General features: G+C 39.9%; 4 protein-coding genes across 4 annotated transcripts in view; 3 read left to right on the top strand and 1 right to left on the bottom strand.

Annotated features, from left to right (window-relative positions):
- Window positions 1-5,954: 5,954 nt before the first annotated feature.
- Window positions 5,955-9,177, top strand: LOC139723620 (calcipressin-1-like). The gene is made up of 4 exons (XM_071634851.1): window positions 5,955-6,285; window positions 7,143-7,316; window positions 7,743-7,908; window positions 8,802-9,177. The coding sequence occupies exons 1-4, from the start codon at window positions 6,124-6,126 to the stop codon at window positions 8,936-8,938; spliced, it is 639 nt and encodes a 212-aa protein (XP_071490952.1). The 5' UTR covers window positions 5,955-6,123; the 3' UTR covers window positions 8,939-9,177.
- A 20,971-nt stretch (window positions 9,178-30,148) lies between these two features.
- LOC139723610 (uncharacterized) lies at window positions 30,149-39,086 on the bottom strand. The gene is made up of 7 exons (XM_071634841.1): window positions 38,954-39,086; window positions 37,307-37,341; window positions 36,770-36,896; window positions 35,970-36,070; window positions 35,056-35,228; window positions 34,209-34,363; window positions 30,149-32,456 (listed from the first exon to the last, which is right to left on the bottom strand). Exons 2-7 carry the CDS (start codon window positions 37,331-37,333, stop codon window positions 31,021-31,023), a joined length of 2,019 nt encoding a protein of 672 aa, XP_071490942.1. The 5' UTR covers window positions 37,334-37,341; window positions 38,954-39,086; the 3' UTR covers window positions 30,149-31,020.
- A 1,534-nt stretch (window positions 39,087-40,620) lies between these two features.
- On the top strand, window positions 40,621-49,470 carry LOC139724174 (superoxide dismutase [Mn], mitochondrial-like). Its single transcript, XM_071635332.1, has 5 exons — window positions 40,621-40,746; window positions 43,335-43,555; window positions 45,033-45,149; window positions 48,570-48,749; window positions 49,322-49,470. Exons 1-5 carry the CDS (start codon window positions 40,718-40,720, stop codon window positions 49,468-49,470), a joined length of 696 nt encoding a protein of 231 aa, XP_071491433.1. The 5' UTR covers window positions 40,621-40,717.
- Window positions 49,471-57,968: 8,498 nt separating this feature from the next.
- LOC139723598 (uncharacterized) overlaps window positions 57,969-66,043 on the top strand; it is a 71,802-nt gene continuing 63,727 nt past the window's right edge. The window contains exon 1 of the mRNA XM_071634833.1: window positions 57,969-58,170. The gene's annotated coding sequence lies outside the window, so the exon portion shown is untranslated. The remainder of the gene's footprint in view (window positions 58,171-66,043) is intronic.

The following is a 66,043-nucleotide window of genomic DNA, read 5'->3' as shown; positions in this document are numbered from 1 at the left end:
CCTCACCATGGTTATTATAGTGGCATACAAAGGATGTCATACTTCAGAAGCTTTATTGGTTTGGAAACACAAATGTAATCGGTATATGTAGAGGCTGATAGTATATAGGCCGCAGTACAATTATGAATTTCACATATTTTTATAAAAATATGTGAAATTTGTTTTCCTTTACCTCTTGTTTAGAAACTGAGTAAGATATGATCTGAATGAGTGATTACGCAGCCGGGCATGATACAGGTTGCATAACGAGACGTTATATGGTATTTTTCATTTCATTTCATTTCATTTCATTTCATTTCATTTCATTTATTAAGTTTCCACACAAATCACACAGTGTTGTGTTTACAACATCCATCCATGACAATGTAAAGTAACACATAAATTATAGTTTATAAATGCAGTATATACAAATGGCATTTACATGACACAAAAACAACTGAAATCATTCTTAAGTACATAACATTCATGACGGATAAATAAAATTGTGTGTGGTGGGAACCTATAGAAGCAGATGCTTGTGAGAGTAATATACTTCCCCGAATAGACCTACATATAAATTAATTGTTGAATATGAGTTGCGTTGTTATGCTGACTAGCCTATATGCATTTGATAATTTGGTTATGAATTGCATAATATAATGTTAATTCTTTCGTCACTTTCTAGAATGAATACAATGTACCCTCTGTTGTGAAATATCGTGAGATTAATTGGTGTCCCAAAACATTTTATCAACTTTCAACAGATTCAAGTTAACTGCACATTGTGCACATTTCATGGCAATATATCTCTGTTTCGGGTAACGAAACCTTACCGAACATTTTCCGAAAGCTTTCTTAGTTCATGTCCGGCTTTGATGAAAAAATTTCTACATACTGTGGCAGGATATATTGGGTTTTTACATTGGTCCTGCAGTCACAAATTTCTTAAAGTAGATTAGAAACGAAAGAAAGATAGATTATATCAATGTCATCAGTAGAGTCTGTAAGTAGCTGAGATATGAATCATGGATAAACTGGATGTTGGACAAAACAAATCGCTTTGAAAAAAAAAAAACAAGTTATTCGTCTTAAATTTCCTTAAATCACACATTTATACACACAAACATATACAAACACCAGAAATCTTCGAATATTGGCTTATAATGACACTATGGAATTGTCTCAAATAAACAATGAAAAAAATGAAAATAAATGAAAATAACAGTGATAACAATAATGATTACATGTATGTGTATGATAAAGCTTCACTCTAATGTAATCTTAATTGGTGACCGAGATTACCAAGCAAGTCACGACAACATTAGTGGCATTGCTATACTCCATTCGCCATCAAAACAACAACAACAACAGCAGGAACAGACTAACAACAACAACTTAAACTGACTATGGCTACCACTGGCGTCAACAGAGATGAGAAACAAGGCACCTCCCATAATCGCATCCTATACCCCAACCTACCCTATCATATCCCCATCCTGTCCCATCTTATCCATCCTGATACCTCGCTTTGCACAAAATGTTTGATGTATTTACCCTTTTGTGTCTGTTCTTACCATTTCAGTATGTCTCACATTAGTTTATTGTATTTTTGTGACGTAGCAGGTAACACGCGCCTGCTAAGTCGACCCCTCTGGAAAACAGCTACTACAGTATGTCATATCGTCATCGCTCAGCATAATCCCATCCAACCGTATTTTATGCTGCGATACGCAATCAAAGTATTGTCACTAGTATTGATGTAAATTAATTGTTCATTGTTTTCATACGGAAATAAACTATATATACCATTCTATACCCTGCCCCATCTCACCCCACCCTGCCCCCATCCCTCAACCATCCTATACCCCATTTCACCCACATCCTACCCCATCCACCTGTCCCCTCCTGTTTCATCCATACCCTCATCTATCCCATGGGACACCCTACCCCACCTAGGGGCGTAGACAGGGGAGGGGGATGGGGTATATGCACCCCCATGCAGCTCACAAGGTGGGGAGGGGGTATTACTAATGTAGAATTATCTCGCTCCCCCTCCCCCCAGTTTCGGGGAAAATATTAATTATATACATATTATAATAGTGGTATTTTTTTATCGTTGCGATCATGATTATCACTCTTCTTCTTCTTCTTATTATTATTATTATTATTATTATTATTATTATTTTTATTGTTATTATTATTATCATTATCATTATCATTATTATTATTAATATTGTTCTTCTTATTATTATTATCATTATCATTATCATTATTATTATTATCATCATCATCATCATCATTATCAGTATTAATCTTATTATTTTAATATTGTAATTTGATTTGATTTGATTTGATTTGATATGATAGCATTTATTGGTTCTTGTATTATCATTGTATATGCACATGCTACTACATGTAAACATGCATCATCATCATTATCATAATAATATTAATATTATAATTAACGCCATCTTCGTCATTGTCACCTCGTCTTTACTTCCATATCAAATCTGATCCCTGTAAACACTTTCTTCTGCCTCTAATGGGACTTTGTCGGTAAGAGCCGTATACAACGGAATGGAGTAAATACAGTAAATGCAAAAATTTTGCTGTTTTTATTCTTAAAATTCAAATATACTCCCTCGAGAAGGAAAGGGAACTCCGTCCCACCCCCCCCCCCGCCAGTTCCAACGCCATAGTGTTATACACAGTGAAAGATGCAAACGCAGAAATTTGATCTAGTCATCATGTCTGAAATGCCTCATTAGTTGTTTCTCAAGCTTTTGATTTAAACAATTTCTTAGTATATTTCCCAAATCATTAATATGCTCCAGGGGTCTTGCGCAATTACCCCCTGGGCAATTAACCCGGACCATTCCCCTGGACCTAATCCTAATCTTAATCCTGAACCTAATGAACCCTAACCCAAACTCCTAACCCTATATATCTTTACTATAACCTTACCACTAACCAGTATTTAGCCAGGGGGTAATTGACCTCTGGGGTAATTGCCCGGATACGATGCTCCAGATCGTTTAATTTCAGTTCTACTGTGCAAATGCTCCGTCGTGTGAGAGGGGGATACCCCCTCCCCCTTCTGACCATCTTTAACTTGAATAGTTTATACACCTTTGAAAAGACGGACACGCGGAAAATAATTAGCCATTCCCACTCCCTGAATATTCAGCTGTTCTTACTTGGAATTGAACATTTTCCGTTTATTCCCCTAAAATTGTGCATCAGGTCATTGAAAATCAGTTTTAAAAAATTCAGAAGCTCCACACCCTCCCTTTTGTTCCAGCTCCATAAGCTTCCTACACAACGAAAACACATACGAGGGAAAAAATGACATAATGTATAGCCATTCGCAATGTCTTTGAATATTAATTCATGTTTGCTTCTTTTTGATTCATATTTTCCGAATATTCCCCGAAAGTGTGCACCATATCGTTGATTTTCAGTTCTAAAAATGCAAGAGCTCCATCGTGTGGGAGGGGATACCCCCTCCCACACTCTCCCCCATCTTTCCATTTCATGGACTGAGTTATGAAAGACGCGGAAAACGCGGAAATACCTCATTAGCCATTCACATTGCCTGAATGTTCAATTGTTTTTCAAACCTTTAGATTGACAATATTCCAAACCAAATCGTTGAATTTCAATTTTAAAAGTGCAAAAGCTGCACACCCTCCCGTTTGGACCACTTCACATAGACTTCTCATGAAGACACACACGCGGATTGCAGAAACAACAATTAAAGGGGAAGGCTAGTAACTGATCAGTGGAAATCAGTGGAAATGCTGGGAGATGATTGTTCCAGTCCTTATGGGATTCATTCAAGAGTTCATTGTATATCTATTGTTGTGTGAAAATGATTTGCTTCAGAACGGTCTCATATTCAAGTAATGTGCAGATTAATGCTCCGTCACTGACCAGGGACGCTAACCTGGAAGCATTAAACTGCACATTACTTGAATATGAGACCATTCTGAAGCAAATCATTTTCACACAACAATAGATATACAATGAACTCTTGAATGAATCCCATAAGAATTGGAACAATCATCTCCCAGCATTTCCACTGGTTCCCACTGATCAGTTACTAGCCTTCCCCTTTAAGCCATGTCATTGCACATTAGTTTTTCCTACTTTTCAATTACAAATTTTCAAAATACTCCCCATAAAGTGAGCACCGGAACATTGAATTTCAGTGCTAAAAATGAAAAATCTCCCCAGTGCGGGAGGGGGCGCACCCTCCCCCCGTTCGGTCTTTTCGCTCCCTAGCTTGGGTGTTCCCTTCAAAATATCGAATAGGGGGCCTACATTCTCCCACCCCCTAGAATACTGAACTCTCACTGTTCCAGTATACGCAAGCCTGTGTGCGTGTGCGTGTGTGTGTGTGTGTGTGTGTGTGTGCGTGCGTGTGCGTGTGAGTCTTTATTTTAACAAATGATGTGATCGCCTTTGGGCCGCAACCCCCCCCCCCCCCCCCCAAGTCTGAGGACCTGTCTATATACACGACCCCATGCACCCATTATGTACCACATCGGAGTCCTACCCCATCCTATCCCCCATCCTACTCCATCTTACTCCATCCTACTCCATCCTACCCTAACCAAGGAGGTACTAGGCTTGCCTAGTACATCCTTGCCCTAACCTACCCTCTATAGGGTACCCTACCCCATCCCACCTCACCATACCACTCCATCAACCCCAACCTCGACCCACATGCTACCCCAACCTCTTTAACCTTACTCCCTTTCTACCATATTCTATATACCCCCATCCCACGCCACAACCCGGGGCCACAACACGCTGGACCTCGTTTGAGTCCTATATTCACCCTCCTAGTGGAAGTTCAAGAGTGATATTGATTCCTCTGATCAATGATGGAGAAGAGTAAAAACAATGTCAAAGGAAAGGGTCGAGGAGCAAGAGGATGAATGAAGAGATAACAAGAAAAATTCTGGGAACAAAACAAGATGAATGATTCATGACGATAGATGCTGATAATCATGGTGATGATGATGATAGAGGGATCGTGTAGTTTTGGTTGAGACCTAACTTCAGGTTTCTAACATTTTTTGGTGAGATGATGGGAAAACTCTTATGAAATATGAAAAAGCTTGTAATCCCAGAGGAATTCTGAGATATCCAAAACAGAGTGATACTAATAAAATGTGGGACCCACCTTTTAGTAGGATTGCTTTGTTTTACTTTGTTTTTGGATATCTCAGCCATTCGAAACCGATTTTCATCAAATAAAGTCTGAATTCATGGTATGCTTTGTTCTATTTCATAAGTGGTTTCTTGGTACATTTGTATCTTGCAAAAAGTTAAAAGCCCAATCCTCATTTCCACCAATACTATACCATCCCTTTAATCATAATAATGATGATGATGATGATAATAATAATGACAATGATAATAATGATAATCTTCAATCATTTCTTCATTTCATTTCGTAATAATAATAATAATAATAATCTTAACAATGTCAATGATTTTGATGATAATGAAGACGAAAAAGATGATTTAATTAAACTACGAGCATAATAAATATGAGCGATGTCCAATGATGCTGATATGGGTCAGTCTATAGGCCCACTGAATATTTCATTTTTAAAAAGAAAACATTGGTTTCATAGAACAAAAGTCACGCAAACACAACACCAACGCCATAAAAAACAACAAAAATAGTCATGTCTTCAGCATCAATTCTAAAAATAGACGACTCTTGTAAACATGTTATTTTTATCTCTCGCTAGAGCAAACGTGAGTCATCGCATGAAAATATATCATTTTCAGAGAATAGTGTACAGTGGCGATCGGGCATTGTGCGTTGGTTGTGAGAGAGAGTGTGCGTGTGTGTGTGTGTGTGTGTGTAGTGTGTGTGTAATGATGTCTCAGAGTGCGTCATTTTACGTCATACATTTCGCTTACGAGCGCTAGCGATGAGTGTGAACGAACTGACGGGTTACGTAAGTCACCTACTGATCTGGCAATTTTGTGAGTATCAAGGGGTGTAGCCATTCGTCATTTATGTTCATGAACGAAAGGCATGTGTTCAAAGATCATCCAAGACTTCGTTAGGCTCTGAAGCATCGCGTGAATTTGTGAATTGTTCCATCTGAAGGCCCCACAATGAACGGTGTTGTTAACTCGAATGGCCAGCATTCGGCTGAGGGTAACGCCAGGCAGGCAGTTTCACGGCAGTCTACGGGGGAGTTCGAGTACGGCGAGCTGCCTACAGCACTCATCGCGACGAATGTACACGAGCGAGTGTTTGCACATGAAGAAGAAAGGGTAAGGGGTTAGACTCGTCTAGACTGCCTGTGTAGTGTGAGTCATTGCTTGCTTAGATCATGCATCATTTCCCTGTTCCTTGATATTTGTGGATAGCCATTTGATTATAGATCTCGACTAGCATTGATTTAAAAAATAGAAATTTACAAAGATTTGTCAAAACAGATAGATCTAGTCTATGTGGTTGTGTCTGTGCGAGTGCGATGGTTATCCAACATTCCATGTTTGTTAATGACGCTGGAAGCACTGGAATGTTTCCCAATGTGGTTGGTGATGTATAAAGAGAACTGTGAATTATAGTATCACAATTTTCACAAATCTCATCTAAATTGACAGCATACAGGGAACGTGATTATTATTAATGTCAGCAGAACTCATTCATACTTGGTAATCTTCAGTCCTCTGAGCACCAATCAATGAAAAGAGTAACCAATTGGTAACGTTAGATTCTATTCCACGCATCCTATTGGTTGATTATTTGTTTTGTTTTCTTGTCTTCTTCACATAATGCTTGATATAATCTTCCTATCTAGACAAGGCAACAATTTTTGGTGAACAAATTTACAGAAAACTAGAAAAGCACTCGGAGAGTGCAAACCTCCGCAAATGCAGCTCATTTCTACCCATGCATGCATGCTGAAATTTCGCCCAATTTCCCAATTGTGCAATGACAATAGGAGCCTTGAGCAGAGCACGGTTTTAATGTGCATATGTACACAGCTTGAGCTACCAAGTTCTTTGACCCTATCTACCAAAAGGTTTAAAAATTTGTCAAAAATTCATAAACAATCCTGGATAACTACCAAAATTTAATCATCTGCTTGTGTTTATTATCAACTTTCATCATCCTACTGTAGGTCAACTTTGAGAGGATGTGCTTAGAATTTGGTGAGAATGCCACGTTTCACTATCTACCAAGCTTCCGAAGAATCCGAGTCACTTACAACACACCAGATGAGGCTGTCCGGGCAAGGATAGCGCTACATTCCAAAGAAATGTGTGGATCCAGTGTCAATTTCTACTTTGTACAAGTGAGTACCAAGATTATTATGATAAATTATTTATATTTTTCCATTGAAAGATTGAACTACAAACAAAAACAACAACAAGAAAATCATCTTTAACAGCTCTAGTAGGGACTACTTGTGTAGTTTGTGTTATATTTGTGTTCTGTGTTATAAATATTCACAACTGAATGACACACGCCTTAAAAATTAAAATAGCAATGACGTTAGGCCAATGAATCAAAACAACAACAAGCAACAACAATTTCTTTACAATTGTGTAGACCTCGGGACCATTTTAGCTCAGGGAGACCTACTTTCAGGGCCCTGTAGCACAGCATGCATGAATTCAGACAAAAAAGTGTCCATCAACATTTGTAGAATGATTTGTTTCTGCAGCTGCTGGAGACAACTCAGATTAATTCTAAGTTTAATCCATGGTGTATGTTGCAGGCTAAATTATTCGGTGAAAGCAACCCCAGTCTGGAACCGCCTGAGCCCGTGAAGCAGTTCCTGATCTCACCACCGGCCTCACCGCCCGTCGGTTGGGAACCGGTACCAGAGTCGGAGCCCGTCATCGATTACGACCTCCTTGCTGCCCTTGCCAACCTAGCCCCAGGTGAGTTTGCAGCATGAGAAGAATCTAGAGATTGTGAATACTGTAAAAGTAGAAATTTTTGCGGTGTTGAAATGTTTGCGCATTTCGAACGACCAGAGACTAGCGCCAAAAATAATTACGCACAAATATCTTTGCTTGCCATATGTTTCAGTAGTTGATGTCTGGATTCCATGGAATTAAAAACATGTGAAACTCTTCTTTCCCCGCGAGCGCGAAAAAATTAGTCAAGTGAAAATATCAAATTTTACAGTAAGATGTACACTGGTATTCATTTTACTTCAAAATGCATGAGGACCCTTTATCAGGAGCCATCCATTAAGGGCTAGAGGTCGCAATTATTCCCTCCCCTGCCCCCTTCCCCCCCCCCCCCCCCCCCCAAAAAAAAAAAAAACAAGTTCATGCACTACTGTAAAATTGGATATTTTCGCGTGAGTAATTTGTTGCACTCAGCTTGGTAAGATGAATTTCATGTGTCTTTAATTCCGCAGAATCAAGACATTGATTACTTGAACATATGGCATGCAAATGTATTCGCCTGCTTTTAATTTTGCGCTAACTTCTGGTTGCACGAAAATTTCCACTTTTACAGTAAACTCAAGGAGTACTTAGCACTTTTCATCAAACTTGTTGTAATGCCATACGTGGTAGTGTGACAGGTTAGTAAAGCTTAGTACATGCATTTACGGTGTGGCGTGGTGGTGGTGGGGGGGGGGGGGGGGACAAATGTCTGATTGAGGTCACAGATCTATCCATGGCCCGTGTCAAATTCTGTAAGTTACAAAATGACGGTGACACTTTTATTTGACAATCTTTATAAATTCCAAAAGCAACACTGAATAAATCAATTTCATATTCTATAATGCTAATCTGTGCATAAAATTTTCTCTCCATAGGTGAGACACATGAACTACACGCTGCAGAAGGGGACAAACCAAGCATAGTTGTAGAACCATGCCGCGACCCTAACGGCCATCGGTTACGTCCAAAGATTCAGCAAACCAAGAGACCAGATATGTCCTGCTCGTCATGATCCTGACACAGGAGCTTAACGAAGTATCTCCTTTCTCTCTCTCTCTCTTTGTAAATAAGAAAGTTTCGATAATTGACGCCTTCCTCGAAACCCTACTGCTCTAATCATGTGTGGCAACAGGAGCCACTAACAAAGAAGTACTATAGGCCAGGAAAAGAAAGCAGATTGTACATGTTTGTATGATATTGTTAAGAAGCATATCTGGCAGAGTGAATTGCTTAGAATTGAAAGATTGATTGTTTCTTAGCAAATGATTAGTTTGAAGCACTTCATGCATGCTTTTCAAATAGTATTTTGATGTCCATGTATTGAGAGGGCGAAAATATGCGATGCCCAGGATGTGTAGAACATAACTCACTTTACCTGAGTTACTAATACAATGTCTGAAATGTGCTGTAGGTATTCTCTACATATTGGCTACACCCATGATTGTAAACACATTGCCTTCTCATGTAAAACTTCTGCTTGTACATAATGGATATGATACCTTCTTTGATATTCATACAGTGTATAGAGTGCACCTGTTTTTGTTAACCCTTTCTGTGCCATGGACTTTGGACACTGTTTACAACGGTATTGGGTTTTCTGTGGCAGTTACCACTCATAACGCACAAAGGTTTAAGGAGAAGACGGCAGTAAACTTGTGTTAGAATTTGGTGTCATTTACTAATCCACAAACTGGTGTTTCTTGACTAATTCAATTGCGGCATCGTAAGTTATCAGTAATTAGTGACATTAAGCATTACGTACTTTGAAACCATTTTCCCCATAACTATGGTTTTCTTGTGGATCTTACAGCTGTGGACTACTCGTTCATGTCTTAACCAATATAATGTAGGAGCTGTCACCCTGCATCGCCCACATCATATCATTAGACACCATGGCCCTCATGTTTACAGGTGCAAACAATATCCCTATGAACATTATCATCCCCACATGTATACAAATGTAGTTGTCTTACAGTATCGCTGGACAAAAAAAAAAAAAAGGATGGACTAACTGCATATTAGACAATTTTCTCACTACTCTAGAGGATAGTTATCATAGACTCTATTTTCTTTACAGGCATGGTTTTGCAAGCAGTTTCAGATAGTAGACAGGCTGTATATTTAATATGTATGTTTAACAGGGGACACTGTACTTACGAGTAGCTTGTGGCAAATGTTGTGAATTTGAAATTGATGAGGGTTGCAATACCAGTTGGCATGGAAGGTATATTTTTATATTAATTGGAAAGCTTGGCACATGTATTAGGGCGTAAGGTTACTTTTTATGACTCCACTTCAAAGAAAGACAGGTGTTTTGGTGTCATGTTGTCCGTCTGTACGTCCATCCATCTATTAGACCGGGGGCCCAGAAGATTTATTCAGCTGAAAAGGGTCACACTTTTTAATGGTCTCATCATATAAGGATGTGTCCAAGGGTCAATAAAATGAATTGCTGGCAAGTCACATCCTGTACCGTAAGCCTAGGGACCACAAAAAGGGACCCCGAAAAATGGATTTATTCAGCCGAAGGGGGTCACGGACAAAAGTTGATGGATATTGTTCCTTTGGGTGTACTTATCATGAAAACAGCAATGCCAGCTATTTTATCCTGTACGGGGCCCCAGACAGTAGCCCCAAAGGGCCCCACAAATATGGTGTTATTCAGCTGAAAAGGGTCACGGCTAATTTCTTTTGCAATGGAAGTAGTTCCCATCAGAGATATCCAAAACACCAATGCCAGCTATTTTATCCTGTACGGGGCCCTAGACAGTAGCCCCAAAGGGCCCCACCCCCCATAGGCCTACGTACAAACACACACAAACATTGATTTTATTCAGTTGAAAAGAGTCACGGCTAATTTCTTTTGCAATTGAAGTAGTTCCCATCAGAGATATTCAAAACACCAATACCAGCTACTTTATCCTGTACGGGGCCCCAGACAGTAGCCCCAAAGTGCCCCCCCCCCCCCATAGGCCATACGTACAAACACACACAAACATTGATTTCATTCGTGCAGCTGAGAAGAGTCACGGCTAATTTCATTTGCAATGGAAGGAATACCCATCAGAGATATCAAAAACACCAAAGTCAGCTATGTTATCCAGTACGGGGCCCCGGACAGTAGCCCCAAAGGAGCTCCCCCCCCCCCCCCCCCAACACACACACACACACATTAGTTTCATTCAGTTGAAAAGATACACGGCTAATTTCTTTTGCAATGGAAGTAGTACCCATCAGAGATATCCAAAATACCAAAGCCAGCTATTTTATCCTGCACGGGGCCCCAGTCAGTAGCCCCAAATTGCTCCCCCCCCCCCCCCCCCACACACACACATTGATTTTATTCAGCTGAAAAGGGTCATGGCTACTTTCTTTTGCAATTGGAAGTAGTAGGCATACTCATCAGAGATATCCAAAACACTAAAGCCAGTTATCTTATCCTGTACTGGGTCCCAGACAGTAGCCCCGAAGTGCACCCCCCCAACACACACACACACACACACACACACACACACACACACACACACACACACATTAGTTTCATTCAGCCAAAATGGGTCACGGCTAATTTCTTTTGCAATGGAAGTATACCCATCAGAGATATCCAAAGCACCAAAGCCAGTTATTTTATCCTGAACGGGGCCCCAGACAGTAGCCCCAAAGTGCCCCCCCCCCCTCTCCACATAGACACACATACACACACACACACAAACACACACACACACATTAGTTTCATTCAGCTGAAAAGGGTCACGGCTAATTTCTTTTGCAATGGAAGTAGTATCCATCAGAGATGTCCAAAATACCAAAGCCAGTTATTTTATCCCGTATGGGGCCCCGCACAGTATAGCCCCAAACATGGGTAATTTCTTTTGCACTGGAAGAAGTACCTATCAGAGATATTCAACACACCAAGGCTAGTTATCTTATCCTGCACAGAGCCCCAGACAGTAGCTCCACAGTGTCCCATCCATTATACATGTACTGTGAATCAGTTGAAAATGGTCCTACAAATTCTTTTGTAACGTTAATATCAGGGCCTACTGAACAGAGATATCACAAACATAATTACTATGACATAATTATCATATTACACTATCACATAATTATTATGACATCATTTAGCTGAAAAGAGTCATAGTTGTTTTTCTTTTAAAATCGAAGTAGGCGTTAGTTTACATATAACCAAATCATCAAAGCCAGTTAGGTTTTCACGGCCAATTTCGCACTTTTGTTGGTTCATTTGGTAGAAGGTTCGAATTCGTAAAATTGGTATTCAAATTGGCTGGTACCCTACGTTCATTCAAATTCGCCTTGACTTGCCGAAAAGGGTATTTCAGTCATTAAATTTCGCGAAAGACAGTCAAATTCCAAACGGGTTCATTCAAATTCAAATCATGCTATTTCTTTGTTTCCTGCGCCGCTTTCTTGATCAAAGCACGACCTTCCCGCTTTAACGACGCTCTCACTTATTAAGTTCTCTATATACTCTCGTATAAAATCAAGTCCTGTTCCTACGACGCTTCATTCCTGCTTCGATAACGCTGTTGGCCGCTTTAGCTACGCTGTTCCTACGCTTTCCCAGACTCAATTATGCACGTCTTCCGCTCTCGCCGCTCTAAAATCGAACGTAGCCGATACTCTGGAAAATGTTTGCCAGAACAGCAAAACTGATGATGAGGAGGAGGACGCCTTGTCGTTGTCGCGAAAATGAAGACGAAGGAGCACATTCAAGAGATGCAAACAATAAAGAGAATAAAGCAAAACACTTTGGAGCTACTGTACGGGACCCCGTGCAGGATAAAATATCTGACTTTGGTATTTTGATATCCGATGGATACTACTTCCATTGCAAAAGAAATTAGCCGTTACCCTTTCCGGCTGAATGAAACCAATCTATGTGTGTGTGTGTGTGTGTGTGTGTGTGTGTGTGTGTGTGTGTGTGTGTAGGGGCACTTTGGGGCTACTGTCTGGGGCCCCGTACAGGATAAAATAACTGGCTTTAGTGCTTTGGACATCTCTGATGAGTACTACTTCCGATTGCGAAAAGAAAGTAGCCGTGACCCTTTTCAGCTGAATAAAATCAATGTGTGTGTGTGTGTGGGGGGGGGGGGGGGGGGGAGGGGGTAAGGGGGCAATTTGGGTCTACTGTATGGGGCTACTGTCTGGGGCCACATGCAGGATAAAATAACTGGCTTTGGTATTTTGGATTTCTCTGATGGGTACTAATTCCATTGCAGAAGAAATTAGCCGTGACCCTTTTTCAGCTGAATGAAACTATTGTGTGAGTATGTGTGTTGAGGGGGGGGGGGGGGGGGGGGCACTTTGGGGCTACTGTCTGGGGCCCCGTACAGGACAAAATAACTGGCTTTTGTGTTTTGTATGTCTCTGATGGGTACTACTTCCATTGCGAATGAAATTAGCCGTTACTCTTATCAGCTGAATAAAGTCAATGTGTGTGTAAAAGAATCACTGCTATAATTTCTTTTGCAATGGAAGTAGTACTCAAGGAGGTATCAAAAACACCAAAACCAGTTATATGGCTGTACGGGGCCCCACGGAGTGTTCCTAAAGTGTCCCCACATGTAATTCCACTATCAAGATCTGCATCCCGATCTATTCAATCTGTCAGATCGGTATAGAGCGGCAAAAGTGTACGGGGACCGGGAGCATCGTAGCAGCAGCGTTTGGGTGATGGGGTTGGATCTGGCAATTTTACAGATCGGGAAGAAATTTTGAACTGGTTCAAAATTTCTTCCTCATCTCCCCATCAAGATTGACCTTGAATCGTAGCTCAAACGGGGAGAGAGCAGTGACAGTGTAAATACCGCGGGATGAGCGTAACAATTCCAGGTTTTTCTGACCGTATGTTAACAGCGGCACAAGAACGGGAAATAATATAGTCTAAACTAGACACCGACGACATGGTCCCGCTGCTGCGCCGCTTTCTTGATCAAAGCACGACCTTCCCGCTTTAACGACGCTCTCACTAAGTTCTCTACTCTCGTATAAAATCAAGGCCTGTTCCTACGACGCTTCATTCCTGCTTCGATAACGCTGTTGGCCGCTTTAGCTTCGCTGTTCCTACGCTTTCCCAGAATCAACTATGCACGTCTTCCGCTCTCGCCGCTCTAAAATCGAACGTAGCCGATACTCTGGAAAATGTTTGCCAGAACAGCAAAAACTGATGATGATGAGGTGGACGCGTTGTCGTTGTCGCGAAAATGAAGACAAAGGAGCACATATTTAAGAAGAAGAAGAGACGCAAACAATAAAGAGAATAAAGCAAAACACTTTGGAACTACTGTACGGGACCCCGTGCAGGATAAAATATCTGACTTTGGTATTTTGATATCCGATGGATACTACTTCCATTGCAAAAGAAATTAGCCGTGATCCTTTTCGGCTGAATGAAACCAATATATGGGTGTGTGTGTGTGTGTGTGTGTGTGTGTGTGTGTGTGTGTGTGTGTGTGTGTGTATGTGTGTAGGGGCACTTTGGGGCTACTGTCTGGGGCCCCGTACAGGATAAAATAACTGGCTTTAGTGCTTTGGATATCTCTGATGAGTACTACTTCCGATTGCAAAAGAAAGTAGCCGTGACCCTTTTCAGCTGAATAAAATCAATGTGTGTGTGTGTGTGTGTGGGGGGGGGGGGGGGGGGGGCGGAGGGGGAGGGGGTATAAAGGGGGCAATTTGGGGCTGCTGTCTGGGGCTACTGTCTGGGGCCCCATGCAGGATAAAATAACTGGCTTTGGTATTTTGGATTTCTCTGATGGGTACTAATTCCATTGCAGAAGAAATTAGCCGTGACCCTTTTTCAGCTGAATGAAACTATTGTGTGAGTATGTGTGTTGAGGGGGGGGGGGGGGGGGGGCACTTTGGGGCTACTGTCTGGGGCCCCGTACAGGACAAAATAACTGGCTTTGGTGTTTTGTATGTCTCTGATGGGTACTACTTCCATTGCAAATGAAATTAGCCGTTACTCTTATCAGCTGAATAAAGTCAATGTGTGTGTGTGTTTGTACGTAGGGCTTATAGGGGGTGGGGCACTTTGGGGCTACTGTCTGGGGCCCCGTGCAAGATAAAATAGCTGGCTTTGGTGTTTTGGATATCTCTGATTGGTACTCCTTCCATTGCAAAAGAAATTAGCCGTGACTATTTTTAACTGAATAAAATCAATGTTTGTGTGTGTTTGTACGTAGGCCTATGGGGGGTGGGGCCCTTTGGGGCTACTGTCTAGGGCCCCGTACAGGATAAAATAGCTGGCATTGGTGTTTTGGATATCTCTGATGGGAACTACTTCCATTGCAAAAGAAATTAGCCGTGACCCTTTTCAGCTGAATAACACCATATTTGTGGGGCCCTTTGGGGCTACTGTCTAAGGCCCCGTACAGGATAAAATAGCTGGCATTGCTGTTTTCATGATAAGTACACCCAAAGGAACAATCCACCAACTTTTGTCCGTGACCCCCTTCGGCTGAATAAATCCATTTTTCGGGGTCCCTTTTTGTGGTCCCTAGGCTTACGGTACAGGATGTGACTTGCCAGCAATTCATTTTATTGACCCTTGGCCACATCCTTACATGATGAGACCATCAAAAAGTGTGACCCTTTTCAGCTGAATAAATGCTCTGGGCCCCCGGTCTATATCCATTTGCCTGAGATTTTGTTCTAGTAATTTCCAAAACAACAAAAAATAGGCAAAACAAACAAAAAAGAAATGAAAAGAACCTATTTGGTAGATTTGTTGATTCTAGGCTTAGGTATGTTACATAGGCATGCATGCACTCATTAGACTCGAGGCAAAATTTCTCAAAGTCAAGGTTGCTGATTTGTCATTCAGCTATTTTGTCAACAAGAAATGTCCAGCGGTAATGGTACTGTGCAGAAGTATAAAACTAGAAAGACTGGCTGATATATTGTATTTGGTGATTGGATGAAGCTTGTATGTTATAATATTGAGAGACCATCATACTCTTTAACGGAATATAGTGATATCATGAGATGATGGAGTTCTTACACTGTCAACTTGGCATGGCAAATGCATTTTTTCCCCTTAATCATGCACTGGATAAATGTAACTGAGACATTTTGTACATTACCACTGCCAAGAGGTGTAGCATATAATATGAATATGTGGAAAGTTTGGAGGTAATATTTTGAATGTGACTCATGCATCATGTTAGTATGCGCGGTTTCAGTCATGGGATAGAGTTGTAGCTCTGCATAGGTGGAAAGCCATATCACGTGGTCACTGCAAAACAAAACTTATTATATTTGCATCACCTATTACAAATATGAGCACTGTCTGTTTGTAGATGAGTTCCATGTAGAGCAACATTCAGATTGTGGACAGCTGATCATTTTACTTGATTGTATTTAACTTGTTGTATGGCAACCTTTGTGAAGCAAGCCATTTGTTCTGTGAGGAAGAGTGGTACATCTGGCACGTTGGTTAGGAAATTATACATTACGTATAACTGTAGACGAGTTTACACAACAGAGGGCGCTTTCCAGTGCATTGTGAACTAGACCCCCCCCCCCCCCACACACACACACACGTACACACATACATTTTACACACACATACACACATACATTGTACACACACACATACACACTGTCACATACACACATACAATTGTAAACTCCACGGACAGATCGATGCTATACTGTACATGAGTCACACCCCACAAGTGGAAAGTCATTCTTGTGGTTTTATTCCCAAGTCAATTTGTCAGCTTTTGATGATCAATGCAAAAGGGGCTAAGTGCCATTTTTAAAAAACATTTTTAAGCAAGTCCATCATCAGACAGAGCAAAATAGAACCTTTCCAGTGATACAATGTCCCTCACTTGTTACATTTTGTAACTAGGAATATTCTTAATGTTATGATTGAAAATATCCTATTTCTTATTTGTTTTTTAGTTGGTTTTTAGCAGCTTTAATTGCAAATACCTAAAATTAACAAGAATGGAGTTAACTCATTTTGCAATCAAACTTTTCAAATATTTTTAGGTATCTACCACAGGCCAGCCATATCTTTTGTGTGCACTCTGTGGCAGTGCGTGTACAACTGAAATACTCTATTTTCTTTCTGTGCCTGCAAGACAATTATGATTTCAAAGCTGGAAAAAAAAAATGAAAAAAAGCTTCTTTGTCAAAGTCAGAAAAACAGATTTCTGGACCACGATAGTTCTTTTCTTTTTTTTTTTAGCTTTACAACCTGCACAATAAAATGTGAGCATTACTGATACAGTACTGTACTGCTATTTCAAGCTTGCATCAAAACATTAGCGTATAGGGAAAATTGATAGTACGGTGTAATTATCTTTTGCCTATTCATGTTAATCTCTACTTCATCAGAAGCATTTGATTTTCTCTGAAATCTTGCTGTTTTCAATTACAGATATGAAAATCATGCAACATCACAGTGTATACACTGCATACAACTGTATGTTTGAGTTGATTTAATTCTGTGTGGTTTGACTGCAGGTTTAAGAATGCCTCATGCAACCATGAAAAACAGGAGCTGCAGTAACAGCAGTCTGTGTTTTACTCGTATAGCGTGTTGTGTGCTAGTAGTGATGTAAGGTTCACCCGAGACAGGATAGATCTTTGTGGTAGGAAGAAGAAGAAAAAAAAAAGAAGAGCTAGAAGTAATGTCATTCATGCTTTGTAAATTATATTGTACCAACTCAGTGATTGACCAAAAGGTCAGTGACCCTTAGTGTAGTTATCACCTAGTTTACTGTTTCTTAGCCTACAACTGTAATTGGGGCCCTGTAAATGCTGGGGGGGGTTGAAGTGTTAAGGGCTATGTGCATATAGACAGGGCTCGACACTAACGGTGGCCACCAAAAACGCATGTCGGGCCTCCAAAATTTCAGAAATGAAGAATTTGGTGGCCTGATCGGGCCACCAAAAAAGGTTGGATGTTCACCTTTGGGCCACCAAAAGTAAAAGTTAGTGTGGAGCCCTGCTATAGAGCTTACAATCTAAAAGCCCCTCCCCTTTTGTCTGTCTGTATCCCCATTCCTATTGCCCACTTTCCTTCTAACCTGCATGTGTTATACAATGGGGGGTTGTGTTTCCTGGTGTTATGCCAGACACTTCAAGTTCGCGCATGAAAACTAAGCTATTTTACATAGAATATGGATGCACCCTTCTTCATACCTCAAAGACTTGATATAGACTCCTCATATACTAGACAACACACTCTGAAAACAGCGTGAGAATTAACCTGCTATATCGTTGGATTTTCCCCTTCAAAGTGACTCCATGTACGAGTGTATCAAAGAGAGTTGTGCACGCGTTGATTTTGTACGGGAAATATATGGGGAGCGAGCGTGCATGGTGTTTACATTCTCGCTGTACGGTCGACGCTATCGAACATTCGATTGAACTGGCCTAATGACATATGTGTGTATAAATAACTCGTATTCACACCTTGTGAGACTTTCACTGGGTCATTTTCATTACAGACGCACTTACACGCACTTACAATACGCGTCCGGTCCCACAACCTGTCCGGTCCCACAACGCTTGGTGATACATCAGTACAGTTACATGTAGCCTACAGTACTCCAGGGGGGCATTTCATGAAGCAATTTGTCAGATATTTCGTCTGACAGACTGTTAAAAGCTACTGAAATCCTTGCTTCTGATTGGCTGAAAGCAAATTTTGTCCGACAAGTTGTCAGACAAAATGCTTCATGAAATGCCCCCTTATCTGTTCTTGCTGTGTCGGTTCTGCACTATGTTGTGTATAATTTTGTTTCTAAATCCATAGTTTCAAGATTTGTATTTCAACAACAGACCACATAGAATAAAGAAATGCCATCTTGTGAAATTGTGCGAATTAGGATCAAAATATTGTTGAGCCTTAGAAAAGTACAGATTGTATCAGTTGTTGAAGCAATACACTGTATAGCTTCAAAGTTGCAGAAAACTTTCATCACTTGGGGAGATCGTACAATAAGAGATTTAGGCTTCTACCAACCTTTACTGACTTCCTGGCTAGCTTTCGTCCACTCCTGTGGACTTCTTCAGTATATTAAAGTTACTTAAGTTGGTAGAGGCCTAAATCTCCTATTGTGAGCTTCAAAGTTTGTCTGTCACTTTCATGTAGGTGATCATTGAGCTGCAATCTTGAGGCATTCTCATGATAAATTTTGAGGGTGTCTTGACATTTTTGTTTTGATGATTCAGGGGTCTGTGTAGGCATAGGTTGGTCGGTGGGTTGGTTGTTTTTGAAACAAAATGTGTGATTTCCTCATCACACCCTGTTCTTACCTCACCTCCCCACAAAGGGAGATCCAGGGAGTGCTTGAGCAGTCCACCAAGTCAAGTCCTTATACCCCGTTTATACTGCTAGCGGGTTTCAAGGCCTCCTCGAGGAGGTTCAAAAGCCCACTCTGAAAAAGCAGCCTCTCGTCTGTTTATACTGCTCACCAAAAGCAGACCCTAGCAGGCCCTAGCAGGCCCAACCTTCTCCTCTCCTCTGATTTATGGCGCAGGCTTTTGAGTGACAGCGTGCAAGTTGAAAGGCTTTCTGCAGCGGGGATTGGTCAAGATGGCTGGGTTGTTTATGTAAGCAGGTGATGACCTTCAGCAATTACCTCTGGGTCGGCCAAAAGCGGCTTCTCGAACCCCCTTTGCGTTTATACTGCAGTCGAACCTCCTCGAGCCTGCTATAGCGGGTTCTGAAACCTCCCCCCATAGGAGGTTTCAGAACCCGACCCGACCCGACCGGATCGCCTTTTCTGAATTCTGTCTGTTTATACTGAGCTGAAAGCCTGCTCGAAGCAGCTACAGGGGGTTTCAGAACCCCCTTTTTCCGCAGTATAAACGGGGTATTAGTTAGGTATCCTTTTGGTATCCATAATTCAGGCCAGTTGATGTTCTCAGAATGTGTTCCAAGCATCATACTCTATGCTGCTGTGCTGTGGGCCTCCAACTCCAGTGCCGGCTGTCACGATCCACAGACACTCTCAAATGAGAGCTTTACGATTAATGTGTTCCGATGTCCCGTACTTCTCTCTGGTTTACTTATTAGTATGATACGAGGTATCTTCTCGACAATGTAGAATGTATGAGTAACAGATATAACGGACTGCAGTCGTGTAAAAACAAATGGTGACCAGTCCAATGTGCTGTAATGTTCTGTATTAGAGTTCAGCTCATAGTAGCATCCTATTGTAACTTTTGTGTCAATGGAATGGCAACTCAAAGAAGAACAATACTTTACAGTGTAGTAAATGTGCCATATATGTAGAAATGGGCCAACTCGCCCTCTAAAGGGGAAACACTATACTGAACAGATAGAAACCCAACTTTACGTATACAATTAGCCATTGGTAGTCCATCCATACCTCCCCCCCCCCCCTTTTGTTTAACTCTTTCCAGGTTCCCCCCCCCCCCCTTGCTGTGAGCTGAATTTAATACTAGATAGTGTGTAATCAAAGTGAAATTAGTTTTGTGTAAGCTTCTAACAAGATTATAATTTTATGAGAGATGGCCCTGTAAAGTTAAGATTAATACTGGTTCACATTTATCTAATGTACTTAATTTATGTGTACAGACACTTTTTCACAAGTTAATTTTTTCTGTGTTTAACTTACAAGTTGAAGGGCGGGTCAGCAAAAGAAGACTTGGTACAGAATTATAGAAAGCATTTCATAACAGAATAAATTTTAATACCCTGTATCTATAGAGCGTAACATAGGTTGGCTTCATTTTTTTTTTCTTCAAAGCAACAAAGACGTCTGATGTTTTGTTGTTGGGTTTTTTTGGTAAAATGTGCACAAAGTCTTGTTTGGCAAGAATGTGTATGGCAAGTGTTGTGAATCTCAGTATATGTAGTATACAGTGTAGTACAATGTATACAGATGCTATATAATATGTACATACAAACATGTGTATGTATCTCACACTTTGGTATGATACAATGTGTACATATACTTGCTGAAATTTTGGTTAGTGGCTGTACTACAGTATGTACAAGTAGTGTTTGTGTTCAGCGCTGTTACCTGTAGTTCTATCCAGGTCGAGTGTTGCTATCATGGGCATGTTTTATTTTGTTTCATTTTATTTTCTATTTTGTACAGCTACGTTTGAATATTTATGGTGCAATAAACACACGAAACATGAAGACTGCAGATTGTTTTGTTCTCTAATTCATTTGTTATGTATAACATTGAAAAATGTGAATGTCTGTATGTTGAAGTTGATCAAGCAGTAGAGTCATAGCCAAGAGCTGCAACATTGACCCATCAAACTCGGGGAGAGCTAAAATGCATTCAGGGAGATACAAAGTACTGTAAAGCGAGGAATGTTCTCGTGCATTTTAATTTCGCAAATTTTGCGAGATCCAAGCTTCCCGAAATTAAAATGCACATGAAAGTTCTTGTCTACACTATCTGCATTGAATGCTAGAGACACTTTGCGAAAATTTCATGCCGTGAAAATCTTTAATCAAGACGTGAAGAGATATTGCAGTTGTTCAAAAGCCTCCTGGGCAATTCCAGTGTTATAGACATTACATTCAGAGAATTTTTTGTGACTTTGTGGGTATATTTCAACAACTCGGCATGATCATTCTGACTCCATTCATGGTATATTCTAGCCCAGTCATCACGAAGTGTTAACAGTCAAAATTTTGATTAGTTACTATAAATCATTGATTTGGGAGATACTACACAAAATGCTTGCCGTTACGTACATTACATTTTTTTGGACATGATTATTTACTTCCATGTGGATGTGTTGAAAAATGTATGAATCAGAGCATGAGTAAAAGGAATTTTCTTTTGAAATGAGATAATTTGTACGGCAGATTCAGCATTTACTCTACAGGTTGACAAATGTAGTGTACAGACATTACAACTTTGTCCACTTTTGAAGGTCCTGATATTCATACTTCAGCATACTTCTTATCTAAGACAAAGCCAATACAGTATAAGTGTTTTATGTTGTTGATGAATATGGAAATGAGTCAAATATTGAGTGTTTTTACAAAAAGATATCACAAATATTGCCGAAAAAAAAAATCAAAGAAAAGAATGCCTAAAAATACTTCAATTGTATCAAAACACCACTCAAATGAAAGAACTTGACAAGTTCTAGCATTTGATACTAAATTTTTCCCTGAAGCTCATATATTTTTCAAATTATTGCAGATTTATGACTTTTAAGAAAAGTAAAATTTTCATTGAATTGCCCTCCTACAGAATCAGGAAAACCTGGCAGCTCTGGTAGAGCTCTGCAAAGTGAAAGTTTGTGGAAAAATTAGAAATTTATGACCGATATAATGTCGTGAAGTGTTCAATCATAGTTTCCGGTCATACGCTCAACAAGGTAGTATTAGTCATGTACATGTTAGTTTATGTAACTTGGCCACGATATTAAACAAGGTAGTATTAGTCATGTTCATGTTTGTTTATGTAACTTGGCCACGATATTAAATGAATCTCCATTCTTCTACTACTCACGAACACACCTACACATCCACCCACACACAAATACTGCTCTTTCTCCCCACCCCACCCCTCTCTTTCCCTGAAGATGGTCATTTCTATCTAAGAGGGACCAATATTCTAATTAACAAGTTATGATACATGCAGCATCCTGGCATATATTTTGCAATCATTAACTACACTCAGAAAAAGAAATACTATTTTCATCATTGCACATTGAATTTTTCAAAGAATGTTACTGTGTTTACAGCATTCCTCCCCAATACAAAACATTACGAATGGGTGTCATTACATAATACCAAAGTCATGAGATGAGCAAGACCAATTTAGAAATCCTGCAATGGTGTTATGATTCAATCATAGTTTGTGAAATTCTACACCATTTTCAAATTTACTTTTCATAGAGTGACATCAGATAGACAAGTACCGGTAGAAGTTTCATATGTTATCCTTGAATTCTGATGTCATATGATGTCATTAATGCAGAGTTGCCTCATTGGTTAAAAAACAAAAACAAATTATTCATATATATATATATATATATATATATATATATATATATATATGTATACATATGTGTGTGTGATTAGATATACTTAGATACATGTCAATATATTTATAAGCATATAAAAATATGTGTATAAATATCTAAATATGAATATATATACACATGTATATATATATATATATATACAATGTATAACAGAAAGAAAGCTTTGAGACTTCTTGATAACATTAAAACTTTGTAAGATGCTGACTTCTGCATGGTCAACTTGTGCTAGATTTACTGTCATTGTAAAGAAAAAATACATAATATAAATTTATAAAGAGCAAAACCTATGCACACATATTTTTCCGTGCTGCAAAAGCTTCTAATATACTTGACAATAATGCAAAAATATGTTTTGATTTAAAGAAAGCTACAGTTGAGGATTTCCTGACTTCTAATACTAAGTGATTCAACAGCTGCGCACACAAATGTTAGGTCTCCCACCATTATTTTTACTTTTTCTTCTTTTTGTAAAAGAAGTGTGTCTTTAGAACTGTACATGTACCACATATCTGCTTTTAATATGATGAATGATCAAAGGATCATGTTACAGAGACCTGGTCCCTGCCTCTATGTCTTTTTTTTTTCCTTCATATTTCAGTGGGTTTTTTTCTTATTAACTTGAAGCTTTAGTTCAGTCATTCATTAAAAGATAAGCTGTGTGATTTTAAACTACATCACAGCATCAACATTTAGAATTTAGTTAAAAATGTTGAAATTGTATTTGATGATCTTAATGCTCTTTTGTCCGGTGTTGAAATGTGTTGTACTTGTTTTGAAATTCAATTTAAGTTTGCCATCCTTTCCAGCCCGTCTTACAGGTTCAGCTTTAGCTTTGGTTATTCTCAATACAGTGGAAACTCAGTACAACGAGATGTCAGTAGTCAATAAACCATACAAAACAAAAGAAAAAATACATTGGGACTGGAGAAATTAGTTTGTTATATATAAAATAATGAATGTTTATGAGTACAATGGACACAATATTTCATGAGGTGAGAGATGAAATGATCCATTCAACAAGGCGCAGCCGAGTTGAATGGATCTACATTTCATCTTTCACCGAATGAAATATTCTGTCCATTGCACGAATGAAAAACATTCATTATTTGTTTTATATAATGCCTAAAATAGATCCTTGTCATTTGATGTTCTATTAATTTAGAAACAAGAGAGAATCTGAGATCGCGGGAGTGCTCATTGAGTGCTTTACGCTAGCACGCTGTCGCATACATACACTGCAAACGCAAGCGTTTTACACGCATAAGTGCCATGGAGCAAATCGTATGGATCCAAAATTGCACGGTAAATGGAGCCACAATTGCACGGGTATTAACGTCATAGTGAAATAGGCCGAATGGTCAATGTCAAACAACCAATCAAATGACAAGGATCTCTTCAGGCATTATATAATGTACAGCCGTATTTAATAGGTATTTTGTTATATCAGATCTCTTTATATCGAGTGGTCACTGTATCACAGTGTAAGTACACAAAATCTACAATTATTACAAGGGAAAAGGGATCCCTCCAGTACCTTTATAAGACAGGCATAAAAATAATGTATTGAAAATCGTCATCAAGCTACAATGTACATTGTAGTATCAAAGAAAAACACAAAATGCCACACACGGGTTGAACAGTTGTCAGAATTTTAATGTCTCACAATATCATTTTTTATAATCAATTTTTTTCCTCTCTCTCTCTGTTGTAGGAGAGGGAGAGGGTAACGGTTGGCCTCTTGAGTGTACAGCATCACTGGAGGTCAAAGGTCAAAGGTGACAGTTCTCGGATCCACAGGTCTATGAGGAGAGCATCGTGATTTGTGAAGCAGGTGGGGAAGGTGGTGTAGCTCTCAGGGTATCTCTTGCGGAGAGAAAATGGATCCTATACATACCCCCAAACACTCAGCTTGGCCCATGACATTCAAATGTACCAGAGTGATACAAGTACAATACTTATAACCCAGAGTCTTCCAATTTCTCTTCACTTATCAACACAAATTACCATACAAACTATGCCTTACTTGTGCCAGTACAATTACAAAAGTATTTGACGCCCCCCCCCCCCAAAAAAAAAAAACAAAACAAAACAAAAACAAAAACCCAAACAAACAATAATGTTGAAAAAGAAAATCCTGCAAAAGTCCTATGCCTACGGTGAAGATGTGACGAGTGCATGGGTCTACACACACAAATCAACATCACACTATGCAAGAGTAACTCTGTAAACACACTTCTTGATTGACATTGTGCTTACCCTTTTAGTGCTGTGGTCAATTCACAGGTCAAATATAATACATGTACAAGTATTCCAATGTACTCCATGAACTTCACTGGGTGAAGACGTATGACAAAAAACATGTGGGGAGGGGAGGGATTGCATTCCTGTATAATATTCTGCTTTTGCATAACAGTCAGATAAACTTTTTTTCAATATTGACTCAACAACTACCGGTAAGTCTACTGAGCAAATGCTTTGATTTTTTTTTTCAACCCATACCAAACAGATATAAAAGTGATGTTTCAGAACTTATTTCTATTACAACAAGTACATAAGAAATGTCACATCTTGTTGCTCAAAAAGAACATACACTGTACATGTATAAGATAATATACATGTACATCCCCCCCCCCCAAAAAAAAGCTTTGTAGAGATACATGTAACCTACCAACAGTGTTCATAAACTATATTAAGACCAGTTTCTAGCACAAGTAACCAAACATACAATGTAACATCACCTCTGAATTGGTATTTTACATCACAGAATACCTTTTCGTTTCTTTTTCTTTTTTCGTGGATGGTATCCGATGCGTACCGGTACTTTGGGTGCCAGTGAGATATTACAGCAGCTGGTGGTATATCGTCCCAGGCTTGTGGCTTTCTTTGAAATGACTACAATTGTACAGTGTCCATGGCATGACAAATGATTCATGATTTCAAGAAGGGTAGATTTCAAACCAGGCTGCCTGGAAGTGCAGCTCCCCTCTTGGACCCGACATGATGGCGAAGTTTGGAATGGGGCTAGTAGTACATTGTGGCTCCGTTTCAAAATGTGGACTATTTACACTGTGTGCAATACAAGAGACCAGTATGGAATATACAGGCGGCATTATTCGTTAGTGTACAGACTATACTGTTCAAGGACAACTAAGGGACATTTTGTTGGGGGTAATACTGTGGCAAGTGTCGACATTTCAATGAGTAAGCTCAAGAAGTTGGTCAGGAATTAGCGATCCTAATTGAGTTCTGGTTTTCCTAGTGATTATCAAAAAATACTTTATCTATGAAATACAAAAGGGTTTTTTTTTCTGTCTTGCCAGCAAATGTCACTTCATAAAATATTGAATGACTAGATGAAATTTCTACCTTGTAAATGTGGAACGTTTGATTATAAAAGAGCTCATTAACATATTAATAAATATTCACATGAATGCAATTGGAATACTCCTCGTAACTACAAATATACCTTATTTAATTACAGCCTAGGTATCAAAATCACCAGATAAAGTTCAGCAAACTCTGTGGTTACAGTACACACTTGACTGATCATTGCTGATATGTGAACATTTTAAAAATCTAGAATGGATGGAGTGAATTCAGTAATATCAGTAGAATTCATCAGTGAAAGTTTGAGGAAAATTGGACAATCTGTTGTTTTGAATTTTTAAAGTTTCTGCACAGTCACTGCTGGATGAGAAGACTACAAAGTTTATGATGTCCCATGCATAGAATAATATTAAGAAAATATAAAGAGAATTTCACAAAAATTAATATTTTGAAAGAAGTACACATTCCCTTGACTTGTCATTGTAAGGGTAGTATCATGCAAAGGTAATATTACTCCCCCTGCCTTCCATGTAAAGAGGCATGTCAAGTGCTCTTTCATTATGAGAGAAAAATGAAATAAGTTAAATTTTTCTTTATATTTTCTTTATATTGTTCTACACATGTGACACCACAAGCTGTAGTAGTCTTCTCATCTTGCGATGGCATTACTGAAACTTCAAAAATTCATAACTTTCGAACAGATTGTCTGACTTTCCTCAAACTTTCACTGATGTGTTCTATGAATATTGCTGCATTCTCTCAATTCACAAGTATATGAAGGTGGGGGGGGGGGGACATGTATGTCACATGTGACTGCCACTTTGAGATTCCTAATTCCAAAGTATCCCATTATCTGGGCTGTTAAAGCAATGCTCTGAATAACACTAGGACAAGGATCAATGCAATTTCATTTGCAGGCAGTACAGAAGAAAAAAAAAACACCAACAACAAGCAAAGTGTCACACAAATTAATTAGTACAATGTACTGGTATCTTAATTTGAAAAGAACTTTGCGTAACAGGGGAACAGTCTGTACTGGGCATGAGGAAAATGTTGCTTATTCATTTGTTGTTTATGGCTGGACAAAGACATTTTGAAAGACGGTATTAAACTACAAAGAGTGTACAATGTACTCAGGAGTATAAAACATGTCTTCTTCTGGAAACACTTTCCTGCCATTCCTTATCATTCCAATTCCAATTCCAATTCCATTCCAATTCAACAGGGTTACTTCTCTAGATAATTTAGCCCTTTTCTCACTTTTAGAGAGGAATGATAGTAAAGTTAAAGTTAGTTTGATAAGAAAAAGTAAAATTATGTAAGTACGACAGTGAAAATTTGATCAAAATTGGATGAAAATTGAGGAAGTTATGAAATTGTAAAATAGTATTGCTAATTTCTGCAGAACAGTTCTCGTACAGTTGATATGAATATGCAAATGAGTGAGCTGATGATGTCAGCACCTCACAATTTTCCACTGAATGTGGACAAAAAAAAAAAGACGACAAAAATTCAATGTTCCTGTTATTAAAGTGCAAAAAATGTTATTCCTGGTTGAATAACTTTAGACTGATGATCAGTTGAATTTGAGACTGGGGCATAATCATGCTTGAATGAAAACCTGGAAATTTTATGTACAAACTACATGGCAAGTTGTAATGGGATGACATCATCACATCGATATTTGCATGATCATAGTGACTGTTCAAGAAGTGTTTTCTGAAAAAGTAGCAAAACTTCAAAATGTCATAACTTCCTTCTTTCATCCAATCTTGATCAAATTTTCACTGTTGTGCTCAGAAAATTATACAGGTACTCCTTTTCAGACAAACTTCCAACTGTACTCAAATTTCCCTGTTAACAAAGGGAAATACTTTTTCTGGTTAAACTTATCACACAACATGCCTTGTGCTGCTTCTTAGCCTGTGACCCACGCCATTAGCGTATGAAAATGACCCATCATGGACCTTTCCAATTCATTCTGGGAGAAAGTCTTTACGCAAACCTGTGGCAGTCACCGCAGTGCTTTTCTGAACCAATGGTAGTGCAAGCCAATCAGACTACATCATTCAGCACATTTCGAACATGATACAATACAAGCCACATGAATCTACATTTGTCGTGCCTGAAGTTGGGTTCTGCTCAAATGCGTCATTGAAGCCAATCTTCTCAAACTAGCAGTGCATCAGCCAACCTAGGTTCAACGCTGCGTCGCTGTGCTCGCTGGTGGTGGTGGTGGTGGTGGTGGTGGTGTGCTGTAACCAGAGTGCATCGTCGTTCCTCCATGAACCCTCTCAGGAGAGTAGCCTAAAAATGCTATTGATATTGTGTATGAACAAGCTGCGGACAGGAGTGGGGGACTTAAACTTTCTCCCATGATTCCTCCACAACAGACTTCTGACCCTTACCCTTGGCATTTTGAGACTTCAGTCTCAATGCATGCACTTGGTGAAATTGGGTGCTTTTTTTTTTCAATCCGCAAACACTTGGAAACTTATCAGCTCTCGAAAATAAAAAATCATGTTAATCCATACACTTTATTTGCAGCTACACATATCACTTGTACAACGTATGTACCTCTCTCTATTTCTCTTCCTCTCTCCCCTTCAATTCTTCACATCATCTCAAATAACTTGTTACCTCATTTTTCAAGCAATACAAATGTTATGCAAATATTATAAACATTCTGGTCTCCTACACCCTTTGTGTGTGTGTATGTGTGTGTGTGTGTGTGTGTGTATTAATTGCAAGCACATTTACAAAAAACCCAAGACCTGCCAAGTGATGGCAAGTGCAATGTAGGCCTATAGATGGACCACTACCATGTAGTAAGTGGGACTGCACCCAACTGAGCTGCTATAATGTACATACGTAGGTGAACAGTAGTGTCTGTTACACTAGATGATGCAAGTTAGCTAATGAATGGCACAGAATCTGGAGAAACTCGGGTAGATCTTACTGGTTCAATCACTGTTTAATTTGAAATGAGCTCCATATGTACGACATATTTCTACAAGTCACACACTTCCATAAACATACATACACACACACACACACACACACACATCCAGTCCCTTTCTTGACAAATTACAAGTTTTTGGTAAATGCCTCACTGTCTTGGCTCGAAAAGGAGAAAATCATCCCAATGACAAAAACAAAACAAAACAAAAATACAAGGATATCAACACTTTCAATTTGGTATTAAAGTCTCACAGTTTCCGGATGAGTACAGTTTATGGTAGGACAATACTGCATATTGTGTTTGCACAAATGATGTGATTAGCTGTAAAACAAAGAAACAAAATCAAAGAAAAAAAAAACACCTTTCTCCACTTACCGGACTCAAGGAAACGCCTCTGACCATCATCATTGACTCTGAACTATGAGATTGTTCTACTTTGGCAATCAACGCCACTTGAGCCAGGCTGATTGCTTGCCGTGTATAATATGAGACAAACCTAAACAAGTACACTGTAGTCACTCTGGTGTATCTGACACCAAAGAGAATCTACTGACACAATGAATATGCAGCGACATGTTGGTATTAGGTTCATCAGTTTGGGGATAAATGTAGCGCCTGTAATATCACCCAACCTCTCGGGGGTCTTCCACAAGAGTCATCAAATAGGACGCTCACAATCAGAGACTCCAACCCAAAGCACCTTCTGATCTGGAGATTCTCCCCCCTGAAACCCCTAGCAAACGGGAGATTCCAAGTTGATGTGTGCTAAGTGCGAAATTCCCAGGGTTCTAGATGCTCTCAGGTGCTATCTAAGGCTTATTTTTGGCGGGAGATCTCCCGTCGAAAACGGGAGAGTTGGAGTCTCTGCTCACAATCCCACATTCCATTACAGAGGAGAAAAAAAAAAATGCCCTACCAGCATTTCAAAATCATTCTACAATCATACAGCGATTAACAGGACATTCAAAGTGCATAGTCATAATCACCTGTTTGGAGAGTTATCATACAAGCAACTTGAAGCAAGACTACCCACTGACTTCACACTGTAGACATGAATGAGTGACAGAATACAGCAGATACGGTACGGATAGAGAAATGGATAGGATATGGAAATGTTCACTTCAGGTAGACTGCATGCATACACAAATCTCTCGTAGGCGAACATACATGTAGAGACTTCTTTCCAAGATGCTGTACTTCATTCCAACCATATTAACATTTTAGTTATTTCAACATTTACCCCATTTCAAGAAAGTATATCTTCAGCTGTATTTGTTGTCGAAATACTGCAAGCTTGAGAGAAACATCCCAATTTCAGCTGCCCCGTGAGTGATTCACTCATCTACGTAATTGGCAGTTACCTGGATGTCCTGAGCCCTAGGTCTAATGTAAAAAATAACAAGGATCTTCTTGCGATAGAAAGTATCATGGATTTAAAGCGAGACAATATGAACAACTGCTTGAAAGGGCAATATAAGTTGTATTATAAAAGAGCAAAGTGTAAAAAAGAGGAACTTGTTTTCCAAACCAGGAATTTCATAATGAATGCACCATACTTATCATCACGAGACAACCAAGAACTACTTTTTTGTGTGTGGACAGATTGCTACTGACTAAAAACTACATGCATTTTGTGTGAAATGGAAGTTGACCAGGTTAAAGCAGCTTCTTTTACATTTGTATACTTATTCATGGAGTCAGACTGTCTGTCATTTTCTTTGTTTAATATTCCATGCAGTACAGTAGGAGCAGTTTGTGTGACATGGCCGGGATTAGACGGATATCTCATCAGGGTTCGAGTTTGTGGATGGGACAGAGTTTTGAATTGTGCTGTCGTCATCCCCGCACTGTTCCGAGTCAACCCCCTCGTCTAAAGTGGGGCTTTCATCGTGACAGTTTGTACTCAAGGACTTGACAACAGAATCTGTCCTTGAGTGTTCCCCAGCTGGGACCCGGGGCACCTCATCATCCTCTCGAGGACTCGAGACACCACTATTCACATACTCCCCTGAATTTGACACACCATTATTATTATCAGTTGCCACCTCTTCAGATTGTCTGTCAGTGATATCGGACCCATTATCAAGACTGTTAACCTCTTCCTCAACAGCCTCATAAGTACTCGGGTCCTGGACCAAGGTGTTTCTTTCATTTTCAATGGAACGTTCAACAGACTCCCCCTCCCTCCCATCATCATTGTTTACGTAAAGCGGTTCTGCCTCACCGTTTTTCGCAGCCGAGTCGGCCACACTCTCGCGATGGTGCTCACCGTTTGTACTGAAATCAGGGGTCAGGGTTCCTGACCTTTCACCTATTCTTGAGCTGTCGTCCGTCTCTGCCTCTCGGACATCACCACATATGGTGCTGTCCTGAGACGAGTCGTCCAGTGGAGTCCTAAACTGTGGCTGCTCCTCTCCAATGTCGCTCCCAAGCTCCTCCTGCTCCTCCGGTTCCTCCCTGAAGCTAGTGCTATCAACCTCCTCCTCATCTGATATGCTCTCAGCTCCCTGGTTCTTCAAAGTTGATTCTGAAGTCCTCTCTGATGGCACCTCCTCCTCTGGGTACTGGCCGGCATCCCTCGATTCTGATGCCAGCTCTTCTTGTGGCGGTAGCTCTGTCCTGAACTCTACGTCAGCTACCCTATCACCTTCAGACGTCCTTTCATCCGCCTCTTCAACAGGGCTTGCAGGGGACGCAACGAAGTGGCTTGGGTTGGTCCATGGCTCTACAGACAAGCTGTCCTTGTCTGCACAAGTTGCAGTAACAGTGGTTGACTCTGCTTCCCCTCTTGTCGGAGATGCCACGGCTTCCCGACTGTACTCTGTAGTCCTCACAGCAGGAATTTGTCCAGGAGATGCTGGCTCTTCCTGATCCTGCTCTGTTGCTTCACCCTGTTCCATTGGCTCTGGACTCTGGTGCTCTTTTTCAACCTCTTCTTTCACACTGGGCTCTTCCTCCATCTCAATATCATTCTCAGGCTCATGTATGACAGCTGTGCAAGGCTCATGCGCTGCAGTGGGGCAAGGTTCTGCTTCCTTCTTTACTTCCTCCAAGATGGCTGGAGTCTCCAAAGCATTCGTGGGCTCCCCTTCGGACTTGAGTCGGGCGATCTCCTGTTGCTTTTCCTTGAGATCCTGCTGAAGAGCCAAGATGGTGCTCTGCATGCCTTCCCCTTCATCATTGAGCTGGATCACCATCTCATACATTTCTACGAAGAAAAACAGACAAAGCCTTGCCAGATTAGAATACAATTTCAACAATGACCAAAAAAACAACTAAACACACAAACAAACAAACTCAACCCTACGTGATTTGTACATTACCCCTCCCATTCTTCAGAAAGCATATGGGTATCAACACATTTCCCACAAGAGCATGTCTTGGAAATATTAATATTCCAACAGCTGGTAAGTCATACTGCTAGTTTCTTATGCATTGTTGCATACACTTAACAGCATGCTGCCATATCAACCACAATTCCACTTCTAATTTTAATCGATAGATCCACAGTTTCATGTTTGAACGGAACACATGCATGCATGCACAATTCCATGTCTAACTCCCTGGAATATTTGTACTCTATGTAAGAATGTGAGATCTTCTGAAACTTATGACATTTTGATAAGGATTCAGTGCTCTACTTCCAGAGAGAAATGTAAGTTTGGGTAGTCTTGCAAGCAGCCTGGGAAAACAGTAATGGAATGGAAGCTGAATGGACACATCTGTGGCACACAGTATTACGTACAAATTCACGCTCACTCACACACAGAAATACACACACATAACACACAAGATCAACCAATCCCAGCTGTTTTCCATCTTCTACTGCAGCAACCTCAAGGCTGATTGACTATGGCTGTATTCTACAGGTCTGAAGCAGTATTCTATCACTGTCCTTTGCCACTTGCCCTCTGAGGGAGGTTGCAGTGCATTACCTCTTACAGGAGCACTCAATATTCGTGCATCGAAACAACAAGGCATCTGGGAGATTTGTGTGTAATACATACACCTCAACCAGGCAATCAAATTCCTAAATCAAGGAGATTTTCTAATATAATTTGTCAGAATGTTAACAAATGTTAAATATTTCAGGATGCTTCCTGCATAATCAGGGAGACTTGAGCCTTTCCCCTATCCCTCATACTGGTACCACCAGCATATTATATTATCCAAAATAATGCAGATCCAACCCTGCCCTAGCCTTTGTTAAAGACCTTCCTATTGTTTTGAAACGCTGCAAGAGAAGTGATCACAGAGTCATCACATGAGACAGAGACAAGTCACCAGCAAGAGGCAAGCCCCAGCGAGAGGGCCATTGAAGACCAGTCCAAATTTCTCAAATAACTTTCCTTAACACCATCGAATTACACAATTTTGCTATGAGTGATTGGTAGTGAAAACTCACAACCAAAACAAGCAGGTCTATTCAAAGAAGCTTGTGCATAATACAATTTGGGAGAATCTTGCAATTCCATTGGCTGAATAGACTAACTGATTTGGTCAGTGATTGAGTTGCTCAGTGGGAGTGATGCGCAGGTTTAAATAAGCTATCGCCTGGCTCAGGGTAAATAGTAACATCTATGTAGACCTTCTTTGAAAGACCCATCAAGTTTACTTGCTTGGCTCCACCTCGCTTTGCCTGTGATTGTTGTCACTAACATTGTAAAATCAGAAACACATTTGCGGCATGAATCTTTCACAAATTGGAGTCTACAGTCTTTTCGCGGCATGAAACTTCGGCGAATTGAAGCAGACATCCTTTTTAACAGTATGAAACTTTCGTAAATTGCCACTTGCATTCAGTGCATGGCATAGACAAAAACTTCACATGCATTTTTCTTTTACAAGTCTTTGCTCCTCGCAAACTTCGCAAGAGTTTCACACAAGCGAACATTTCTGATTTTACAGTTACCACGCGAGAGACTTGTAAGAAGACTAGCTCCGCCCCCATCTCACTCACCATCCTGACTGCTCTTTAGCTCCTCGTTGATCTCCTTCTGGAGGGCCAGCTCAGCCTCCACCTGGGACACCTTGCCCTGAGACACCTGCTTGCCCAGCTCCTGGTTCTCCTGGATCAGGGTGCGGCAGCGGGCCATCAGACGCTTGCCCGTCTGGCTGCAGGGGCAGATGAGGGGGCAAGGGTGAAAGCAAGTGGGGGGGGGGGGGGGGGAGGAGTTGAGAGACGGAGGTATAGAATGTTAAAGCAAAATAGAATATACAGAAGAGGCTTATGTCCAACCAGGGAGCTTGGTCCAACGAATGCTTTCTTCCAAATCACATGAGAATTCATGAGGTATACTTCCTACTGATATGCCTAAACCCGAATAGTTTAGGTCTTGCTCTATTCTTGAACTTTCTTCAGTTATTCAGGGGCACGGATTAACTAATTTGCAGAAGAGATTAATTTTCTAGTCTCTTCATTTTTACTGTTAAGGGGGATATGTGTACCATATAATTTTATTTTCACCTCCATGGAAACATTCCAATTCAAGATAGTCAACACTGTTCAGGAAACAAGCACCTTTTTTTTTCTTTTTTAGTAAGACAACTTTTAGGCATAGCTTTCTTTTGCTTACCCCTCCCCCTACCTTTATGTCTATTTCTCTATCTATCTACATTGTATCTATCTATCTATCTATCTATCTATCTATCTATCTATCTATCTATCTATCTATCAGTCTATCTATCTATCTATCTATCTATCTATCTATCCATCATCTTCCTCTCTGCATAATGCCTTCTAAATCTTTCAGTATCAGCTTGAGTTGACTTGGACAGGGCGTGGATTCTGCATCACTCCAAAGTACCTGTCTTGTGTGAACTTCCAGGCGGCCATGTCCTCGTGCGCTTGCTTCAGTTTGGTGTTGTTGTCCTCTAGTTCCCTCTTGAGGCGCTGAATGAGCAGGTTGAGGGCAGGGTCCACCATGGCCGACCGCAGCTGGGCCGTGCCTGCATTCTGTGTCTTGTCCGCCAGTTGGTTCTAGGGAGGAAGAGAAGAAGAGGATGTTAAAGAGAATGATGATTATGGAGGGCATACACCAACACCGACAATGACAATAGGGGCTTTTTGACTGCATGGATGTGAACCCTGTTCTCCATTCTCCCCAAATCAAAATGGTTGCTGGCCAGCTGGCTTGTCTATCTAATCTAAAGCCATTTCCATTTTCAATCAATGGCATGACCATTCTGAAGTTATGGTTACCCCCTCCCCCTCAACTCAACCCCTCCCCATCCAGCCACTTTACCATCTGATCATATCTGATCTCCAATCACAATATGAAATCCTTTATGGTAGCAATCTGACTTCTGGTACAAGACATGCTAATGAATGTTGAACATGCACATGGTAGTGTACAAATAAAATGTCAATGTCAAAAACTACTTATTGTCTATCTGGCAGTAAGTACCGTAATTTTCAAAGTAGAAAGTCTATTTCATGAAGCCTACTCCACATCCACAAAATTCTCTCTCTGGAAATTTGAAAGATTGAATGTACCCATCTTCCTCAGAAAAAATATTCTTTTTACATCCTATTGGGAAAAATTTAGGTATTCTCTGACTTATGCATTCTATGCTCAGGAAAAAGGAGTATCAGTAAAGGAGTATCAGTATTCAATTTAACTTCAATTTACCGCTTAGGAATGGAACTGAAGGAGAATGAGAGGAAAAAATACTGTAAGTTTTAATATTAGCATTAGCATTCATATCAGTCATTACTCACAGCTAGCTCATGGAGTTCTTGCTCCTTGGTGGTGAGCCTCATGACAAGCAGCTGCTCACGACGAGCGGCTTTCAGGTGGCGCGCCTTGTCCTCACCATCCCCTGGGGACAGAAAGAAATCGTTTATCATCACTGCTAGTATCACTGCCGAGTCGAATGGGATTTGTATGTTATGCATATTCCTCACACTTAGGCGACCCTGTACACAGTTTTTCAAATTCTTGAGGAGTGATGTCAGTCCTCAGTGCATCACAGTGCTTAATGTCTTTCATATATTCTCGCTGGGGTGACAAGACCTTGTATCTTAAATTTTTGTGAAAATGACCTTTTTTCGATTAATGGTCTGATAATTGGTTATTGCCAGTGATGTCCTGTCCAAATCCTAGCTGTCTTACCCCAAAAATGAAGCCACCACGGCATGTCAAAGGAAAGGCTTTCTCGTTTGATACAGTGCTTCGGTTGTCATTTTTTTTTTTTTTTTTTGGTCTCTCCTGAACATTTGATATTTTGTAGATACGAGGTCTTGTCGCCCAAGCGACGATATGCAGAAGTTAGTTGGTCCATACAGTGCAGTTTGAAAGGATCTCACGTATTGTGGATTTCATCTGTATGTATGTGAGTAAATCAAAACTACAGGTCCAATCTACAGAAACAGGCACTAACGCAAATAACCTGAAGGAAAAAAAAAAAACTAGGATATTTACTAATTCACCTCTTGGAGATAACTTGATGAGAAAAAAAAAGTATAGAACAGCATGAGGTCACCAGCTTCATGCACCATATTGCCCTAAACCTCCTTACCACTGTTGCTCGGCCCTGATGTCTCAAGTTTGGCCTCTAGGTCCGCAATGTAGAGATCTTGCTTCTTGACGTACTCAAGGAGGTCAGCTTTAGAGAGGTTTTCTGTGTCGTCTTCAGAGAGTCTTGGCTATATGAAAAAGGAAACGTCGTGAAAGGGGAAACAATCAGCAAGGAGTTCAGTTCCATTTTAGCATACTCTAAGATGTACATTTATAAATTGTGCTTGCTGTCATGAAACAGGGATATTGGTTCAATGTTGTTACTTTGAATTCTCCTAATTTCTGATTGACAAACCTGAAACCATGTATGTGGTCTTAGGGCTTCAGGAAAGAGCGTAAGGTCTGCCAGCAGTTACAGTATCTTGGTTTGCAGGTTTGTTCTGCCCATTTCGGATGAAGACACATGTGAAAAACAGCCATGGACAAAGTTCAGGAAGTTTCTTTGTGATATTTTGGTAAACACTGTACATAGTAATAAAAAAAAAATTAAATAAAAAATTAAAAAAATAAAAACAAAAAAATACAGTCTGTACTTTACCCTTTTCCTTGCACTTTCCTCGGACATGATGCTGCCTGTAGTAATGACATGAGATGCAGACACAAATTAAGCAACTGTTCATCAGATTCTGTTATAATATACAAAGTCTGTACTGTATATCATCACATGTACATTGTGTTACATGTACAATGTACAGTAGGTCCTCTAGAGTATTCTATACGCATGTTTAAAAGAGAAAATTGCTGTCTGCAGATAATGTGTCTGTAGAACAATGCAGCTGGCAAAGCTAGCATACAGTAGTAAACTTGTTGACTTCAAAAAAATCTTCTCATATTTTCAAGTAATTAGTTGTCAAGTATCGTACAATTATGTACATAAGCACACTTTAAATATCGAAAAAAAAAAGGTTGTGCAAATGCTCACTTCTAACTACATGTACTCAGTTAGGAAAACATTCATAAGACAACAAAATATGTGTAGGGGGCCTACATACAATGTGCTGTGGGCCTGCAACATGTAAACACTGCCATGGAATAGAAGTTATTTTGGTAACACAAACAATCACTTTGTATTTGATGTTCCATTAGAAATCAATGTAAACTGCTGACTAGCATTGCACTGATGCTTGCTAATGGAGAAGACATGGAAAATCATTCATTTATAAATTTAATGTTTCTAGATCTATGTATGATATGCATTTGTGTACAACGTTCCTCTTTTATAGACTAATGTTAGGTAGGTTCATTTAAAGGCTTGAAAATGAGATTCTATGCTCTTATGAAAACATTCTCTCAGTCATTCAGTCATCAAACTTCACAAAGGGCTATCTCACTCACTAGGATTGGAGTACAACTGTACTGCATACCGATAGGAGTTCTAACATTACTTCTAACGTTACAATGCAATGACAAGCATGGAATCTTGTTCCTTGTCTTATTAACAGAAAATGATTCTATATAGAGTAGAATCTAATCATTATGTTAGATTTGTTTATTAAAAAATAAAAATCAAAGTTAACATCACAATTGGTGTTTTATCGAATTTAGATTTTCATCAACTGCTGCATGCTGACTGTAGTTTAAATAAAAAGTAAGTTGTCAACCACATGTCACTGTCATTGATGATTGAATTGAATGAATGGTGGCGAGACCAGTGAGCATCACAGCGCATCATCATTTGCTGTGAGCCTGTGGGTTGTAGAGTTGAGTAATTTAGGCCCAGCCTACATTGTAGTAGGGCCTTGTACTACGCACGTGTGTACTAGACCATTCTCCTCTGTCTAACTTGTTACAGTTCTAGCAGTTACACTACAGTACAGTACAGTAAGACGTGCTCCATTGATTGTCCGACTTGAGCTCTGACATTATACTGAGGGAGTGTATGGCCACTTTACCTTTACTTTTCCTGCTATATCCACTATATCTAAACCGGCATATAGGGTCTACAGTCCACTTCCCCGGTTGGAACATCTACCGTTGCGTTACGTTACTAGATACTACATCCTGCATCTACACGATCGAGCTGAACGACGCTAATGCTACTGTACACCGGTACTTTCCCCATAGGTTAACATGCAAAAATGGCGGATCGAGCGGGTCTTGCACACAGGTTGCACGATCGCATCTACCTTTTTAAATACTTTCTACACGAACTCTGATGAATAACTACATGAAATCAATGCCTTACCTTGTAGTAGTCCTCCTAGCAGCTGTGATTTTTGTGATGGTTAATACACTTTGACTTGTAAAAATTCTCGAATTTCTTCGTCGGCATTCATCACGGAGGTTACCATGTGCATTAGAAAAGCACACTACTACAATTTCACATCTTCGAATGTGCAATTGCATGCGCTATGCATGCACGATACGATACGCACCGCACAGATTTGACGCGGGTTCTCGCTGTATGTACACTTGTACTACACATTAGCAAAGCTTGGCCGACATGACCGCATTTGCGAAATCTACCATGGTTCGAAAAAACTCACGCTACCAGCCCATTCAGATCACGCAATCCGAGGTATGCTATTCAATATTCAGCAGTTTAATTAGGCCTATGTATATCTAGGCCGACGACTATAAAGGAAAACACAATTATGCCGATCAATCCCCACTGTGTAAATAGGCCTATTCGTGCAAAAGCATAAATCAAGAATTATATTTTATTTGTTTATGTGAATACTACGTAAAAGCAGGATTTTTCGGCTGGTGGCCCCTTTCGGGCCCGCTTGATCCGTAAGAGACATTATTAGTGGCTCAAAATAAAGGTAAAAGAAACACTTTTGAATGTTGGTTGCCTAATTGGACAACCAAAAGATACATTTCTGGCCCGACACCAACTTTGAGTTGTCCCGAGCCACCGGGCCGCACCACTTTCAAGTGTCGACCCTGTGTTATAGCATATGAGCCCTAGATACGAGAGTGACCAACATATAGAGGCCCATATTTTGAGTTCCGTCGCGTGCAGAGGAGTGATTTATCACACAAACCAGTCGCTGTAAAAGACATTTTTATTTCTTTTTTTCCCCTCCTTCGAACCTTCTCTCTCGACACCCCCCCCCCTCATTTTTTTTTCTGGGCTTTCTTTCTGTCTTTCTTTCCGTTTTTGTTTTTTTGATTTTTTGGTTTTGTTTTGTTTCTTTGTTGTTGTTTTTTGCTTCTAGATGTTTCCTTACTTCTCTTTCGTGTCTTTAGGTTTGTCTGTCAAATGAAGATCATGGAAATGAGTGTCATCACCAGACCAGGAAAAATAAACGGTTTTTGTAATCATGAGATAGAAATATTGAGTTTTCTGTTTCTGTTTTTCAACTCGCATTTAAACTTGAAACAAGAAAGTCGGGTGCTGATCAGCATATAAAATGCACAGGATTTTAGGGCAATGTCGCTATGATATAGAGATAAATGAATATTGAAGAACATTTGTTTCTGATTAAAGATTGGACATCATTTTTCCTCTCAAAGAGCGAACCCATGGCCCATGGCTCGGTTTTGATTCATTATAGGCCTACGGGTATTATTTTTCTCAACAGCTATCTGCATGCTCCCGTCTGAGTGCTATCCCGTATAGAGTATTGGTAGAAAGAGAAAACTGGGAAAAATCGACATTAGTAGTACGCTTATTCTAATGTCAGCACGAGTGGGCGTAGTTCCATTTCACGTGGTGATGCTATAACCTACGGTCAGTACTGAACAGTGTGGGTGATGCCGTTTGCCTTGTGTTGTGTTAGGAGCTGTACTACACAACAACAAACCGCATGCATGCATGCGCTGCGCTGCTTTCCCTGAAAGTGTAAAGGAACTTGACTTGGCCAGGTACTGCATGCACACTGGTGTTGCGGAGGTCGAGGATCGCCAACTCGAAATTGACGAAGCGAATTAAAGCCAGCGGCAATCTCTTCAAGTACGACGTGTGTTTTGCATGAGGCCTGACGACTTCTGAGAGATTATCGACATGTTGGCTCAAGCAACCGCTGCAGGAAGGTAAGAAAATGTATGATGTTGTACAAAACGATGATGAGAAGGCAGAATATAAACGGCGCAGTGTATAGTGGGTCGAATGATACCGAGGCAAGTCGGTAGAAATGTCTGGCAGCTTGACTGAGTATGACCACCTCCATTCAGGTAGTGTAGATCTAACATAGACAGATCTATGTGATATGTATGAGTTATTATGAGTGCGTTGAACTACCCTGGATTTTTGAGGCCGACGGTACCTCGCTCATACAGCTCGGATAGCCTGCTGACCTGTGAGTGCTGGTGTTGAATAGTAGGCCATGGCTAGCTAGGGCATGGCCCATGTTTGATTTACCTTTATCACGTGTTTATTTACCGTGATGTTGGGCATAAACTAAAGTATACTGGACTTATTTGCCCCTCTGCATCCTCTTGACTCGTTGAGTCTTGCTGCAATTGTTATTTGCTCTACAAATTTGCATGCGTAGGGCAGGAGCATCATGGGAATTTAGTATCCGGGTCATAACAGTTGAATTTATGTTTCCATGACTTTTCCAGATTTGATTTGAAGGTGTTGATGACTTCAGGTGGTAGGCTGTTCCATAAATTAACTACTCGGTGTGAGAAGTTCCTTTGTCTTACATTTGAGTTTGCGTAGGGTTTTCTTAGCTTGAGTGTGTGACCTCTTGTCCTGGAATGTGTATATCTAAATTGCTGGAAGAAATCTGAGCTATGCAAGTCATCTAGGCCATTCACTGAATGTCTGGATCATACAACTGTATCTGCTCTGTGTCTATGACAATGTTGGGAAACCCAGTTTGATGTTTAGGTCAATACGGCCTATTTTACTAATAAACCCGTTCAGTTGTGTGTCTACAAACTTTTGGTTAGTGTATTCAAACTCAGTAAGCTTAGAGTCTAAGTAGAATCAATGTGATACTGATAGACTCTTCTATTCCTCTTTTTATTTTGTTTTTTCTGGAATCCAGTATAGAGGGTCTATATCATATGCAATGTAGGCCCACCCCATTTATGCAACTTTGTCACTTTAATAATATCAAGCAGTATTCATGGCTCCAGGGATCTGTTCCTCTCTGACTCTTTCAAGGAGGGGGTACAAGAGAAAAGCCTCTTGATTAGTCTTTAGTCTTACCATGTCAACGAATGTGGGAGTAGATTTATATGTAAACAGTTTCAAGTCTAACCTAATTTCGTAGAGAGGTTCTGGAGTCAAGACAAGAACAAATATAAACCCAAAGGGATATCTTTTTGTCCATGCAATACAATTTCTGCACAGCGCACATAGTGCCTAACAAAAAGAGATTAATGTCATGTAATGACGACACCGAGGGGCAAATAAGTTGTGTTTAACTTTACGCCCACTTCCAAGGTATGTTATCCAAGGTATGTAATATACGGTAAGGCATGTCAAACATATGTCTTGATGAGGGGGTTATTTATTTTACAGACAACAGCTTAGATTGTTTTAATAGAACCAGCGGAAGTCCGTTGCGGTAAGGCTGCAAAATATGGTGCACAAAGATCATCACACCACATGTACGTGTATGTATGTGCTCAGCAAAATACATTACAAAGTAATACAACTTACATACAACAGTATCAAATCAAAGTTATTAAGCAGGGCTCGACACTAACTTTTTTGTTTGGTGGCCCGATGGGGCCACCAAAATCCACAATTTCAAATTTTTGGTGGCCCGAGAGAAAAATTTGGTGGCCCCGACAAAAAAACAAACAATAAAAAACATTAAAAGTCCTGTTTTTTTTTTTAATGAGTCAAATATCTAAGTTTTATCCAGTCATATAGTAAGAATTGGAAGTTGGACATGCATCTACTCATAAATAAACCTCAACAAACTCGCAACACTCACTCTCAGGCACTCATTCAGTCCTTTTCATCCATCCTTTAAACAAATATAACTGCTAATTTCCGGCGCAAAAAGTTACGAATTGTCATACTTTTCAAGAAAATTTGGTGGCCCGAGGCGGGCCACCAAATTTGCCCTTTTTTGAAATTTGGTGGCCCGACTTTCAATTTTGGTGGCCCCGGGCCACCGGGCCACCGTTAGTGTCGAGCCCTGTATTAAGTCTAGGTTGGAAGGGAAAGAAAGTGATAGAGAAGAGAGGAGTAGAATGTCAAAGGTTACAATTTTACCATAAAGATATCAGTGTCATTTTATCACATGTACTGTCCTATTAAATGAAAGAAAGATATTATTCAGAGGTGTGAAGGTTCAGGTGCGAGTTTCTTCACTTTGTCTCCCTCTACAAATTAAATTTGTTAAGATCGCAACTGCTGATCTGTAAATTAACAAACATGTCGGACACAGATCAGCAGTTGTGATCTTAACAAATTTAATTTGTCTCAGAGGGAGACAAAGTGAAGAAACTCACAACCTGTACTGTCCTATTGGTAGTATATTTGTGGTATTAAGGAATGTATGTAAACATTATTAGTGTGTTTTGCTTATTGTATGAAATAAAAACAGCTGATGTTGATTTCACATAGAAAAGAAGGGACAAAAGGGGAGTGTAAGACTTTGGGTATTTGCCATGGTTTGTATGAAATTAATTTTTTAGTGCACTTTTGTCAGCAGAACCCTGCTTGGTCCATCAAGCACCAGGATTCTGTCAAGATGCATGACTCCTACGGCCTGCCAGTCCCTCCACACACTCCCAGAACTTCCCTATGACTACGGGGCACTGGCCCCGGTGATCAGTGGCGAGATCATGGAGCTACACCACAAGAAGCACCACGCCACCTACGTCAACAATCTGAACGCAGCTGAAGCTTCGCTGGAGGATGCGTCAGAGAAAGGTAGGTGGCATGAATACAAGTTTCCACAATGTGTTCAGATACTGTGAAAGTGGAAATTTATGCAGTGTGGAAATTTTTGGGCATATTTAGCCCGTCATATGTTTCATTAATAAATTCTTGGTTCCATGGGATTAAAAACACATGAAATTCATCTCACCCAGCTGAGTGTGAAAAAATTACTTGCACGAAAATAACCACTTTTGCAGTACAGTGTACTCCCATAACAAAGTCCTTGGGAAGGGTAGTTTTCTTTTGTTATTCAATTTCACTATAACCGAACAGAAAAGCGTATAAAGATATATCATTATACTTATAGATGATAATTTTTATACCAGAATTTTGATTTTGTTCTAACAAGATTTTCATTATTACCATGTTCATCATCAGCATTGTATGTTTTGTGTGTTTCATCTTATGTACCTTTATGTGCTTAGACACTTTGCTGTCACTTACCATGTTTTTTTTAAATGAGATCAACCTTCATATAATTCCTTTAAACTTGACCTATTAGACCGTTTCTCTAATGTATTCAAATTTTATGCATGCGTTGTTCATAAAGGATTGCCTTTAACCACAAAACTTGGCAGAGGCTTTTGCCCACAACTGATGAATGCCAGGTGAATTCCTACATAAGAAATTTTGTTGGAGGGAGCTGATGAACGAAATGGTTTGTTTCTTGGCTGTAGGTAAAGAGACATCCATGAATTTTGATACAATATAGAAATGGTCTATTGTGTTTAGCCAGTCCACATGGGCATACAATATGCCTCAGTCCAAAAGGGGACCATGTTGGCACAGTCTGGATGAGGTCATCTCTGTTCGTTAACAATTAGTGCCCAGACATCTGTGCAGTTTTTGGCACAGAAAACACTCCAGCAATAGTGGCAATGGGCATACAAAATACGGTGAGGGTTTAAGACGAAAGACATATCATAATACAGTGGACTCCTATTATAATGAAGTCCTTGGGACCGGTAGTTTTCTTTCGTTATATCAAAATTTCGTTATAAACAAACAAATTAACAATAAAAAACAAAGAGAGGATAATGTTGCGGTCTGTATTTTTACTTCGTTGTATCAGAATACTTCGTTATAACCGTGTTCGTTTTTACTTCGTTATAACCGTGTTCGTTTTAATGGGAGTGCACTGTACGTCACATGCACTATGAAGTGTCTCGTCTATGTCATCGTGCTATCGGAGGGGTGGGGAACTGAACGGGGACCCTGCTCTTTAAGTTCATGGTAAAGAAAAGAAATGGGATGGGGAAGGAAAAGAAGGAAACCATTCATTTTTGAAGGCTCCAACCCCTTATTCTTCCTGTCAAAGGAGGGGAGAGGGTTATGATTATGGCACAGTAGCCTGGTCCCCTTGGGTCAAGTACACATGTACTCTATGATTAGACTGGTTAGGACTGACTGTAACTTTGACTTTAATTCTCCCGTCTCTCTCCCTCATGCACCTATTTCTTTGGACCAGGTGACATCAATGCCATCATATCCTTACAGCCAGCTCTGAAGTTCAACGGGGGAGGCCACATCAACCACTCAATCTTCTGGAAGAACCTGTCACCAGAGGGCGGTGGAGAACCCTCAGGTATGCTGTATTGGGTGCAAGCTGTGTCTCTGCTGTGTTTTGTTTTGTTTTGTTACCTCTGCCAAGGAGGTTATGTTTTTTTCAACAGCATTGTTTGGTTTTTCTGTCTGTCTGTTTGTAAAATAAATGAAAAAAAAAGATAATGAACAGATTTGGATGAAATTTTCAAGAAAGTTGATAATCACACAAGGAACAGATGATTGAATTTTTGTGGTCGGTGATCCGAATCACCATCTGGATCCAGAAATATTTGTGAATTTTTGTAAGGATTCTTTGTCATTGGTAGGGTTCATCATTAACATTAGATGGCGCGCTTGCTAGAGGCAGCAGTGCCTGGTCAGCTGATAGGGTATGTTTTCACAATCAAGGAATCCAATGATGCAGATGGTATAAATGTAGGCTTATGATACAGGGTGTTAATCACAACATGGGTGAAAATGAGCTGCTTGGCCCTCCCAGTGCCCTCCAATTGCTTTTCTGGTTTTGTTAGCTCACCTGAGGCAAAGGCTCAAGTGAGCTACTAGTACAGTGGAAACTCGATATAACGAGATGGTCGGGACCGAGTCATTTTCCTCGTTATAGCCGATATCTCGTTATATCAGTAGGCATAAAAGAAGGCATAACATAAAGACATTAATTTGCACATGTGGGACTACCCATCACATTTCAATCAATACTGATAACTTGGTAGTGTGTGTGAGGGAATTACTCACCTTTATGGGTAAGAAGATGTTTTTCGCCAAGGAAATCCAATATCAAGAATGTGTTTCTTATTATTAATTGTAGATGTTGGAATTTGTAAATTTATATAGCTTGCGATTGTATCAAGATCGTCTGTGCATTGGTATGTGGTTATCGTATGGGTGTGTGTTGTATGGAAAGTTTGAATATGGTCTGCACAATGCTGTGTGTATGTGACACATTCTCTATGTACTTTATAACTGCGTGTGTGTGTGTGTGTGTGTGTGTGTGTGTAGATGGGGAATTCCCTACGTAGAAAGCCAATCACAGCATCAGATTTCCTCACACCTGCTAAACGTCATGATGATGTCATGTATACATATGGCCGTCCCACCCCATTTTCTGCATGTATCAGTGTGCGCGCACACATACACTTACACGTACAACATGCAGTGCTAGCTGGAGTGCACTGAAGAAAATGATTATGTGTGTACAAGACAGTTTTTGGCGCATCAAGCTTTACAATCTCTGAAGATGATAGCACAGGTGAAGTAAAGCTTTACCGAAGGCATTTTGCTTTACCTCGCTATAACAGGTTTGATTGGCTGTGTTTTACTTTGTTTGGAAGTCACAAAATTTATCTCGTTATAGCAGTTATTTCGTTATAGCCGATCTCGCTATAAGAGTAGCATTTTACATAGACTTGTGTGGAAGTAAATTTGGGACCGGCAAAATTTCCTCGTTATAACCGATATCTCGTTATAGCAGTGTTCGTTATACCGAGTTTCCCCTGTACAGTATTGCGATTGCTCTTCGTCCAGCGTCCGTCGTGCGTAAACTTTTTACATTTTCATCTTCTTCTTGAGAACCCCATGACCAATTTAAACCAAACTTGGCAGGAAGCATCCCTAGGGGGATAGGATCTCAATTGTTCAAATGGGCACCATGCCCCACCTGGGGGGGGGGGGGGGGCCAAAGGGGCCCAAACCCCCAAAAATTAAGGAATCTTAAAAAATCTTCTCTAGAACTAGAAGTGATAGAGCAAAATACTATGAGTTAGTACATTGATGACTTAGTTTTAAGTTTGTTTATGGCAGAATTAGGGGTGCCCCCCCCCCCCCCCCCCTTTGGGACCCGGGGAAAGGGGGTGGGGAGGGGTCCTGGGGCCCAAATTGTACATTTTTATCTTTTTCTTGAAAATGCCATAATGAATTTTCACCAAACGTGGCAGGTAGCATCCCTTGGGGGATAAAATCTCATTCCCAACTATGGGCACCATGCCCCACCTGGGGGCCCCAGGGGGGCCTAAATTGGGGCCTAAATTGTAAATTTTCATCTCTTTCTTGAAAACCCCATGATGAATTTTCACCAAACTTGGCAGGTAGCATCCCTAGGGGATATAATCTCAATTCCATCAAATGGGCACCATGCCCCACCTGGGGGCCCCCAGGGGGGCCCAAACCTGCATAGTCCAACATTCTATAAAGTACAGTGTACCTTGCAGGTATTTTTACTAGTGTGATGGAATATGCAAATGGACACCATGCCCCCAGCTCTCAAAGCTACCCCACCACAAGTTTCCAGTGTTCTCAGGTAAGAGTCTGCCAGAATGCATGGAAGGTGAACTTGCGATACTCAGGTGAGCGCAAGACCCCCTGAGTCCCTTGTTTTCTCTTGTTTTGTTTTAGTCATTCTGTCCATATACATGTATGTGTACACCCATATTTGTAGTGTTCTGATGAAGACAAAACAAACTACTACATGTAAGTATGACTTTGTATGCTATGCTGTCAATGTGGAATATTTTAGGTGTAGAAATTGTTGAATTGTTGACATTGATAAATACTGGCAAACATACACATATTATACACTTGTACAGAGCTTATGGCTGTTCTTGTAGATGTATACCTAGGCTGCGTGTGAGCACTCAAAAGCAAACCAGAGCGAACCAAACGGATGATGTACTGCATCATACCATACCACACCGTACCATGCCAGATTGGGAGCTTTCAAGTATTCTGTGAGAAAGTGTACCTTATGAGTTGTTTTTGGACTCAAGTCAGAGGATTCACATGTATTGTAACAACAGGGTCGTGCACCTGGCATGCTCACGCAACATACAGGTGTCCCAAACAAAAAGAGTCATCTGTTCGCATTATGATGTCAGAGACTCCAACCCCAAGCACCTTCTGATCTGGAGATTCTCCCGCCCGAAACCCCTAGCAAACGGGAGACTCCAAGTTGATGTGTGAGAAGCGCGAAGTTCCTAGGGTTCTAGATGTTCTCTGGTGCTATCTATAAAGGCTTATTTTTTCAACATACGATAGCAATAAGTAAGAAATCCTTTCCACCGGGAGACACAGAGCCAGGGCGGGAGAAATCAAATCTCAAACGGGAGAACGGGAGATTTTGCAAAAATGGGCTTTCAGTGGGAGATCTCCCTTCGAAAACGGGAGAGTTGGAGTCTCTGTGATGTAGTGCATGTTACATGCATTCTTCTCACGCGAACTTCTGGTACATTATGGTAGACTGGTACTTTTGGATCACATTGGGAAGTGGTCCACATTTAGTTCCTCCACTATTGGCTCAGCACTGTTTGGTACATTACACTTTTAGGAGCATTCGAGCACTCCTCTGGTGCAGGTACGGTACAGTACGGTATGGTAAGCTTTAGGAGAGAGCTCAAACACACCCTAAGACTGTGTAATGGTGGTGTGATTGGTTGATCTTTTCCTCCAGGTGAACTAGCGAATGCCATCAAGAGGGACTTCGGTTCATTTGACAGCATGGTGACCAAGCTGTCTGCAGCTACCATCGCCATCCAGGGTTCCGGCTGGGGTTGGCTGGGCTTCAACAAGGGTACAGGGTCCCTCCAGATTGCCACGTGTGCCAACCAGGATCCTCTCCAACCAACGACAAGTGAGCAAACTGAAGACGTTTTCTTTTCATCTTATGTTCTCTAACACCTGTAAAGATGGAATATGTGCCTGAGAGTTCATTACAGTAGCATTAGAAACTTTGTTAAACTTTAGATCGCAGGAAATAGGGATACAAGTGAATGCAAGAAGTAGACATGTGACAGCAGGCAAAAAAGAAACCGTCAAAAAATGACAAAATTGTAGTAAACATGGTCTGCAGCAACTGTTCTGGATTTTGGTTTTTGGGTGTGTTTTTTTTTTGGGGGGGGTACAATATTTCTTAGCCCATTTGATGAAGAACATATGGAGATTACTTGTAATCATCGTTGAAAAAGAAAATTTATCGAGTTTAAAAAGAAACAGCAGACATGGGAAAAATCTGATTGACTAGAAAGTGCAATTTGTATCTGAACAGGGTGAACTATAAGAAGACATATCTGGCTGTTCAGTAGTACAGTAGAACCTTGTGATAATGAGGATGGTGTACAAAGAAATGATGTGTTGACTCTTTTTGTTGAGTCTTTTTGTCCCTATTTTGTTCTGTTTTTATTTTTCCCCCATAATATTTCTCAGGTCTGATTCCACTGTTTGGCATTGATGTGTGGGAGCATGCGTACTACTTGCAATACAAGAACGTCCGTCCGGACTACGTGAAGGCAATTTTCAACATTGCTAACTGGGATGACGTGGCAGCAAGACTCGGCGAGGCTATGTCCAGTTAAAGTGTGGGCAAGGGCTTCCTCTATTTGACTCGACAAATTCGCTGTGTTTGTTTCTTTCTTTCTGATTTTCAGTTGTAAAATATATTTTATGATTGTCATACAGTGTATTTTCTTACGGTCAGTGTGATGTTTGTGAAGAGGTTTTATTCGATTTCTCTGAGAAAAGCGCAAGCATCATTCAATCATTGAACCTGTGCAGCAGCCTGCTGTTGGTAAACGCCATGTCTGTTGGGATTGTGAAGTCGTTCCAAAATGGTTCAAAAGTGTTGTCGCGGTGTCCCAGCAAGTAGCAAGCAGGTAAAACCGCTTGATCTTGCCATCTTACAGAGGGAATTTGGATTCCCTTCAGTTAAAGCTACAAGTGATCGTTGGCTGTCTGCGCGCAAGCTCTGACCGATCTTCATTCTGAATGTGTCTGAATGAGGAAATTGTGTGACCAAGCCTACTGCCATATAGAGGAAGGTATAATATTTCCATATATTTATTTTTCTGTGGAGGAAATGGGTACGTACAGATACCATGATTTCAGTTGATCAAATTGATGGTTTTTGATGTTGCTTATGAAGAGTTACCCACACAGATATTGGGGATAAGGGCTATGATTTAGAAGTGGTTAATGTCACATGGGTGTGTTCTGCCTTGCAGAGTTGATAACAATAAAAACTTTTTTCTCTAAAGTTCATGTCAAGGGATGTGTATATCCAACCAAAGTACTGGAGGAAGAAGATTGAAGTGCTAGTCTATCTGTATAATTTCTCAAGAGGTTCCACACCATCAAACACTCTCTTTTTAACTCTTTACCATCTTCTGTATCTGTCCATTGTTTTCCTCTTCTTCAGATTTTAAGATTTTGAACAGATAATACTTCTTCACCGGGAATGAATGTGGTACATGTACATCTGAAGCATGATTAGTTCTTCCGTTCTATGGTATGATCCAAGAACTTAAAAACAGTGTTATATGTCCATGTAATTACACTATTTGTGATGATGTCATGAATAAGATATGGTACAGTGTGCATAACAAATTAAATTCAGCCAAGAAAGGGGCAGTATGCAAGGATATACAGCTTATGAAGCATAGAGTTAGACTCATTCAACTGTCCTCTTGGCATACAAGAAAGATAAGGGCAGCAACCAAGTGTGATTGAATTGTACAGTGTACCTGTATACCACGTGTGTATTTGCCTTTGATAACTGACTGATAACTAATGTAAGATGCATCATACAAGGCACTTACAAGAGCTGTGCTGATGTGTGTGTTTTTTCTTCATCCATTGATTATGCAAGTGTGAGTACATGTACATCTATTGGAAATGGCTTATTGATGACTTCACTTTTATCATGTATTACTGTGAGAAAGTGATGAATAAAGACATATCAAGAAAACATACAATGTTCTGGAGTGATGATGTGCTTGTTTGTTTGTTTGTTTGTTTGTTTAATTTTTCCATCTGAGAAGATGGCTGGATAGCCCATTCAGCTGCACTAGCTGGTCTTCCATGGGGTCCAGTTGGATGTGGGGTGGGACCACATCACCAGGTTATACACCCTGCTCTTTGCTTTTAATGAATGAACTAATTGAAGTGGGAATTTTACCTGCATGAGTTGTGACTCTCACACACTGGACCTCCATATAATGTCCTATCCGAGGGACACAATGTTTTGCCTCTTACTAGAGATGGTATGATTACACACAACATTGCTTGTTGAGACTCAGGCATTGAACTGGACGGCACTTGCACACTCATGCATTGGTAGTTAAAGGAAACCAAAACCCAAAGAGCAATGTGGATTGAGTGAAAGCAGCAACATTAGTATGTATAACATATCAGTGAAAGTTTGAGGGAAATGGGACAATCGATGCAAAAGTTATTGATTTTTTAAGTTTTGGTGTTGTAATCTCTGGATAAGGAGACTACTAGAGTTCATGATGTCATGTGTGAACAACAATACAGTACACTGTATAAAGAGAATTCCACAAAAATTCATTTTTCATGAAAATTACACATTCCATCAACTTGATACTAACATGTGTGAAGGGTAGGTGAAGGGTAGTAATTCCCCCTGCTTTCTGAAAGCGGTTAGTCAAGTGCTCTTTCATTACGCTAGAAAAGTGAAAGCATGTTGAATTTTCTTAGTATTTTCTTTATATCGTTGTCCACACATGATATGTCATGAACTCAAGAAGTCTCCTTATCCAGTGGTTCCAACACCAAAATTTTAAAAATTCATAACTTTTGCATTGATTGTCCGATTTTCCTCAAACTTTCACAGATGTGCTCTAATAACAATGTTGCTGCTTTCACTCAATCCGCATTTCTCTTTGGGTTTTGGCTTTGTAATGAGCAGTGAGTTATCCAGTTTGGTACCCCGTAGCAAGAATCTTTTCAGGAATCTCGATATACATGTACGTGTAGTTTACATCATGTGACGAATACAAAGATTACATGAATTCACCTCACTTTAAGTATGTATGTTGTCACACACAGCAAGTGTATACAGTATTGTGCAACAAAGGTTATTTATTCATGTCATACATGTATTTTCTTTGAAGAGAAAGAGAAAAGAGGAAGCAGAATTATGTAGGACAAAGCAAATTTTCAAATGTAAAAATTTTGATAGCCCGAACGGGCCACCAGGGAGAGAAAAAAAAATACATGTAGTGTTGCAGGGGCGGGGAGGAGGTCAAGGGTAGTGCTGGTGGTTGGAGCAAGGGACAAGTCCCCCTCCCCTCTCACCTCCCATTCTGCGGACCCTGATATAAGCCATGTAGACTACGTAGAATTTATATGGCGCAAGGAAGGAAGAATTAGAGGACAAGTCCACCTTCATGGACATGTAGATTGAGTGAATGCAGCAATATTAGTAGGACACATCAGTGGGAGTTTGAGGAAAATCGGACCATCCGTTCAAAAGTTATGAATTTTTGGAGTTTCTGCTCAGTCACGGCTGGATGAGAAGACTACTATAGCTTGTGATGTCACGTGTACAACGATACAAAGAAAGCATAAAGAAAATTTAACATGCAGTTGTATTTTCACTATTCTCGCATAATAAAAGAACACTTGACTTCTCTCTTTCAGAAGGCAAGGAAAATAATATTACCTTAACATACGTCAGTGACAAGTCGAGGAAATGTGCATTTTATTCAAAAAGTTAAGTTTTGTGAAATTCTCTTTTTATTTTCCCTTTTTTCATTCTACGCTTGTGACATCATAACTGTAGTACTTAGTACTCTTCTCATCCAGCAGTGAGTGCGCTGATACTTTAAAAATTCATATCATTTGAACGGATTGTCGGATTTTCCTCAAATTTTCACTGATGTGTTCTTCTAATATTGTTGCATTGACTCAATCCACCTGTATATAAAGGTGGACTTGTCCTTTAAGGTGATGAGGTAGGTGACCTAGACGAGGTAGGCCCATAGCAGATCACAATTTTCATGAAAGAATCCTCCTATGGAACAGTAGATTACTTCTCAGGCGTTTATAGTCGTGTCCTAAAGAGAGGCGCTAGACAGAACTGGAGAGGGCAGGCTTCGCTCCAGAATAAAAGTTCTCGTTTGCTTGAACTTTCCAGGTGGTTCACTCTCAGCTCAAGTACGTACTGTAGTAAACTGAAAAGTGTAGACTGTAATCACACACAAAAACAATGAGTTTTGGTTAAATCGGACCAAAAAAGGTATAAAATTTACCGTTTTACATATTTTCTGCAAGATTGTTGTAGCGCCTACTGCAGGTAGGCTGCATATTATTGTACAAACTATAATGAGGCGATGATATAACGGTCCTTACAAGTCTCCACGGAGTTTATTTTGCCCCGGTTGATAACCACGATTTCTGTGTTATTATTCTTATTATATTTTATTATATTTTATTTCATTTTATTTTATTTTATTTTATTTTATTTTATTTTATTTTATTTTATTTTATTTATTTTTTGTTTTGTTTTTTGTTTGTTTGTATGTGTGTGTGTGTGCGTGTTTTGTTTTGTTTTTGTTTTTGTTTTTGTTTTTTTAAGTTAAAGGAGTCGTCATGTTTCCCCGTCTACACCTTGTCATTTCCTCCTTATTTTCCGGTACCCATCCCAGCAGCGGCAACCCCGAACCTTGGAAATCAAACTCGGCTGGGCGCCGTGACGCTCCGATCACGAAGCTACTCGAGCTCCGGCCGTAAGACTGCCGCTCTACATGCTATCACTGGAGAGCAGTTCCCACTGAACATATGTTATCATCACCAATCACGAGGTTTTACATTCTATCATGACTGTCCCAGCGCACATCCCCTTTCCTTCAGCGGCCGCGAGCTAGGATCCCAAGGCACCAGCTGCTTTCAAGCATGCTCATTCATATCAACTCGCATAGCATAGCTGTACAGCAGGAGTTTTGTCGTCTGACCGCTGCGACCGCGCCCGTGTGCGAGTCGGAACACTTACGTTGTATTCCATCTACTGAGGGATGTTCCATCCCGTCATCCTTCGGAGAGCGGGTGATGGCAGTGCAGTTCACAGTTTTATCATCATTATTGAGATATCTAGCACTTGAGAGTCTCCTGTTTGATCATGGATAATTGTGACGCGAAAGCCTCTGACATATTTATTCCTATCGATTCGTACTTAACAATACATGTACCTATTATAGGCCTACAATTGTTTTCTGAAGAAAGTATTACTATAAACTGAGAAATGTGAACCTGTTTGCGTTGTAAGTAGGTCAATCAAAATATGTACTATCCCCACACTATTACTAGTCTTTGTTCTCCTGTGTAAATTTCCTCTATTCTTTGTTCACACTTAGAGCCAGTACACATCTTTTCAAAAACGCGATGTAGTAAGAGTAGGCTATATGCCTCAATGACAGTTGTAGTCTTTTCCCCCCTTCTTGACCATTAGACCTATACTTATAATCTGTGTTTATATTGTTATTATAATATTTATTATTCTCGTAATAATTTACTCTAAGAAAAACAGGTTCAACTTTGCACTTTTACGGTTGCAACTTTGCACCTTTAAAGGTGCTCACTGATCTGAAAGGTGCAGAGTTGAATCTATATTTTCTTAGAGTGTTATTTTCATCATCATCATCATCATTGTCGTTATCATTATCATCATTATCGTCATCATGATCATATAGTTGATATGAAAAATCAAACAACTGTAGCCAACAAGTCAAAGCTTTGTCATGTTTTAATAATGAGTACAAAGACATACCATTATGCACTATAGGCCTCAATATATACGTACAGGCAACTTCGACCGCGCACATGCATGCCCGAAAAAAAATGAGTCATATACAAGTAAAAAAAAAAAAAAAATTAAAAAAAAAAATGTTACCCTACGTGATGGATATGAACATGACTAATGTGTTGATTGTATTGTGTAAGTTGTAGAATGGAAATGCAACTCAACTTCGCCTAAGTCGATTCTAAAGGGACTGGCCGGAGAGAATCCTTCGACTTACGCGAATTTCGACTTATGCAATAGAATTGACACAATTTATATACAATCATGTTTATATTCATCTGGGGTATTTTTTTTTTCTTTGACTTGGCCGGTATTTCGTCTTGTGCGAGGTTGACATTGGCGAAGTTGACTGTGTATAACATAATATAATTTATTATTGCTTCCAACAGAATGTTTATAGTCTTAATAGAGAAAGACTGTATAATTTGTGGAAATCAGTACATGTAAAGTCGCATTATCATGTCCTGGACCAGGTAGTTATGGTTTATATACATACCAATCACAATACGTAAAGCATTCTTCCTTCCCTTCCAAGTGTTTTGTGGATGAAAAGTGCATGGCAGTGCAAAGACCACTATAGAGTTAAAAGACAATTAAAGAAATACAAAGAAACAAACAAATCACAACAACAAAAATAAGCAAAAAGCGAAATAAAACAAAACAAAGCACACTCGTTCAACTTACGTAATATCAATCAGTCGGAATGGTAACATAGATTTTAGGGATTTGCCGTGTAACAAAAGTTTACCACCACATACAGAGAATAAATCAAATTTAATACTGTTCAAATAGACAACTATGCAGGCCCATTGCTAGCATTTTCATGGGGGGGGGGGGTTCAGAATTTTAAAAAGTGGACCACTTCCCGACAGAACAAAAGAAAAATGCTTCAGCGCAACTTCCTGGCGGCCATAACAAGCCCCATTTCATTTTTTTTTTCAGACGGGGGGGGGGGGGGAGGGTTCCGCGACTCATTTTTTCTTTTTATTTCTTTTATTTTTTCAGCTGCTGACAAATGGGGGGGGGGGTTAGGGTTACGGAACACCCTGACCCCCCCCCCCCCCAAGTTACGGGCCTGCTATACGCACAAAGATATTAAGTGTTCGGTCGATAATCTATAGCAACTAAGTTTCTATACGTCATAAAAATCGTGACATACAACTTTAAAGTAATATGACGTGAAGAATTATTTTTTTCTGAAAAAAAAATGAAAAGATTGGTGTGATGGTCAATATGAGTTTACAAGGTGACGACACACCATATTATTCAAAGTTGTCCTGGAATTGTATTCCATATTTTAATTTATTTCAGTCTACGTACTGCACATAGACTGGCATAGGATTTTGGCCTTGAAAGAGATTTGAAATAAATCTGATCTCCTATTTCTTCGAAGGGAACCCAAACCCAAAGAGAAAGATTGAGTGAAAGCAGCAACATTAGTAGAACACATCAGTGAAAGTTTGAGAAAAATCCGACAGTCAATGCAAAAGTTATGAACTTTTAAAGTTTTGGTGCTGGAACCGCTGGATGAGCAGACTGCTAGAGGTTATGATGTCATGTGTGGACAACAATATAAAGAAAATGTAAAGAAAATTCAGCATGCTTTCACTTTTCTAGCATAATGAAAGAGCACTTGACTGACCGCTTTCAGAAAGCAGTGGATACAAATGCATCAAGTTGATGGAATGTGTAATTTTCATGAAATATGAATTTTTGTGGAAATCTCTTGATATTTTCTTTATATTGTTGTCCACACATGACGTCATAACCTCTAGTAGTCTCTTCATCCAGCGTTTCCAACACCAAAACTTTCGCACAAAAATTCATAACCTTTGCATCGATTATCCGATTTTCCTCACTTTCACTCATAATATGTTCTACTAATGTTGCTGCTTTCACTAAAATCCATATTTCTCTTTGGGCTTTGATTTCCTTCAATCACTAACTTCGATGCCACTATTGATTTTGTTTTCACCGAATATCCATAACAATCGCTCGAATGATAGTTTTGAGTAGGGGGGGGGGGCATTGCGAGTATCTTTCGAAAGAAAACGGCATGCACACAATAATGAATGTGTGAAAGTCATCATTAATCACGATAAAAATGTTGATAGAACATCGCAGAGTTTTTAAGCTTATATCAAGACATGATTACGTTCTTAGAGAACAAGTTGCGTAGTGAAAAGAATATATGCATGTTCGCTTTATTTTCGCTTGCCCAAGTCGTTGTACAGAGATAATAATGCTTTTTTTTCTCTGCCATCATCACGTTGAAAAAGAAGTCAGTTTTCCAATACAAATTTCCGTTATTAGAATTATCAGAATTAGAATGTGCTGAAATAGAAACTTGCATAACAATTCTTTTCTTCTTTAATTTTCTTATTTTTTCTTCTTGTCTTCTCTTTACTTTTCAACACATTTTTTTTTTAATCCTAAACCTCCCCAGGTGGGGACGTGGTTGTAAAGGCTTGCCATCCCGTGCCCTTTCTTTTTCTTCTCTTTCTCTTTAACATCCGGGCCACATGAAACGAAACGATGGTAATGTACCATACAGCTATCACTTTTTGCTATCGCGAATATACCGTCGCCAGATGGAATATAAACACTCCTCCAGTCTCCCAACTTTCCTCGCATTCCGATCACATACTAAAAGTCCTGCTGCCGATACGGGTCAAACTGCACTGCCAGTCAGTATGCGGGCTGCCTCTTTTCCCTCAATTTAATGCCGCTGGTTCTTCCATCAAGACCGGGACGTGAATATTCTCCCGCTTTGAAAGCGATTGCGTCCTCTATTACATTCGATCCGCCTCATCAAATTCAAGTTCACACCATACAAAAGGAGTTTCCTCGGGGAACTACTTAGGTTAATCGAACGCTGCGCGCGGCCGCGATCCCCCAGTATTCTGCAGGCAACTATAGCTATCAACGGGGAATAACTGTGCATCGGAACTATCTCCTGTGTTTTGTATCCTCACAAAATGGGTGTAAGATGAGCCCATCAAACGCGCAGGGCCTTCTAATGTACCAACTGAGAGCGACAAGACTGGTAATGACCATTATTGCACATGCGCACCGATCGCCTGGGCGACTCTTCCTTCATCGTCTGCTAGCTCTGCATCTCTCGTGATAAAACGCATTTGTGAGATCATTCGTAAAGAGCGGGAGATCATTCATGCAGGAGTTCCCTCCGCAGTGCCTTTTGTTGTCTGTCATGCTCCTCCTCTCTGCACGCCTAGAGCTATCTCTTCGTTAGTTACCCGAGTTGCCTGCCTGCAGCCAGCATATCACACAATGGACATCCTGTGCCTATCGCCACTCTGCGTATATGCCACGTTCTGAAACTATTAGAAGCATATAGGCTCGCAATTTGGAATTTATTTTGGCTCACAGTGAGAAGGGGGAAAAGGGATACACAGGACCATCGACTCTGAAACGAAGCACTTAAAGCAGAGTGAAGGTTAGTAAAATTAACTACGGACCGTCTATGATGCTTTTTTAAAACAAGCCGTCCCTGGCCCTGGGGCCCTGGAAACTGTTATGGTATAATTAAGTCGTATATTACGTTCTACGTTTTCAGACCATGTTGCGTACATTAATATATTGCGGATGTAACAGACAATGTTGCTCACTGTCTTATCAAACTTGTTTATAAGCTTTGTATACGGCATATTGACAGCCATACACGAGTCTTGGTATTAATAGGGAACGCTCGTACGTGCGTATCACTACCCGTAGAAATTAATCATGTTAGCGGCTCTCCATGCATAGTGACTAGTGTAGATTATAGTTAGAGGAAATGATATACGGTATGGTATACGTTTCACATCTGCCATTCAAAGCGGATCAGATCACCATGATAACACTCTATTAACAGGAGATTGATTGGCACTCGTGTATTTACAGTTTATTGAGTGTCGATGCACTTACAATGTCATAGGGTAGAGGGAATTTTGGAGACTGTGAGTATGGCCTATGTGCCGTCATCCTTGTATTCTTGACAAACATAATTGTACCAGGGAGCTTTTCACCTCCCTATTGTCATGGCAGGAATGATTGTAGACAGAAAAATCCGTCTGTCCGGTGGAGTTTTTTTATCTTTACTTTTATGGCTCATCTTCGTAGGGGATTCCGGGAAGCCAGACGTAGTCTCCGCCGCGGAACATATCCCCGACGACAAGATACAGACCGATCTTTTGACTTGTACTCACACAGGGGTAATTATTCATGGGTGGTGGCGACAGGCTAGAAAACAATTTTCACACTCCGGTATTCGAAGGTCGAGGGGAAACCGGGGGATTCCCCCGCCAAATTTTGACTCCGGAGTGGGTGGGTCTTGCGTGGACCACGTATACAAGTGAAATTACATCATTTTCTTATTAACGATGACAAAAAAAAAATAATAATTTTATACGGTTTGCTGCTGTGTTTGTTTAGTTTTTTTTTTTAATGTCAAGTGTGTTTGCTTCCCATCTATGCAATTAATATGGGAAGTTAGATGACGATACATTAGCTCTCCCTACGTTATTCGTGGGTTTTTTTTTTCTTGTAATTTGTTCACACTCCATTCGTGTCATGTAATAACAAAATGCTGTCTGTGTTGATGGCGGCTATGATCAATCTAATCCTTTCAACAGATGGTAACCGAAGCGGCCGTCTGTTAAGTCCTAACATCATAACTCATGACCACTATTTTGGTGTGAGCTTGGTTTAGTGGTGGCTAAAGCATCGGAGCTCCATTATATAGCAAGGGCAAACGCTTGATTATCTGTAATTAACGACAACGTCATTTGCCCGTGCGCCCCTGTGGTGTCGAACTAGAAAGGTTACTTGGACAATGCGGATAAGACTACTCTGTGTTTCATTTTCAAAACCCTTTAGCGTGTGAGGACCAGCTGGTGTACGAAAATAGCGGAGCTAGATATATGTTTATATCATCTTTACCGTTTTAGACCGAGCGTTACAATTACTGTAAGATTCAGTGACATAGTAGATTGATATAAATGCTATATGGCGATATAACAGCAGCCAATAAACAAGCAATCGCACGTAGGTGTGGATAATAGATACCCTAATGATTGCGTCGTTTTTGTTTTGCTTTGTTTTGTTTTGTTTTTTGACGAGGGCCCAAAAACATGCAACTTATGCAAGGCGACGTGACGATATGTGCAAACTATTTAGAAAGAAAAATCAAAACAATGCCGAAAATATTTGCCGCATAATTATGCCTTCCTATTTAGAAGTTGATTGTGATAGATAGGCCTATACATATATAGAGTAAAATCAAACGAAGAATGTAGAGAAATTTCGTGAATTTGATTGTTTGATCTATAAGTGATGTCTCAAAGGATTTCACGCGACATTTTCTCATAATCATTTGAATTGTACTAATACTATAATCTCTGGTACAAAATGTCAAAATGAAACACTCTTACCCTGTATTAACGTCATCGTGACTATGAAATAGTGTTTCACCTTGATGCCCTGCCAGATCGCATTTTTGTTGCTCAGAATTATCTCGTGATATACGAAGCAGCGTGACAATTACAGATGGAAATGACTGTGCCGTGAAAATGAAATCCATGGTGACGATATGCAAAGAAGGCGCGTGGCAAAATGCTGATGTTTCATTACGTAATTCTCTCTCCCTCTCTCTCTCCAGGGAGGTTGTCTCACCTCCCTGCTCTCTCACACACACATACACACTAGCTAGCTATATTCATGTATTGTATAATTTTATGCTATTTATCCATCCATCCCATCAATCTATCCTATCTATCCCGTCTATTTATTTATCTATTTATTTATTTATTTATTTATTTATTTATTTTTTATATATCTATCTATCTGTCTATCATCTATCTATCTATATCTGTCTGTCTGTCTATCTATCTATCTACCTATCTATCTATCTATCTATCTATCTATCTATCTATCTCACATACTATAAGTTGTTCCAATCCTCGATTTCCCAGCCTAACCAACCTACGCTTACTTGTATTTTTTAATCGCCAGAAGACAATAATATGCCACATGTCATCTGTACTTCGACAACCTCGATTGCACAGATTAAGAGTAAAACCTTCCCTCATCATTTTTTTTTTTTTTTTTGGGGGGGGGGGGGGACGCCAGTTTTTGTCGTCATTGCTCACAACCACCACTGGCTCCTTCTCTTCCCCTTCCTAGAAACCGCAAGGAATATGAAGTGTCTAGACATCGCACGATGTGGATTACACCATTTAGCTCCGGAATTAATACACGAGACCGTATATATTGCACGGTAACCACAGAACGCACATCTTCTGATTATCGTTTCGAGACCAAAGGGTCATCACAAAATGTTAACTTCTTGTTGAGACCGGGTACACCTTTCATTATTTGGCTATAAAACAAAAAAAAAACCCAACAACAAATAACAAACAAAAACACATCACGACCCCTGTCGAGTAGAACACGCGCAGTTATCTAATGTATTGAAGAAAGCGTAAAAGTAGGCCTAGACTACTTCCTATCAAATCCAACATTATGTACTTACGCGTGTGAGTTTGAGTTGTGGTAAATTCTTGCGAAGCAGAGCCCAGTGAAATCATTGGATGAAGTCGAGCAAAGTTGGTTTATCACACATCTATCTACATGGTTCATTCTCAAAGACCGCCTTCTGAAATAAAGATACGATGACTGGTGGGTATACGATGAATTCTTCCCATACAGCTTGTGAGATGTCAGGAGTGGAGGTGCCTTTGGGTGTTCTTCGGAGACCTGATTCATTAATTTGTACATGTATATTGTCGCCTCGTAAAAACCGTTTCGGGGTTCCACTTTGCGCATGAGGAGAAAAAGGTCATTCGTACCAACAGGGCATTGTGGTTTTTAGATTCACTGAAATAAGCATCTGAGATGCAATTATTTATGTAAGCCTTATAAATATGAATGGAACTTGCCAGCACAACCACCTGACAGCAAAAGGGATATTTGGCAATATCGATCCCTGGAAAGATAGTAATCATTATGGCATTCAATGCAAAATAATGAAATGGATTCTTTCAAAGCTGTTAACTGACGGACCAATCTGGACACTTGATCTACGCAAGTTTATCCTTTGTTTGAATGATTTATGATCGATGAATTCCATAGATTGTTACGTCGGGCAAGCTTATTACACATGCGTCGCTTTGAAAGTGAGTAAAGTGCCTAACCAACTGAGAGAAAAGAAAGGTCATTAATATTTTGTACCCATGTTCACATGAGCTAACTGCGAACCGGCTTATCACGCATGCGTGTAAACTTTTGAGTAATCATCAGGAATAATCTCCACAAGTGATCATGTGACCTATCATGCGATATCATGACATGACATTAAGTGGAAGAAACTTGGTTTGAAGAGCCGCTGTCACAGTTGTGATATAAGTGATTATGAAACCGTCGACCACACTGCCTGGCAGTCATCGCTGTCACTCAGATTTGGTCCAAGGCTTACCATAGAAACGCAATATTGACTTCCTGTTATTTCAGTCATTATTCATGATGTATAAAATGATGTATAACAGTATAAGACCTTTCTGAAAGAAGTGTTGTGCAGTAATTCCAAAATAGAAGAACGCATAGTTAGGTGATCCGAGTATCCTCTCGGATCACCTTCTGTATCTGTACTGATTCATTATTCTTCTTTCTTTATTTCTCCCCAAAACTTGTGCAGAGGTTAGCTCAGAAAGTGCTATGCCTATCAAGTTCAAACTTATACCATGTATGTATCGTGTCCCAAAGACGACAGATCTAGTTATTCATGCGCTTTCATGCAGCTACTGAGTAGTAGTTTTGTATCTCTCGAGCGTTTAGCATCTCTCGAGTGTCTTGCGTCTCTGTATTAAACTTTACAAAACAAAACAAAACAAAACAAACAATCAAACAAAAATCAAGGATGTCACGTCGTAAAAAGTAGCGAGGAAGTCTCGAGCTAAAACAGCATGAGAAGGATGCATTACATTGTATCGCACTCTAATCAAGAGGTAGTTCGAGCCACGTTTAGTGTCATCCTTTCCCCATTTTCTACATTTTTTTCTTCTGAAGACTATACCAGCATGTAGATAGTTGGAGGAGAAAGGTTTCCACAGGAAAAGTGAATGTATGTGTTTTTTTTTTCATAAAATACCAATTACCATGTAGCAACAAACGGGAAACCGGAAACTTGATTACATTAGAATTACTAATATTACGTTAGAACAGTAGAACGAAGTCCTCGGGACCGGCAGTGTTCTTTCGTTATATCGAAATGTTTTTAATAACCGAAGGGAATTAAATTACACCAGAGTGTGATCTGAATGTTTACTTGGTTGTACTGAAATTTCATTATAATCGTGTTTTATTGTAAAGAAAGCTCCCTCTATAGAGCGTTGTTACGGTCGCTGTATTGTAAATTTCCTCAACTGGATGGTTTTCTGGCAATAGGACGCAGGTGTGATTTGAAAATTCAACGATTTCTTATTGAGAAGAAGGAAGAAGAAGAGATAGTAGAAGGAGGATGAGGAGGATGAGGAGGAGGGGAGATGAAAAACAAACACCGATGAAGAATAGTAACTTACGAGTTTTGTTCTGTATCGATTGCTGCATAATCTGCAGTGAAAGCACGGTGATACAATACTCTAAATTAATATAGTGATGAGTATAGCGCACTACGTTTATATCAAAGTTAAGATGAATCAAAGGGATACTTTACCTTTTAGGTGGATTTTTACTTTGAACCCCCTCCTCTCAGCAATTAACTTTTTATCGGCTCATTTATACAACCAACGTTTGGTGTATATAGACCTACCTAGTATTTTTGCCCAAAATAAGTATAGGCGGCCGTATATACAATGTCCCGATAAAATCAATTCGACCTTGCTTAACAAATTTTCATAATGAACTCGTCTATATCTGTTTAATTTATTCGACGTTTATATGGCATGCACGCTGCCTTGACTCTATCAAATCCAATCGACAGCAAGCAAGCAAGCAAGGGGGGGGGGGGGTAGAAAGAAATGATTTTCATTTCATGTCAACGGGGTAGAACACCATGCATTTAGAGTTACAACAATCTATCATATAAATCGCTGTTGAGTGAACTGATGTAGCCAGGCAAATCTTTTAGAGTAATGGCTAGGCTTACCGTCTGTGTAAGGGCATGCACAGGGCCAGAATGGGACAACGATGCGACTATATATCTGTATATTGTACAAAGGTCGCGTAATCCATATGCTCTGACTCAGTTATTGTGTCATTCTTTTGGGAAAATTTGGGAGCTATCATCTCGGAAGTTGTGCATTGATTTCGCAAAAAAAGAAGAGAAATGCGTCTACAGTATATCATTAATCTGCAAGATTAGACGTCTGTGTGTGAGCATTTCCTGTACAACACTGATAAGTTGTTCTAAAATAGAATATAATCAGTCTCACTTTCAATATGGTTTCGTTATAAGTAGGCGACGATGGGGCAAGCGCCAAAAAAGGGAATATGAAAGTACGTGAAAAGTCAAGGACATTTATTGTTTTTAAGGGGGTAAAGAAGAAATCTGCATAGGAAACGAAATGGGAAGACAAGCTGTCGAATTTAAGTTATAAATACTTCGATATACCATTGTCACTGCAATATTTTAAGTGCTGCCTCCCGTCCCCTCGTCCCTCCTTGCACACATCCACGAAAGCACATCTTTTTTTATTTTTTTTTAATTGTCAAAAAAAGGAGAACATTTTGCTACAATTTATTTTTTTAAAAGTTACACCGTTTGTATTTGTAAAATGGTCAAAAGATACCTCTGCAAATCCACTAAAGTTCATGATATTCGAGGATTCCACCCAGACTACTGCCCCACCTTCCCCAAAGGCCTGGCGGTTGCTCCACGAGCAACTCTCCAGCGGAGAGGTTCATACTAATTGGCGCACATATAACGATCAACAATGTCACTTCTTTTTCTCCCTCCTCCTTTTCCTCCTCCTCCTCCTTCTCCTTCTCCTTCTCTTTCTTCTTCTTCTTCTTCTTTTTCTTCTTCTTCTCCCTCTTCTTCTTTTTCTTCTTCTTCTTCTTCTTCTTCATCTTCTTGATTTCCTAACGTGCAGACTTTGTTTTATTTACCTTCGTGGTCTGAGCCAGAAGTAGACAGAAAAATCCGACTGTCCGAAGGAGTTTTTTTTTTATCATCTTTTTTTTTTTACTTTTACGGCTCTCCTCCGTTAGATAGGTAGGAGGGGATTCCTTGAAGCCAGACGTATTATAGTCTACGCGGAACATATTATATCCCCGACGACAAGATACAGACCGATCTTTTGGTCCAAGTCAGAAGGTATACCCGCCTTTTACCTCCTTAGTTTTAGAGAACGCGCTACAATAGCATCATAATATCCTTTACATTTTTTTTCCGAGTGAGAAAGAAAGTTTGGCCAAAAAGCAATTACAAAATGATAACAAATTGGTAAATTAGTGACACTCGAGCCTCCCTCCCCCCCCCCCCAAAAAAAAAAAGAAAAAGAAAAAAAAAAGAAAAATGGAGCGCCATGCATTCAGAATGCAACAAGTTTGGTTTTAAACTGCATACGTGTTTTCCTTATTTCTATAATTCTCACGTTGCAGTCAACCAGTGTGTACTCAAATTCACTTCAATTTCTTTTGTATTATGTGTTATGGGACCAAAAAAAGAAATGTGTTGCATTAAAATGAGTTTAATTGAACTGAATTAAATTGATAACGTCACATTTAAAGAGAAGAGTGAGGTCTGCCGACATCAAACAACGTCATTATGGGCATAACATATACAGGTTGATGTCTCTAATCATCAAATTTTGCTACACTTCAATAAATGCGTCAAAATCGTTCAGTGTTTTAATGTCTCTCTGAGTAGCATCAAGGATTCAACAATCATGTAACGGGTCTTAGCTTCCTCTGTATAGGCCTATACCTATTTTGGTTTTGCAGAAGACAATATTATCTAAGCAGTCATTTTGTCAATGCCTTGTTAGCCCAAGATCATCAGCACAAACCAATTTATTTCATCATACAGTCGATAGGCCTAATTGTGTAGGTTTGTTTTCCACCATTACATGCCATTTAATGTGTTCTTTTTTCTTTCTTTTTTCTCTATCTCTCTGTCTTTTGTTTTATAGCCTTTAGTCGATGGAGTGTTGTTTTATAGCCTTATGTAGTCGATGGAGTGTGCTTTGATTAATACTGCCCCTCCAAAAAAAAAATAAAAAAATAAAAAAATCTAGACATCATTCAGGCTATAGTTAAGCTATATTGACTCTCGCTTTTCTAATATCTTGACACCTAGTCTAGTGTGTGATCGTGCGTAGATGAAGGTTGCA

This window comes from Diadema antillarum, unplaced genomic scaffold (genome assembly GCF_040938485.1).
Source record: "Diadema antillarum isolate AM-2024a unplaced genomic scaffold, OU_Dant_1.0 scf00000015, whole genome shotgun sequence".
In the NCBI taxonomy this organism is placed as follows: domain Eukaryota; kingdom Metazoa; phylum Echinodermata; class Echinoidea; order Diadematoida; family Diadematidae; genus Diadema; species Diadema antillarum.
Note: the sequence above shows the minus strand (reverse complement) of the source record. Positions and strands in the feature narration are given on the sequence as shown.

Excerpts from the sequence above, each read along its gene's own strand:
- LOC139723620 (XM_071634851.1), top strand. The coding sequence starts at position 6,124 with ATGAACGGTGTTGTTAACTCGAATGGCCAGCATTCGGCTGAGGGTAAC. Across the intron at positions 7,317-7,742 it reads TCAATTTCTACTTTGTACAA|GCTAAATTATTCGGTGAAAG; the intron begins GTGAGTACCAAG and ends TGTATGTTGCAG. Across the intron at positions 7,909-8,801 it reads CCTTGCCAACCTAGCCCCAG|GTGAGACACATGAACTACAC; the intron begins GTGAGTTTGCAG and ends TTCTCTCCATAG.
- LOC139723610 (XM_071634841.1), bottom strand. The coding sequence starts at position 37,333 with ATGTCCGAGGAAAGTGCAAGGAAAAGG. Across the intron at positions 34,364-35,055 it reads TGGAAGTTCACACAAGACAG|CCAGACGGGCAAGCGTCTGA; the intron begins GTACTTTGGAGT and ends CTGCCCCTGCAG. Across the intron at positions 32,457-34,208 it reads GCTAAAGAGCAGTCAGGATG|AAATGTATGAGATGGTGATC; the intron begins GTGAGTGAGATG and ends TTTTCTTCGTAG.
- LOC139724174 (XM_071635332.1), top strand. The coding sequence starts at position 40,718 with ATGTTGGCTCAAGCAACCGCTGCAGGAAG. Across the intron at positions 40,747-43,334 it reads CAAGCAACCGCTGCAGGAAG|AACCCTGCTTGGTCCATCAA; the intron begins GTAAGAAAATGT and ends TTTTGTCAGCAG. Across the intron at positions 43,556-45,032 it reads GGAGGATGCGTCAGAGAAAG|GTGACATCAATGCCATCATA; the intron begins GTAGGTGGCATG and ends TCTTTGGACCAG.